The sequence below is a fragment of the Arachis stenosperma genome, chromosome 10 (genome assembly GCF_014773155.1).
Source record: "Arachis stenosperma cultivar V10309 chromosome 10, arast.V10309.gnm1.PFL2, whole genome shotgun sequence".
In the NCBI taxonomy this organism is placed as follows: Eukaryota; Viridiplantae; Streptophyta; class Magnoliopsida; order Fabales; family Fabaceae; genus Arachis; species Arachis stenosperma.
The window spans coordinates 34136855-34208534 of NC_080386.1; the positions used below are offsets into that span (position 1 = coordinate 34136855).

General features: G+C 40.1%; 3 protein-coding genes and 2 non-coding genes across 7 annotated transcripts; 3 read left to right on the plus strand and 2 right to left on the minus strand.

Moving 5' to 3' along the window:
• Positions 1 to 19486: 19486 nt before the first annotated feature.
• On the plus strand, positions 19487 to 20815 carry LOC130955804 (uncharacterized). 3 transcript variants are annotated; one of them, XM_057882777.1, is made up of 2 exons: positions 19487 to 19702; positions 20230 to 20815. In XM_057882777.1, the coding sequence occupies exon 2, from the start codon at positions 20239 to 20241 to the stop codon at positions 20470 to 20472; it is 234 nt and encodes a 77-aa protein (XP_057738760.1). In that variant the 5' UTR covers positions 19487 to 19702; positions 20230 to 20238; the 3' UTR covers positions 20473 to 20815. The 3 variants fall into 3 exon arrangements, with proteins under 3 accessions (XP_057738760.1, XP_057738761.1, XP_057738762.1); XM_057882778.1 differs by having other exon boundaries at positions 19512 to 19702; positions 20235 to 20815; XM_057882779.1 differs by having other exon boundaries at positions 19515 to 19695.
• A 692-nt stretch (positions 20816 to 21507) lies between these two features.
• Positions 21508 to 24273, minus strand: LOC130955803 (proline transporter 1-like). The gene is made up of 7 exons (XM_057882776.1): positions 24024 to 24273; positions 23570 to 23794; positions 23388 to 23482; positions 22968 to 23157; positions 22618 to 22742; positions 22319 to 22534; positions 21508 to 21900 (listed from the first exon to the last, which is right to left on the minus strand). Exons 1-7 carry the CDS (start codon positions 24118 to 24120, stop codon positions 21523 to 21525), a joined length of 1326 nt encoding a protein of 441 aa, XP_057738759.1. The 5' UTR covers positions 24121 to 24273; the 3' UTR covers positions 21508 to 21522.
• A 4635-nt stretch (positions 24274 to 28908) lies between these two features.
• Positions 28909 to 30257, plus strand: LOC130956971 (uncharacterized). The gene is made up of 2 exons (XM_057883891.1): positions 28909 to 29034; positions 29124 to 30257. The coding sequence occupies exons 1-2, from the start codon at positions 28909 to 28911 to the stop codon at positions 30255 to 30257; spliced, it is 1260 nt and encodes a 419-aa protein (XP_057739874.1).
• Positions 30258 to 31991: 1734 nt separating this feature from the next.
• On the minus strand, positions 31992 to 32095 carry LOC130959758 (small nucleolar RNA R71). The gene has a single exon (XR_009078825.1). It is a non-coding gene; the product is annotated as a small nucleolar RNA R71 (small nucleolar RNA).
• Positions 32096 to 66217: 34122 nt separating this feature from the next.
• LOC130958691 (small nucleolar RNA R71) lies at positions 66218 to 66325 on the plus strand. The gene has a single exon (XR_009077800.1). It is a non-coding gene; the product is annotated as a small nucleolar RNA R71 (small nucleolar RNA).
• Positions 66326 to 71680: the final 5355 nt, after the last annotated feature.

Consider the following 71680-nt stretch of genomic DNA (forward strand, 5'->3'; position numbering starts at 1 on the left):
CCACAGAGAAACTCCTTTGCATCTAAACGAAAACATGAGGCTCTTAAGCTTTGGGAAGCCATGGACGCCGCTATCTCCTGAACCCGAGGCGTCGACCTTCAGCAGCAGCTTCCGTCGTTATTCCTCCCTCCCCTGCACTTCACAATCATTCGCTTTCAATATTTAATCATTCTATTATTATTTATATTAATTAACATTATCAATATCCATTAAAACGGTCGTGACTGATGTGATGCCAGGGCATCATGGCCTGTTTTTCTATGCTTTTTCAATAGATTTTAATTCAGTTTTCATACAATTTCTGTTGATAAAGGAACAAAAGCATGAAAATTCTCTGCATGAAACAAAATCTCAAGCATAGGTGAATTTTAGTTAATATACATGGTAAATATGATGATATAGATCACACTAAGTGAAAGTATGATTTTGAGCATTATTAGCACACTTAGTATAATGTAGTTTGTCCTGTATGTTACTTTGATACACTTTGTTTGCTTGATTTCAGACCAAAAAAAGCAGAGAAGAGCCACGTTAGTGGCTACGTTAGCGCCACTAACGTGGCCATTAAAGTGGAAGGAAGGAAATATTGGAAAGCTAGTGAGAACGTTAACGCCACTAACGTTAGCAAAAGGCAAGAAGACCCACGTTAGCTACCCCGTTAGCTTCACTAACGTGGGCACTAACGTGGAAGAAAAGGGAAGTCCCAACGTTAGTGAGAAAGTTAATGGCATTAACTTTGAAGAAGGAAAGGGAAACACCAACGTTAGTGAAAAATGTGAGTGCCACTAACGTTTGCGAAGGCTAGAAGACCCACGTTAGCTTCCACGTTAGTTACATTAACGTAGGAACTAACGTGGAAGGAAAGGGAGATACCAACGTTAGTGAAAAAGGTGATCTCCACTAACGTTGACAAAGCAAAGGAAGACCCACGTTAATGGCCACGTTAGTTTAGTTAACATGGACATTAACGTAGGCAAAAATCTCATCCGGCAGCCTGACCATGCCTTCTTCAAACAAGAATAACTTGAGCCACAAAGCTCCAAATGAAGTGATTCCAATGGCATTGGAAAGTAGGATTCCAGATATTTCCATGAATATATGGCACTACATGGTGGACACTGAATTTAAGGGAGAAAACCTGCTCCGAAAGTGCAAAGATGAACATGGTATCAACCTGTAGTAAGGCCAGCTGATCTCTTCACCTTCCAAAAAGTATAACTCGAGTTGTAGAGCTCCAAATGATGCGCTTCCAAAGGCGTTGAAAAGTAGACATCCAGGGCTTTCTAACATCATATAATAGTATGGGGTGGACATTAAGTTTGAACTCCATAAACTGGCAATAATGAAGCCCTGATCGCTAGCGTTATTGGCACTCACGTTTTCCAGTAATGCTAGCGACTATGCCAGCGACCATGTCCACTTAAAAGGAGCATAACTTGAGTTACAGAAGTCCAATTGAGGTGATTCCAGTTGCGTTAGAAAGATGACATTCAGAGCTTTCTAACGATATATAATAGTCTATAGTGGGCATGAAAATGAAGCACAAACAAGAGGCATCTTTTAAGCCCCAAAAATACCAACTGGGTAGCAAGTGTAACGTTAGCCACAATAACTTCAGCAGTAACGCCACACTTGTAGCGTTAATGTGGCTAAACACCTGGACCTCAACTTGACTCACTTCTCTCTCAATTCCACTTCAAAGCTCAAGCAAGCAGGCCCAAAATTGTTAACCAATCAAGGCCATAAGAAGCATCTAGAATAGGAATTTTCATTCAATTGTAATTTGCTTTTAATTTCATTTTGTAATTTAAGAGAGCCTATATAAAGGCCTTAGTTTTTACATTAAAGGAATTGGGAATTGGGGGATTCTGGAAATTGAAGGGAGGGGGAGAGAGTGAAGACCAATTCGAACTTCTGTGAATTGGCACACTCCAAGGGGAGTGGGTCTTCGGACCCCTCCCCTCAACCACTCTTCTTCCTTTTCTCTTCTTTTCTTCCTTAGGAGTAGTTTCGTTTTAGTTGTAATTTTCATTTATGAATTTTAAAGTTTTAATTTCAATTTTAATCTTCATCTTTACTTTTCTTCATTTTCTTTCTTTTCTATTTTGGTAGAGCAATGAACAACTAACTCTTTTCATTGGGTTAGAGAGCTCTATTGTAATTCAATGGATCAAATGTAGTTCTTATTCTTCTTCTTCTTTCTTTTCTCTTGATTTTACTAGAAAGCTTTCAATCTTCATCCAATTGGGTAGTTATCTTGGAAAAGAAGCTATTCATACTTGGATCTCTTCTGAACCTTGGAAGAGGAATGAAGAGATCATGCTAGAAATACTTTCTCATGCTGGACCAAATTGGGGTTGGATGGATATGCTGACTATAATCCTACCAACACTTAATTTGGGAATGCATGTCGTATAATCAGTGACCATACTTCATCTCTTCTCATGAGCAATTGACCAAGGAATTGGCTATTAATCAAGATTTGAGAGATTGAATTACCAAGGAATTGGAATTCGATCACTTAAGATTGCCAAGGAGATCAATGAATGCATTGATTGAGGAAAGAGATGAGAATGAACTTGATCCGGAGGATTGCAATATCTCTTGATCCCAATGTTCATTTTAGTTTTAGTTCTTACATTTACTTTTCTTGCCATTTTACTTCTTTGCACTTTATTGCTTTCTTTACTTTTATGCCATTTACATTTCCTTGTTGCTTATCACTCCAATATGATTCGTCTAACTAGGATAATCAATTAACCATTGATTGCTTAATCTGTTAATCTCTGTGGGATTCGACCTCACTCTTTTATGAGTTATTACTTGATGACAATTCGGTACACTTGCCAAGGGAGATTTGTTGAGAGACAAGTTTCCCTGCATCAAGTTTATGGCGCCGTTGCCGGGGATTAATTGTGATTAACAAACTACCGGTTGGTTTATTACCTAGATTAGACATTTTCTTTTGTTTTGCTTTATTCATGTAATTGTTTTAGTTCTTTATTTTCTATGCTCTCTAACTGTTTGTGTTAATGCCTCACCAAGAAGCCCCTGTTCGTGACAGCTCTGGCTCTTGGTGATTTTGTTATTAATACAACAGTTCTTTTACTCAGCTTCTTTCCAAATAAAATTGGCATATGATCACATTCTAAGTTTGGTGTTGCCCTGCAACAATATGTTTTCAATCTTTCTGGATACTTGCATGAATTCCAAGAGAAAGTGTCACACTAAGTTTGGTGTGCCACTTAAATTTTTTTTATGCAATGTATGCAGCAACACCACTTGTTTGTACAATCATAATGTCTGTGCTTCTTTGGCTCGTAGTGTTATCCTTAATTTTTGCTTGCTTAACCACATACATCACTTACATTTCAGTATGCAAGACGTTCATGACCCATCATAGACCCCACTACCACTGTTTTATTTGCTGCTTGAAGACAAGCAATTAGTCTAAATTGGTGTGGGAAGGGAGAAAAGTAGGAGAAAATAGGCAACAACAATGAAGATGAACCACAAGGTGGTAAAGTTCCTTTTTCCTCTTACTTATTTCCAATACATTCAATTGCATGATTGTCTTCTAATTTTTTTCTATGTATGTGTGCTTGCTCCTTATGAATAAGCATAGTTTGATTTTTGAATTACAATATGTGGCTGTGACATTATGATTGCCATCTTGAATTTTTGTGAGTCCAAAGCAATGAAGTTTCATGATCATAAACAAACAAGGTCATTTAAGAAGAAGTTAGCATGAGCATATAAGTATTGGGAAGCTAGCATGACTATTGTCGCTCAATTATATTTGAATTTATTTAATTGAAGTTTTCATCTAGGACATTTTATGAAATTTTTGAAATCATAAAAACCTTGATAAAAAGCAATTGCAAATAAGGCAAGAAAAGAAAAGGGAGAGAATGAGAAAGCTGAAGGCTCTGAGTACCAATGACAATTCAATTGTTAAGTGCTTGTGGTGTTTATGTATCAAGCAAAAAGCTTGAAAACAAAACATTTAGAGTCAAGGCTAGGCTCAAGTGCAAAAGCACTCCCTCAAGGCTCAAGGCTCTGAGCATCAATGATTAAAGAGTCAAGAAGACAAGAAAACAAAATGAGTTGAAAGAGTCCTCTTATTAAATGCTTATGGTGCTTATGTATCAAGTGGTAATACTTGAAAACAAAGCATTTAGAGTCGTAGCTTTCAAATCATGGTGCAAAGCACCTAAGAAGATAATATAAAAAGAGAATGACAAGCTTGTTCAAGGAAGAAACATACAGAAAAGATTTCATAAAATGAGCTAGATAGAGGCATCAATCATCTGAATTTCTTTTGAGATTGTTGCATGCATAGAAAGCTAGCTAACCATGAACATTACATTGCTACTCTTCTTACCTTGGATTGTCAAACCTTATTGCATGATTCTCTTCTTGCTTGGGGACAAGCAAGATTTAAGTTTGGTATTGTGATGCCAGGGCATCATGGCCTGTTTTTCTATGCTTTTTCAATAGATTTTAATTCAGTTTTCATACAATTTCTGTTGATAAAAGAGCAAAAGCATGAAAAATCTCTGCATGAAACAAAATCTCAAGCATAGTTGAATTTTAGTTAATATACATGGTAAATATGATGAAATAGATCACACTAAGTGAAAGTATGATTTTGAGCATTATTAGCACACTTAGTATAATGAAGTTTGTCCTGTATGTTACTTTGATACACTTTGTTTGCTTGATTTCAGACCAAAAGAAGCAGAGAAGAGCCACGTTAGTGGCTACGTTAGCGCCACTAACGTGGCCATTAAAGTGGAAGGAAGGAAATATTGGAAAGCTAGTGAGAACGTTAACGCCACTAACGTTAGCAAAAGGCAAGAAGACCCACGTTAGCTACCCCGTTAGCTTCACTAACGTGGGCACTCACGTGAAAGAAAAGAGAAGCCCCAACATTAGTGAGAAAGTTAATGGTATTAACTTTGAAGAAGGAAAGAGAAACGCCAACGTTAGTGGAAAAGGTGAGTGCCACTAACGTTTGCGAAGGCTAGAAGACCCACATTAGCTTCCACGTTAGTTACATTAACGTAGGAACTAATGTGGAAGGAAAGGGAGATGCCAACGTTAGGGGAAAAGGTGATCTCTACTAACATTGGCGAAGCAAAGGAAGACCCACGTTAATGGCCATGTTAGTGTAGTTAACGTGGACATTAACATCGGCAAAAATCTCATCCGGCAGCCTGACCATGCCTTCTTCAAACAAGAATAACTTGAGCCACAAAGCTCCAAATGAAGTGATTCCAATGGCATTGGAAAGTAGGATTCCAGATCTTTCCATGAATATATGGCACTACATGGTGGACTGGTGCACGAAATTGCAATCACACTTTTGCAACTCCGCACAACTAACCAGCAAGTGCACTGGGTCGTCCAAGTAATACCTTGCGTGAGCAAGGGTCGATCCCACGGAGACTGTCGGCTTGAAGCAAGCTATGGTTATCTTGTAAATCTTAGTCAGGATATCAGAAATTATCAGGATTGATTGTGAAAAGCAAAAGAACATGAAATGATTACTTGTTTTGCAGTAATGGAGAATAGGTTGAGGTTTTGGAGATGCTCTGTCTTCTGAATCTCTGCTTTCCTACTGTCTTCTTCTTCAAGCACGCAAGGCTCCTTCCATGGCAAGCTGTATGCAAGGGTTTCACCATTGTCAGTGGCTACCTCACATCCTCTCAGTGGAAATGTTCAACGCACCCTGTCACGGCACGGCTATCCATCTGTCGGTTCTCAATCAGGCCGGAATAGAATCCAGTGATTCTTTTGCGTCTGTCACTAACGCCCCGCCTTCAGGAGTTTGAAGCTCGTCACAGTCATTCAATCATTGAATCCTACTCAGAATACCACAGACAAGGTTTAGACCTTCCGAATTCTCTTGAATGCCGCCATCAGTTCTAGCTTATACCACGAAGATTCCGGTTAAAGAATCCAAGAGATATCTACTTAATCTAAGGTAGAACGGAGGTGGTTGTCAGGCACACGTTCATAGTTGAGAATGATGATGAGTGTCACGGATCATCACATTCATCCGGTTTAAGAACAAGTAGTATCTTGGAATGGAAGCAAGCATGATTGAATGAAAAACAGTAGTAATTGCATTAATCCATCAAGACACAGCAGAGCTCCTCACCCCCAACCATGGGGTTTAGAGACTCATGCCATGGAAGGTACACAAAGAAAACGTGTAAAGTGTCATGAGGTACTGATACAATGTCAAAAGATCCTATTAATAGTAAACTAGTAACCTAGGGTATACAGAAATGAGTAAATGACGTAAAAATCCACTTCTGGGTCCACTTGGTGTGTGTTTGGGCTGATCAATGAAGCATTTTCGTGTAGAGACCTTTTCTGGAGTTAAACGCCAGCTTTTATGCCAGTTTGGGCGTTTAACTCCAAGTTTTATGTCAGTTCCAGCGTTAAACGCTGGAATTTCTGAGGCTGATTTGCCACGCCAATTTGGGCCATCAAATCTTGAGCAAAGTATGGACTATCATATATTGCTGGAAAGCCCAGGATGTCTACTTTCCAACGCCATTGAGAGCGCGGCAATTGGGCTTCTGTAGCTCCAGAAAATCCACTTCGAGTGCAGGGAGGTCAGAATCCAACAGCATCTGCAGTCCTTTTCAGTCTCTGAATCAGATTTTTGCTCAGAACCCTCAATTTCAGCCAGAAAATACCTGAAATCACAGAAAAACACACAAACTCATAGTAAAGTCCAGAAAAGTGAATTTTAGCTAAAAACTAATAAAAATATACTGAAAACTAACTAAATCATACTAAAAATATACTAAAAACAATGCCAAAAAGCGTACAAATTATCCGCTCATCACAACACCAAACTTAAATTGTTGCTTGTCCTCAAGCAACTGAAAATCAAAATAGGATAAAAAGAAGAGAATATACTATAGACTCCAAAATATCAAGGAAACATAGCTCCAATTAGATGAGCGGGACTAGTAGCTTTTTGCCTCCGAACAGTTTTGGCATCTCACTCTATCCCTTGAAGTTCAGAATGATTGGCATCTATAAGAACTCAGAACTCAGATAGTGTTATTGATTCTCCTAGTTGAGTATAATGATTCTTGAACATAGCTAGTGTATGAGTCTTGGCTGTGGCCCAAAGCACTCTGTCTTCCAGTATTACCACCGGATACATACATGCCACAGACACATAATTGGGTGAACCTTTTCAGATTGTGACCCAGCTTTGCTAGAGTCCCCAATTAGAGGTGTCCAGGGTTCTTAAGCACACTCTTTTTGCCTTGGATCACAACTTTATTTCTTTCTTTTTCTTTTTCTCTCTCTCTTCTTTTTTTTTCGAAATTTTTTTTTTGATTTCACTGCTTTTTCTTGCTTCAAGAATCACCTTGATGATTTTTCAGATACTCAATAACAGTTCTCTTTTTCCTTCATTCTTTCAAGAGCCAACAATTTTAACATTCTCAAAACAATAAATTCAAGAGACATATGCACTGTTCAAGCATTCATTCCGAAAGCAAAAAGTATTGTCACCACATCAAACTAATTCAACTAGTTTTAATGATAAATTTCGAAATCCTGTACTTCTTGTTCTTTTGTGATTAAAGCATTTTTCATTTAAGAGAGGTGATGGATTCATAGGACATTCATATCTTTAAGGCATAAAATTTCAATTTTATTAATTATGAATTAAAAACAAGACTCAAAGATAGATATAAGATGAGACTAGAAAACAAAACAAAAAACGCAAAAAAAAAAAATTAGGCTCCTAATGATAGGGGTTTTCACAGAGTTAGGACTCAACAACCTTGATTTTGAGAAGTGGATGCTCCCTCAACTTGAGAGGAGAACTTTTGGCGTTTCATCTCTTGGATTTCACGCCCCTGCTTCTCTTGTTCCTTCAGCAATTTGCAGAGCATGCAGTTCTGATTCTGCTGTTCTTCCTTCAGTTGCTCCATCGTCTCTTGCAATTTGGTAATAGATGCTTCTAGGCTGGCCCAGTAGCCAATTTCAGGGAATTCAGGGAGGAACTCCTGCGCCCTCCTTTTGATAGAGTTGTCTTGCATTTGTCCTTCCATTGACTTCTTGGTGATTGGATGTTCAATGGGTATGAATTCATCTACTCCCATCTTCACCCCAGCCTCTTTACAGAGCAAGGAGATCAAGCTTGGGTAAGCTAGTTTAGCTTCAGTGGAATTCTTATTTGCAATTGTGTAGATCTCACAAGCAATCACATGATGAACCTCCACTTTTTTTCCAAGCATAATGCAATGAATCATCACTGCTCTCTTGATAGTGACCTCAGAGCGGTTGCTAGTGGGTAGTATGGAGCGCCCAATAAAGTCTAGCCAACCTCTTGCAATTGGTTTGAGGTCTCCCCTCTTGAGTTGGTTTGGGACACCCTTTGAATTGGTTATCCACTTAGTTCCAGGGAGGCATATGTCCTCTAGAACTTGATCCAACCCTTTATCTGCTCTCACCATCCTCCTATTAAAGGATTCAGGATCATCTTGCAGTTGAGGCAGTTTGAAGATTTCTCTTATTTTGTCCAGATGGAAGTACATAACTTTCCCTCTAACCATGGTTCTGTAGGTATGGTAAGCAGTTCCAGTCATTCTCTGCTTATCTGTTAGCCACAGATTTGAGTAGAATTCCTGAACCATGTTCCTTCCAACCTTTATCTCAGGATTGGTTAGAACTTCCCATCCTCTGTTTCGAATTTGCTCTTGGATCCCCGGATACACATCTTCTTTCAGATCAAATTTTACTTCCGGGATCACTGACCTCAGACCCATTATTTTGTGATAATGGTCTTCATGTTCTTTGGTTAAGAACTTCTCTTGATTCCAAAGATTCTTTGGATTATTCTCTTTCTTTCCTCTTAAATTGGTTTGTTTTCCCTTAGGAGCCATGATCTTGATGAATCTTGGCTTAGTGATCACGGAAAAGCACACCAAACTTAGAGGTTTGCTTGTCCTCAAGCAAAAGAAAGGAAAGAAGAGAGAGGAAGAGTAAATTCGAATGGTGTGGTGGAATGAGGGGAGCCAAACGTGTATTTATAAGGTGGGGAGGGGAGATTTCGAAAAAAAAGAAAAATTTGAAAGGAGATTTGAGAAGATATGGAAAGAATTTGAGAAAAGGGTGAGTTTTTGAACAAGATTTGGGATTGATTTGAGAGATTTGAAGAATGATTTTAGATTTTTGAAAATTTGAAAGTGAATGATGAAGGATTGAGATGTATTTTTGTAGAAAAGTTTGGGTAAGAAAAGGAAAGTTTGAAAAAATTTGATTTGAAAACAGAATTGTGGTCCCCCCACCTTTCTGGCGTTAAACGCCCAGAATGGCACCCATTCTGGCGTTTAACGCCCATTTGATGCCCCCTTTTGGGCGTTTAACGCCCAGCCAGGTGCCCTGGCTGGCGTTAAATGCCAGAATTCCTTTATCACTGGGCGTTTTTCTAAACGCCCAGGATGCTGCACACCTGGCGTTAAACGCCCAGAATGGTGCCCATTCTGGCGTTTAACGCCCAAAATGGCACCATTCTTGGCGTTAAATGCCCAGAATGGTACCCATTCTGGCGTTTAACGCCCAAAATCCCCCTTACTGGCGTTTTTTCGCCAGTAAGCTGTTTTTCTCTGCTTTTTTGAGCTGAATCCTTCTGTAACTCTGTGAATTCCTTCATTTTTGATACTTGCCTCTGTAAGAACAAATCATATAACCTCCTAATGACTGGGTTGCCTCCCAGCAAGCGCTTCTTTACTGTCTTTAGCTGGACCTTTACTGAGAATCACTCAAGTCTCAGTTTTGAGCATTCCTGCTCAAAATTGCCTTCAAGATAATGCTTGATTCTCTGTCCATTAACAATGAACTTTTTGTCAGAATCAATATCCTGAAGCTCAACATATCCATATGGTGACACTCCTGTAATCACATACGGACCCCTCCACCGGGATTTGAGTTTTCCTGGAAACAGTCTGAGCCTAGAGTTGAAGAGCAGAACTTTTTGTCCTGGCTCAAAGACTCTGGTTGACAACTTCTTGTCATGCCACTTCTTTGCCTTTTCCTTATAAATTTTTGCATTTTCAAAGGCATTGAGTCTGAACTCCTCTAGCTCATTTAGCTGGAGCAATCTTTTTTCACCAGCTAACTGTGCATCCATATTTAGGAATCTGGTTGCCCAGTAGGCTTTATGTTCCAGTTCCACAGGCAAATGACAGGCCTTCCCATACACCAGTTGGTATGGAGAAGTTCTTATAGGAGTCTTGAATGCTGTTCTGTATGCCCACAGAGCATCGTCCAAGCTCTTTGCCCAATCCTTTCTTCGGGCCATCACAGTCCGTTCCAGGATTCTTTTTAGCTCTCTGTTAGAGACTTCTGCTTGCCCATTTGTCTGTGGATGATACGGAGTTGCCACTTTGTGGCTAATTCCATATCTAACCATAGCAGAGTATAGCTGTCTATTGCAGAAATGAGTGCCCCCGTCACTGATTAGTACTCTGGGAACACCAAACCTGCTGAAGATGTGTTTCTGGAGGAATTTCAGCACGGTTTTGGTATCATTAGTGGGTGTAGCAATTGCTTCTACCCACTTAGATACATAGTCCACTGCCACCAGAATGTAAGTGTTTGAGTATGATGGTGGGAATGGACCCATGAAGTCAATTCCCCATACATCAAACAATTCTATCTCTAATATCCCTTGTTGAGGCATGGCATATCCGTGAGGCAAGTTACCAGCTCTTTGGCAATTGTCACAGTTACGCACAAACTCTCGGGAATCTTTATAGAGAGTAGGCCAGTAGAAGCCACATTGGAGGACTTTAATGGCTGTTTGCTCACTTCCAAAATGTCCTCCATACTGTGATCCATGGCAGTGCCATAGGATCCTTTGTGCTTCTTCTCTGGGTACACATCTGCGGATCACTCCGTCAGCACATCTCTTAAAGAGATATGGTTCATCCCAGAGGTAGTACTTGGCATCTGAAATTAATTTCTTTCTTTGCACTCTGCTGTACTCCTAGGGTATGAACCTCACAGCTTTATAATTTGCAATATCTGCAAACCATGGAGCTTCCTGAATGGCAAAGAGTTGCTCATCTGGGAAAGTCTCAGAGATCTCAGTAGAAGGGAGGGACGCCCCAGCTACTGGTTCTATTCGGGACAGATGATCAGCTACTTGGTTCTCTGTCCCTTTTCTGTCTCTTATTTCTATATCAAACTCTTGCAGAAGCAACACCCATCTGATAAGCCTGGGTTTTGAATCCTGCTTTGTGAGTAAGTATTTAAGAGCAGCATGGTCAGTGTACACAACTACTTTGGATCCCACTAGATAGGATCTAAACTTGTCAATGGCATAGACCACTGCAAGTAACTCTTTTTCTGTGGTTGTGTAGTTCTTCTGTGCGTCATTTAGAACACGGCTGGCATAGTAAATGACGTGCAGAAGCTTGTTATGCCTCTGTCCCAACACTGCACCAATGGCATGGTCACTGGCATCACACATTAGTTTAAATGGCAATGTCCAATCTGGTGCAGAGATGACTGGTGTTGTGACCAGCTTAGCTTTCAGGGTCTCAAATGCCTGCAGACACTGTGTGTCAAACACAAATGGTGTGTCAGCAGCTAGCAGGTTACTCAAAGGTTTTGCAATTTTTGAAAAATCCTTTATAAACCTTCTGTAGAATCCTGCATGCCCCAGAAAGCTTCTGATTGCCTTAACATTGGCAGGTGGTGGTAATTTTTTAATTACCTCTACCTTTGCCTTATCCACCTCTATTCCCCTACTTGAAATTTTGTGCCCAAGGACAATTCCTTCAGTCACCATGAAGTGACATTTCTCCCAGTTTAAAACCAGGTTAGTCTCTTGGCACCTTTTCAGGACAAGTGCTAGGTGATTAAGACAAGAGCTGAATGAGTCTCCATATATTGAGAAGTCATCCATGAAGACTTCCAGGAATTTCTCCACCATATCAGAGAAGATGGATAACATGCATCTCTGAAAGGTTGCAGGAGCATTACACAGACCAAAAGGCATCTTTCTGTAGGCAAATAGGCCAGAAGGGCATGTAAATGCTGTTTTCTCTTGGTCCTGAGGATCTACTGCAATTTGGTTGTAACCTGAATAGCCATCCAAAAAGCAGTAATAATCATGGCCAGCTAGTCTTTCTAGCATTTGGTCTATGAATGGTAAAGGAAAATGATCCTTTCTGGTGGCTGTATTGAGCCTTCTGTAGTCAATACACATACGCCACCCTGTGACTGTTCTTGTGGGAACCAGTTCATTTTTTTCATTATGAACCACTGTCATGCCTCCTTTTTTGGGAACAACTTGGACAGGGCTCACCCAGGGTCTATCAGAAATAGGATAAATAATCCCAGCCTTAAGTAATTTAGTGACCTCTTTCTGCACCACCTCCTTCATGGCTGGATTTAGCCTCCTTTGTGGTTGGACCACTGGTTTGGCATTATCCTCCAACAGGATCTTGTGCATGCATCTAGCTGGGCTAATGCCCTTAAGGTCACTTATGGACCACCCAAGAGCTGTCTTGTGTGTCCTTAGCACTTGAATCAGTGCTTCCTCTTCCTGTGGATTTAAAGCAGAGCTTATAATCACTGGAAAAGTTTCACCCCCTCCCAGAAATACATACTTCAGGGATGGTGGTAGTGGTTTGAGTTCAGGCTTGGGAGACTTATTCTCCTCCTGAGGAATTTTCGAAAATTCCTTTGTTTCCTCTGGTTCTTCTTGATCAGGTTGAGCATCCTTGAAGATGTCCTCAAGCTCTGATTCGAGGCTTTCAGTCATATTGATCTCTTCTACCAGAGAGTCAATAATGTCAGCGCCCATGCAGTCATTTGGTGTGTCTGGATGCTGCATAGCTTTTACAGCATTCAACTTGAACTCATCTTCATTGACTCTTAAGGTTACTTCCCCTTTTTGTACATCAATGAGAGTTCGTCCAGTTGCTAGGAAAGGTCTTCCTAGAATGAGAGTTGCACTCTTGTGCTCCTCCATTTCCAGCACCACAAAGTCAGTTGGAAAGGCGAATGGCCCAACCTTGACAATCATATCCTCTATTATGCCTGATGGATATTTAATGGAGCCATCAGCAAGTTGGAGGCATATCCGGGTTGGTTTGACTTCTCCAGTCAACCCAAGCTTTCTGATAGTGGATGCAGGTATTAGATTGATGCTTGCTCCAAGATCACACAGGGCTGTCTTGGTGCAAGCACCTTCTAATGTGCATGGTATCATAAAGCTTCCTGGATCTTGAAGCTTTTCTGGTAAGCTTTTTAGAATGACTGCACTGCATTCTTCAGTGAGAAACACTTTTTCAGTTTCTCTCCAATCCTTCTTATGACTTAAGATTTCTTTCATGAATTTAGCATAAGAAGGTATTTGCTCAAGTGCCTCTGCAAACGGAATCTTTATTTCAAGAGTCCTTAGATAGTCTGCAAAGCGGGCAAATTGCTTATCCTGTTCCGCTTGGCGGAGTTTCTGAGGATAAGGCATCTTGGCTTTATATTCTTCAACCTTAGATGCTGCAGGTTTATTCCTTACAGAAGTGGTTGAAGAAGCCTTGTTAGAGGGATTACTGTCAGCACTCTCAGGTGTCTGATCTTCCCTTGTCGTTTGAACGCCAGGATTGGGTGGAAAATGGGCGTTTAACGCCAACTTTTCCCCCTTTTCTGGCGGTTGAACGCCAGAACTGGGCAAGGAATGGGCGTTTAACGCCAGCTTTCCTTCCCTTTATGGCGTTTGAACGCCAATAATATTCCTCTCTGGGCTCTTACTGTCCTCAGAGGGATTTTGAATAGTGGTTTGGTTATCCTCTGTCAATTGTTCCTTGTTTGGCTTTTTGCTCTTTTGAGCAGTGTTATTCAGTGTCTTCCCACTCCTCAGTTGAACTGCTTGACATTCTTCTGTTATCTGTTTAGATATTTGCTGTTTTGCTTGATTCAACTGCAGTTCTATGCTCTTGTTAGCAACTTTAGTTTCATGGAGCATTTCTTTAAAGTCTGCTAAATGTTCTGTCATCAGGAGCAATTGTTGATTAAGCTCAATTATCTGTTCTTGAGGACTAGGGTCAGTGACTACTGCCATGACTTCCTCTTTTGGAGAGAACTCATTGCTAGAGTACAAATATTGGTTTCTAGCAACAGTGTCTATAAGCTCTTGAGCTTCTTCAATTGTCTTCCTCATGTGTATAGATCCACCAGCTGAGTGGTCTAAAGACATCTGAGCTTTTTCTGTAAGCCCATAGTAGAAAATGTCTAACTGTACCCATTCTAAAAACATTTCAGAGGGACATTTCCTTAGCATACCTCTATACCTCTCCCAGGCATTATAAAGGGATTCATTATCCTCTTGTTTAAAGCCTTGGATGTCCAGCCTTAGCTGTGTCATCCTCTTTGGAGGGTAAAAATGATTCAGGAATTTGTCTGACAACTGTTTCCATGTCTTTATGCTTGCTTTAGGTTGGTTATTCAACCACCTTTTAGCCTGATCTTTTACAGCAAATGGAAACAGTAATAGTCTGTAGACATCCTGATCCACCTCTTTATCATGTACTGTGTCAGCAATTTGTAAGAACTGTGCCAGAAACTCAGTGGGTTCTTCCTGTGGAAGACCGGAATACTGGCAATTTTGCTGCACTATGATAATGAGTTGAGGATTTAGCTCAAAGCTGCTTGCTTTGATGGGAGGTGTACATATGCTACTCCCATATGCAGTTGTAATGGGGTTAGCATATGACCCCAGAGTCCTTTTGGACTGATCAATCCCACTTAGATCCATAATGGATAAAGGGAAATGATATGGTTTGCAAATAGATAAATTTTGTTTTTTTTTTTGAATTAACGAAAAAAATAAAATAAAATAAAAGAAAATTAAAATAAAAATTCGAAAATCAAAAAGAAAATAAGATCAAAGCAAATTGAGAACTGAATCAATTAGTTAATGAAAAAGATTTTGAAAATAGCAATTAAAAAGATATGATTGAAAAATTTTTATGAAAAAGATTTGATTTTTGAAAAGAGGAAAGAGAAAAACACAAAAAGACACCAAACTTAAAATTTTTAGAAAATCAAACACTAATTTTCGAAAATCTTTAAGGGAAAAACACAAAGAGGACACCAAACTTAGAATTTTTATGAATCAAAAAGGGACTAAGAACATGCAAAATCGAAAATTAAAAGAAAAACAAAAGCATGCAATTGACACCAAACTTAAAATATGAAACTAGACTCAACTAAAAGACTCTAAACCAACAAAAACAAAACAGTCCTAATCTAAGCAACAAGATAAGCCGTCAGTTGTCCAAACTCGAACAATCCCCGACAACGGCGCCAAAAACTTGGTGCACGAAATTGCAATCACACTTTTGCAACTCCGCACAACTAACCAGCAAGTGCACTGGGTCGTCCAAGTAATACCTTGCGTGAGCAAGGGTCGATCCCACAGAGACTGTCGGCTTGAAGCAAGCTATGGTTATCTTGTAAATCTTAGTCAGGATATCAGAAATTATCAGGATTGATTGTGAAAAGCAAAAGAACATGAAATGATTACTTGTTTTGCAGTAATGGAGAATAGGTTGAGGTTTTGGAGATGCTCTGTCTTCTGAATCTCTGCTTTCCTACTGTCTTCTTCTTCAAGCACGCAAGGCTCCTTCCATGGCAAGCTGTATGCAAGGGTTTCACCATTGTCAGTGGCTACCTCCCATCCTCTCAGTGGAAATGTTCAACGCACCCTGTCACGGCACGGCTATCCATCTGTCGGTTCTCAATCAAGCCGGAATAGAATCCAGTGATTCTTTTGCGTCTGTCACTAACGCCCCGCCTTCAGGAGTTTGAAGCTCGTCACAGTCATTCAATCATTGAATCCTACTCAGAATACCACAGACAAGGTTTAGACCTTCCGGATTCTCTTGAATGCCGCCATCAGTTCTAGCTTATACCACGAAGATTCCGGTTAAAGAATCCAAGAGATATCTACTTAATCTAAGGTATAACGGAGGTGGTTGTCAGGCACACGTTCATAGTTGAGAATGATGATGAGTGTCACGGATCATCACATTCATCCGGTTTAAGAACAAGTAGTATCTTGGAATGGAAGCAAGCATGATTGAATGAAAAACAGTAGTAATTGCATTAATCCATCAAGACACAGCAGAGCTCCTCACCCCCAACCATGGGGTTTAGAGACTCATGCCATGGAAGGTACACAAAGAAAACGTGTAAAGTGTCATGAGGTACTGATACAATGTCAAAAGATCCTATTAATAGTAAACTAGTAACCTAGGGTATACAGAAATGAGTAAATGACGTAAAAATCCACTTCTGGGTCCACTTGGTGTGTGTTTGGGCTGAGCAATGAAGCATTTTCGTGTAGAGACCTTTTCTGGAGTTAAACGCCAGCTTTTATGCCAGTTTGGGCGTTTAACTCCAAGTTTTATGCCAGTTCCAGCGTTAAACGCTGGAATTTCTGAGGCTGATTTGCCACGCCGGTTTGGGCCATCAAATCTTGGGCAAAGTATGGACTATCATATATTGCTGGAAAGCCCAGGATGCCTACTTTCCAACGCCGTTGAGAGCGCGGCAATTGGGCTTCTGTAGCTCCAGAAAATCCACTTCGAGTGCAGGGAGGTCAGAATCCAACAGCATCTGCAGTCCTTTTCAGTCTCTGAATCAGATTTTTGCTCAGAACCCTCAATTTCAGCCAGAAAATACCTGAAATCACAGAAAAACACACAAACTCATAGTAAAGTCCAGAAAAGTGAATTTTAGCTAAAAACTAATAAAAATATACTGAAAACTAACTAAATCATACTAAAAACATACTAAAAACAATGCCAAAAAGCGTACAAATTATCCGCTCATCATGGACACTGAATTTAAGGGAGAAAACCTGCCCCGAAAGTGCAAAGATGAACATGGTATCAACCTGTAGTAAGGCCATCTGACCTCTTCACCTTCCAAGAAGTATAACTCGAGCTGTAAAGCTCCAAATGATGCGCTTCCAAAAGCGTTGGAAAGTAGACATCCAGAACTTTCCAAAATTATATAATAGTATGGGGTGGACATTAAGTTTTAACTCCATAAATTGGCAATAACGAAGCCCTGATCGCTAGCGTTATTGGCACTCACGTTTTCCAGTAACGCTAGCGACTATGCCAGCGACCATGTCCACTTCAAAGGAGCATAACTTGAGTTACAGAGGTCCAATTGAGGTGATTCCAGTTGCGTTAGAAAGCTGACATTTAGAGATTTCTAAAGATATATAATAGTATATAGTGGACATGAAAATAGAGCATAAATAAGAGGCATCTTTTAAGCCCAAAAAACATCAACTGGGGTAGCAAGTGTAACGTTAGCCACAATAACTTCAGCACTAACGCCACACTTGTAGCGTTAATGTGGCTAAACACCTGGACCTCAACTTGACTCACTTCTTTCTCAAGTCCACTTCAAAGCTCAAGCAAGCAAGCCCAAAATTGTCAACCAATCAAGGCCACAAGAAGCATCTAGAAGAGGAATTTTCATTTAATTGTAATTTGTTTTTAATTTCATTTTGTAATTTAGGAGAGCCTATATAAAGGCCTTAGTTTTTATATTAAAGGAATTGGGAATTGGGGGATTCTGGAAATTGAAGGGAGGGGGAGAGGGTCTTCGGACCCCTCCCCTCAACCACTCTTCTTCCTTTTCTCTTCTTTTCTTCCTTAGGAGTAGTTTCGTTTTAGTTGTAATTTTCATTTATGAATTTTAAAGTTTCAATTTCAATTTTAATCTTGATCTTTACTTTTCTGCATTTTCTTTCTTTTCTATTTTGGTAGAGCAATGAACAGCTAACTCTTTTCATTGGGTTAGAGAGCTCTATTGTAATTCAATGGATCAAATGTAGTTCTTATTCTTCTTCTTCTTTCTTTTCTCTTGATTTTACTAGAAAGCTTTCAATCTTCATCCAATTGGGTAGTTATCTTGGAAAAGAAGCTATTCATACTTGGATCTCTTCTAAACCTTGGAAGAGGAATGAAGAGATCATGTTAGAAATGCTTTCTCATGCTGGACCAAATTGGGGTTGGATGGATATGGTGACTATAATCCAACCAACACTTGATTTGGGAATGCATGTGGTATAATCAGTGACCATACTTCATCTCTTCTCATGAGCAATTGACCAAGGAATTGGCTATTTATCAAGATTTGAGAGATTGAATTACCAAGGAATTGGAATTCGATCACTTAAGATTGCCAAGGAGATCAATGAATGCATTGATTGAGGAAAGAGATGAGAATGACCTTGATCCGGAGGATTGCAATATCTCTTGATCCCAATGTTCATTTTAGTTTTAATTCTTACATTTACTTTTCTTGCCATTTTACTTCTTTGCACTTTATTACTTTCTTTACTTTTATGCCATTTACATTTTCTTGTTGCTTATCACTGCAATATGATTCGTCTAACTAGGATAATCAATTAACCATTGATTGCTTAATCCGTTAATCTCTGTGGGATTCGACCTCACTCTTTTGTGAGTTATTACTTGACGACAATTCGGTACACTTGCCGAGGGAGATTTGTTGAGAGACAAGTTTTCGTGCATCATGAAGCTAACGACCACAGGGGTAAAATCGTCCGAGGGGCGATTTTAAAACAAAGTGTAACCTCTGGGACGATTTTCTTGCGAAAAAAATTCGAGGGACGAAATTAATTTTTGGCCCCTACGTTAGGGACCAAAATCATACTTATCCCAATTTATAACTACTAACAACATAGCAATAACAACGTTCCAAACTAATAATGTTTATGTCATACCAACGTAGTACAAGTGGATAGAGTTCTAATTTAAGCCTAGGCCCTAACTCCTAACACATATACCAACGTTTCTGATCTTCATGACTACCCTAAAAATGACAACTTCATTAAACTTAACAACCATAACGAAACTAACCTCGAAGTCAGCCGCTCCGGCGTAATGTGTCGTCTCGTTCAGCCTGTTTATGTCCCCGTCATTCCCCACTTGGCGCGTCATCACCGTTTGGGTCAAAGGTATAGTCAGCAAGAGTTAAAAAAGGGGAGAAAGATGTTGACGAAGTCAAAATGAGGCCCGAAAGTGTACTGTAAACGACTTCTATATATAAGCGCGTGTGACCCATATCTCGTTTAGAGTGTAAACGAGATATACATGTATTACACTAACGTGTACTGTAAACGAGATATATGCATTGTCATCTCATTTACACTATAAACGAGATATGACATGAGAATTTAAACGGTAAATTCTCCAAAATTTATTTATTTTTGTAAATATTATATTTATTTTATTTATTAAAATAAAAAATCCCTTATATAAATGTTAAAATCCATTTTATTGATTTCAATTCGTGAAAATACATTTAGTCTTTCGTCCAAATAATTAAAAAACAAAATAAATATTTACTCTTACAAAAAGTAACTAAAAAAAAAATATTTTTTAAAAAACTCATCCAAACATTACTAACTAGAGAATGAGGAGAATGGGATAGCAAACGGTGCGTTTGTTTCGAGTTGTTCTCTTTCTTTTCTTTCCAAGTTTTCCATGGATATGAAACGAATGAACATGATCTCTCAGTGACCGTGTCTGTGTCCGTGTGTACCCCTTTCCCTCCACTGTCCACTCCTCACCGAAGCTACTCGCCGTTCCGGTACCAGGTTAACTCTTGCGCTCCAATGTTCTTTCATGTTTCACTTATTTCTCTCATGTATCTCCCTACTTTATTTTAGCTGTATCTTCAATTGTTTGCACTGAAATTCGTAGATTCTATGCCCAAAGTCTAATTCAGGATATTCTTTTTTTTATAAAGTTTATGAGACTTTTTGTTGGTGCATTCCTATGTTTGATGATATTTAATTAGAAGATAATTTCATGATCTGTTATTTGGATTTTTGATGTCCTCCAAGTGTTTGTAACTTTGCTAGTGAGATTTTGGTTCTACAAAATGCAATTTTTTTTTTTTTTTTTTATAAATGGCACTATTTGCTATTAGTTGTCCGTGTCTGCAATGCAAGCTTACCGAATTTTGAGACTAAAACTCTACAAAATTTGAACCCTGAAACTGAACTTGTAAACTTGTAATTTCAATTTGGGAAAAAGTTTATGAGGTAACTTAAGAATTTGTTAAATTCACTACAGTGTGTTATGTTTAATGGATTGGATGAGTTCTATCTCTTTTTTTCAGTGCAGGGAGATGGGTTTGTGGACACTACTAGAGGGGTTCTTGCTCCTTGCAAATGCACTGGCAATAATAAACGAGGACCGGTTTCTTGCACCGAGAGGGTGGGGCTTCTCAGATTTCTCAGTTGGGAGGACAAAGTCCTTGAAAGGCCAGATTATAGGTCTAATTCATGCAAGTCAGTACATAAGAGTTCCTCTCATACTTCTCAACACCATCTTCATTATTGTAAAGTTTCTGTCTGGATGATGATGATGATAGGTGCGATTATGCCTGATCCAAACATTATGTTGATATATATATATGGGGTTTAATTTGTTGAGTTTAAATGCTATGCTCTGTACGTGTGTGTCATCCGATTAGATGCTTGTGTTTCTAAGACTCAAGATAGTGGTTGAGTTACACATATCATCTTATGCTCACTCTTAAGATCAAACCTGCTTTCTGAAAATTATTTTTTTGTAAAGCCCCCAACTAACAGGGCAAGACTTTGATTGGTGTTACAATTGTTCTATATGTTATGTAATACATTCGTGTACACTTTAAACAAAGTTTAATTTGCAGTTTCAGGGGTTATTTCTTTTATGCTCTCCTTCAGTTTAGTGATTGGTCATCATAATTAACTGTATAATAACTCATTGAATGTGCCTTGATTTAGATGCATCTTATCTGAATTTGTATAGATGTATAATTTTGGATTAAGCATGTAAGTCAATGGCTATGATGAGCCCGAGTGGTTAGAACAATGCAGACTTCGTCTCTCAACTTCCTTTCCCAGATGAGTAGATATATATAGTGTGGTAATAGTGGAAATAGCATGGCCTTTTAAACTAGATCTGTTTCTTAAATGGTTGCAGGTTCTAGATCTTTAATTAGAGATTTCAGCGAAGCATTATAGGCAACCTAGTTTACCAAATTCTACTTTAGAAAGGCCTATCAATGTATGTCTCTGTATTATTTTCATCCACACAATTATGTTCTTTACCATACATGTATAGGAAGAAATGTATGTCATTGTATATTCAATTTTTTTAAGAAGTTACATATCGATTATCACCTTTTTCTTTAAATTTTCATTTTTTTTTTGTAAACATCTTGCCTACTTAATTGTTGGAATTTGATCTTACTGATGCTGCTAAAGTAACTGTCATCTCTCCTGATATGCTCAGTTCATTATTAAATCTCAACTCTCAACTCTCCAGATATTTTCATTTCATTTTATTTTGTTTAGCAAGCTTAGAACTTGTACTAAGCAAAACTGGTACACTGGATGAAAGACTACAGAAAAAAAAGACTAAATCATAAATCAGCAAAAAGATGGTATGTTTTGGAGTCTACGGAGATAAGCCGTACGGCCGAAACTGTTGCTACAAGAGACATGATGCTAAAGAAAACAATGTTGAGCCAGTGCCAAAGCTGTTGCATGGATGATTGTTTGTCCTTCTTTGCCGTTAGGTACATATGGTTTGCAAGAATAAATGTGAGTGGGAATGTGCTTATTGCACCTGTGAGGCTCATGAAATCTCCAAGAAATGGTAGCAAAGCAGATACAAATGTATTGAAGGTGAGGTAGCCACCTCTTAGTAAAATCCTGAATGTTAAGTTCTTAATTTGTAGGGCACTTCCGGTGATCCCATATTTGGTGTCCACATATTCATACATAGGACTAGCAAATATCTAGCAGAAGTGAAAATAGAGGATCATTAGGACACTCAAACTTCGAGCAAACCAAATTTCATCCCTGACCAAAAACACAAGCTAATAAAGGGTGTGTTTGGTTTGCGCTTTTATTTTCAGTTTTTTCGTATATTTAGAATTTTGTGAAGAAAAAAGTAAAGAGGTAAAAATAGAAAATATGATATTATTGTTTTTACTGTTTAGTCTTTTCTCTTCACAAAATCTTGAAATAAAAAATATTGAAAATGAAAATGCAAACGAAACACATCTTAGTTTCTTAAGATTTGAAAGCCCCGATGATCTTTCTTTAACCAGTGAGAGACAACTTTGTTTTGCTTAAATTGTAATTTTGGCCTGTGTTATTTATCAGGGTTAAAACAATTGATAGTAGCAGAAGTTCAAGTTTAGATGTAAGTACATGCAATGCAATGACTGATTGAAGAAAAGCTGTAATGTTAGCTACAGCTTTAACCCAGACAGGACCATTCACATTGTTCAGCAAATATGCTGATGTGGAATTTCCATAAGCCCAGTAACCTGTAAATGTAACCAGGTACAATGGAAGAACACCAACTGTGAACTGAAAATACAGGGCTTTCATCATGTTCGTCACAACTGGCTGCTTAATTGTTGCCTGTCATATACATCAATTTATGTTGTGCATCAGGATCTATTTGTACATTAAATATGTTTTAAGAACATGTAAGTGTATGAGACCTGTATTTCGGGAAGCATGCCAGTGTTATATGCGAACACGAGATTAGCGCTCGCTCCGATGATCGAAAATATTTTACCGGCGCCATCGCCCGGAATACTGAAATCTCTAGGTGGTGCATTCAATCCTGATGTTAATAACAATCATCTTGTTTAATGGACAGTTAAAAAAAATAGTGTCTTCAACTTAATGCATGGAAATTTTCCACTCAGTTCGGATAGAGATGCAAGATTTGTAATCACATGAATACCAAGCTGGCAATAAGACAAGCGGTGCAAGGTTGGAGGGGTATGTGTTAACTTGGTGGACAAAAAAAAGGGGACACAACGTAATAGCAGAAATGAAATATTACCATCTTTAAGGGACAGCACAAATGCTATAACAATATAAGCTAGACTCAAGAGAGTTGAAAAACCCAGCCAAACTCCAAGAGCTGAAAGAGTAGGGATTGCAAAGGCAAACATTGCACACACAAAGCCAGCTATGGCAATAAAATATGGAAGTTTCATTGTGTGATCATCCCAAAATAGAAGATAAGTAGCCTGCACCACATTGAACATATAAAAATAAAAAAAGAATTCACGAAAAAAACCCTCTAGAAATATCCAGAAAAAAAAAAGAAATTCAATTACCAAATTAACCAATACATGATGTTTTATATATTTTAATGTGTTTTGTACGAAATTTTTTGTATGCATGTAACAGAATGGCTAGAGATACACACTATCTGAAGAAACATATTCTAAACTGAGGAAGAGATTGAATTTGTTACTTTCAAGGCTGAACCGGCCAAAATGATGTAGCCAGTATTGATCATGAAAAGATTGACGTATTGTAGAGACCATGTAAGAGTATACGCCCATCTTCCTGCGGTAAGAAAGGGATGAAACATGAGAGAAAAAGAAATATTTGCATGTTATTGGAAAACATTTGTAGAAGATGAGTATTTGTTACCGTATATGAATCCAGCAAGATCTCTATATCTGATGTGCCTTCTCCCCCCATACTCATGGAGCATAGCAACAAGAGCATTTGCATAGAGCGAAATCATGGTGGCCAGGATTAGACCAACCACGCCACCAACCCAACCAAGCGGAACCATGATGGTCCCGGAATATCCCAGCACATAAGCGCTGTTGATTCCGGTGGTTAGGACAAAAGCCACTTGAAACCATGAATCTGCCACCAAACAAATTCCAGAGGAAAAACAAAATCATGTATTTACCGAAGTTCACAAAGTTCCAATTTCAATTGCACCTGAAGTGCCAGCTATATTGGGTTACAAATTGCATGTTTAATTATGTCTCAATCTGCAATATTTATGATATATAAGCATCATTCAAGAAAAAATCTGCAATGCAAAGGGTACGGTAGCAAGCAAATATAAGCAAAAGCGGTTATTACTAACCGCTACTAATCTGGTGCGCGGTTTCCGGTGCTTTAACGTTGCCTTTACCATCCTTGTGATTTTCATGTTCACTATCGTTCCTTCCCACGTTAGGCATTGCAACGGCTAAATTGCATAAGAAGATAGCAACACAATCACGCCGAGCTCCTCCTCGGTAACCTTTTTTATATTACAAAACATTCAATTCCAACCAGCCAATCACTTTTCCCCAATTTAGAATCACCTCCTTTTTCCTCTCTGACCAGTGACCACCCTTCTTTTTGCATATCTTCTCTCTTCTTTTTTTTTTTTTTCAAAGTTGAGTGCTTGTATTGATGAAATGACCAAAACAGCCTTAGCAATGTCATTACCAAGCATAGAATTTTGAAGAAAAAGAAAGGGTATTCCCAAATGCAATCACAAAAGATTGCTAAAGAATAGAATAAAGAAATAGAGAGAAAAAAGTGATTTATATTTTATAAATAGAAGTAGGTTTTATTTTATTGATAAGAAATAAATAATAGTAGTTCTTAATTGAACAACACATCACACAAATAAAAAGAAAGAGTGTTTTCTTAAATAACAATTACAATAGAAAAAAGAAAAAGAGTAAAACTTAAAGAAAAGGAGAAAGTGGATCTTCACTCTTCAATGCTCATAATTTCTTTCCTTTTTTCTCCCATTATTCTTTGGATGTATACCTGATTTATTTATTCGTTTGACCACATGAACATTTCATGTTAGATGCCGATATTTTAGTCATTTATTTATTTATTTATTTTATATTTATCCGCTTATAAAGTTTTAGATAAATATTTTTGTGTGCTAATATCAACATTATTTAAGAGAGAATCCCAGCACGGAATTTTACTTTGTTGAATTATTTCGCAATGGGTTTCGTGTGGGCCCCACCTATAAATCTTTATTTCAATGAGAAATATTTGGTAACCAAAGAAAATTAGACAAAAACAGTCATAATTTGTTTTATTTATCATTTATTAATTGTTGCGACAATTAATGAATGTTAAATAAGACAAGTTCTGGCTGTATTTTTTGTCTCCCTAGCATTACCCCATTTCAATGCATCAAATAGATCTAAATTGTCACTCTTATATTTGATGTTTTTTTAAGAGAAACTCTTCTTAGTTCTCTCCTAGTTTATTACACATTGAAAAAATTAGGTAAAGCTTGGAAAATATTAGGAGGAATATGAAATTGCATTGCTTGAGTTTTCTATCCGATTCTACCCATGCAAGATGTCAATTTCTAAGATAATATTGTTCATCCTTGTTCCTTTCTCATTTAAATTCTCCATCTTGGTGCCTTGAGTTTCCTCTACATTGTTAAAATTATTTCTAAATATTTTTGGGTTATAGATAATGAAACAACACCTTCAAAGTTCTGAGCTACCAATCTCAAATCATGCCAATTTTTGTACTTCAAAATGAATAATATCTTAAATTGTTCTCTCAAATATTAATAATAAATGTTAACTGTACAACAAAGAAATAATAAATATTAATTTTGTTATGTGAAATTGTATATGTGATGAAAATAGTTTTTCGTTTGTTAAATTAAAAAAAATCATTAAATTGGGTTTTTTGAAAAATTCACAGTCGGTCAATATCTCTTATTTTCTTATCTACATTACATTCTTTTTAATATCAGAAATTTCTCTCATATGTGAGCTTAACTAGAAAAATATTTCAAAACATAAAACAACAAAAAAAAAGTTCTTTAATATCTGTATTTTGTCTTTGGGTATAATATTTTAAGGTATAATTTTAAAAATATATCTATCGAGAAAATATATAGACTATTGAACAAAATTCTTAATAATAATATATTAAAATTAATCTATTTTTAAAAATAAATAATCTCTCTACTTTAAGAAGACATCATTTTTTATTTTTAATCAAAAGAAAAGTTTCTTATTTGTGTTTAATTAACCTTACAAATTCATGATTCTATAAACTATAGATCATCTACATCCTAAACTGAATTTTACAACTTCAACTTTCTTCTTAGTTAGTGGATCCTTGTCATTATTGAATAAGAAGCAAAAATACAAAAAAAAATACTTTATATATATATATATATATGATCCACTATCCTCTATCCTTTTCAGCATAAAGTATTATTTTACACTATTTGATAATTTCATGGTATCAACTTGCGCATTAAAAATTCAAAGTCTAAATTATATATGAATCAGAGTATTTCAAGAAATGAATTGCTTTTTTTTCAATAAAATACTTAAACCTCATTTGTTCTATTACTGCCAGTGTAGAGAGATGAGAGAGAGAGAGAGAACGAAGGGTGAGAGAGCGAGAGGGAAACATAGGGACGGGTAGTTCTCATGATGTTGACAAGGATCCACGGGTCTGGAACAGGGAAGAGTATCGACGGTTGGAACATGAGTCCTTCTTCGTCTTTGTGGATCATCTTCCGGAAGACATTTCAAAAAGGGAGTTGTTTCACTTATTCAATTGGACTGGGCGCATTAACGATATCTATCTATCCCGAAAACAAAAGAATGGTGGTATCTACATGTTTGCGTTCATACGGTACACGATGAGAGGAGGAGCGTTGAAAGCAATGGCAAAAATGAATCGAGCGAGACTACGAGGAAAGGTTATCGTGGTGCAAGAGGCAAAATACAGAAGACCTACTGAAGCCGCATATGTCGGACAGGTGCGAGCAGGAGATGATAAGTACCACCGGCTGGATCCGAAGCCACGGAGGGAAGAAGGGGCTAAGCACTCTTTGGCAACTGCAAATGGTTTACGAACAAATGAAAGTGCAACGAGCACACCTGAAAAATGTGAGTTAAAACACGTGGAATGTATAGTGGCGACAGAAAATTTCGAATGGCTGAAGAGAAGTCTTGTAGGAGAAACGTTGGAGCCTATTGACTTGGCGTCATTGAGGAAAATGGTTGCCAGGTCCATACCTTCTGTTGTCCAAGTTCAGAAGATGGGAGCTTGCAAAGCACTTCTCACCTTTGATAGTGATATGCATGCGGATGAGACGTACACCTTTAATTTGAATAGCCTACTACATATCTTTCATAGGGTGTGGAAGTGGAAGGAGTCGGAGCGATGTGAGTCCCGCAGGGTATGGCTCGAATGTTTCGGTGTTCCGTTGTCCGCTTGGTCTGCCGATACCTTCAAAAGGATAGGAAGCCAGTGGGGAGCAGTTGTTAGATATACAAAGGAGACTGAATTGTGTAGCATGCTCACAGCAGGCCGCGTACTGATTGATACGTGTGTCATGGAAGTTATTCAGGAAAGGGTCCATATTACTGTTGGATTGGGGGGGTACGACGTCTTGGTAAAGGAGATTGGTCTTGATGCATGCGACATGCCATATCATGGGACAATTACTGACATGGATATTGCCACCCAGGAGCTTGTGAGCCATGCTGCAACAAATCCGAGCTCGGAAACAAGTGTACGGCAGCACCTACAGCTAGACCTGGTAAGGACGGATGACTAAGATGAGGGGTTGATGATGATGGTGCCACAGAAAGAGGAGAACGATAGGGACAGAGTAGTAATTTCTCACGATATTTTGAATGAGTGGATTAAATGCAGTGCAAATCAAAATCGCGGAGTTTTAGCAACGTACCAATCTGTTGATGGCTATAATCAAGGAATCACTGATTTTGGAGGAGGAAACGGTGCTACTTATGAGACTGACTCGGAAAAAATAGTAACGTGTGAGTATGACCCGATAGGTAATGGTTTGAAAATGTTTAATGGGCTGAATGGAGGTACTACATTTGGAAAACAAAAAACGAGGATTGGGCCAAGGAATGCTGGGCCAAGTGAAGCACACAACTCTGAAGGGAAGGAAGGGATTCAATTGGGCCTAGGTTCACAGGTGGGTGGGCATGACCCAGCTGGGGAGGGGGGGTCGATGCTTCTCCTGCCTCCTGTGCCTACTGGCTTGGCCGCGGGGAGCACCTTCAGAGGGTTCGCTACTCCATGTATTGGAGATGGCAACAAGGGGAACGGCGGCTCGTAGATCTGGGAGAGCGCGCGGTACACAGCGATGGGAACGCTGGAGATGGGGTTTTCATTGAGGCTGGGCGCCGCGGTGGAGAGACTGAGGAGATGGAGTCGATACTTCGCCTCTCTCCTGCGCAGCAACCTACGGACCTGGTTGAGGGGAGCCCTGTCCGAGAGCACGCTGTCCCCTGCCTTGGATATGAACACAGTGGAAATAGGAGGCTTGCAGACCCGGGAATCCTTAGCCGTCGAAGCGCTGTGTCCGCTGGAGATGGGGGTTCTGCCAAGGCTGGGCCTGCCAATGGTGAGGGTCGTTCGGTTGGCCATGTTGTGCGTGAAGGAACAAGTGGCGGTGCGATAAGGCGGGTGGCTGAGGCAGATGCAATTGGGAAGCGGCAGGATGCTGTGGTGGAAGGCGAGCGCCACGCGGTCCAGGACCCATAAATTGATGCGATGTCAGGGTGTGGGGAACTTGATGGAAACCATATTTGGCTAAGGAATGGTCGAGTGCGGGTTCTGAATAGAGGTGAAGACAGTGGGATTATTGGATGGACGGTAGACGGTTGTGGAGGCGGTGGACCAGAGCACGGTGACGGCGAGCAAGGGGACGGAGATAGTGACTATCAGTGCCTAGAGGAACAGATTTTGGAGAACAAGTTGACTTGGGAGTTGGCAAGAGAATCAGGGGCTATGCTATGCAATGAAGAGGACGACATAATGGCTATTCTATAGGTACAGAATGAAGAAATAGCACGGAAGAAGAAAGTGGCAAAACAAAAGGCAAAGATGAGGAGGTGTAGACCGAAAACTACAAAGCAAGTGTGTAAAAATAGTTATAAATGAATTTCAGTTCTTAGAATGTTAGGGGATTAAGGGGGGACGGAAAGCTGAGAATGGTGAAGGAGCTAAAAAAGAAACATAACTTGAGTTTGGTTGGGTTGATTGAGACTAAAAGACAGGTTGTGACAAGATTTGATATTGGGAGGATTTGGGGGAATAGTGGGGCGGGATGGGAATATGTGGGGTCGGATGGTGCGTCCGGTGGTCTTTTGATGATTTGGGATGAAGCTTTTTTTAAACTAAATAACTGTTATAAGGGGAAATGTAGTTATGCGTCGAAGGTGTTGTGCTGAAAAATGGATTCAATTATGCCTTTTTCTTGGTCTATGGTGCACATAGTAGAGAAGAGAAGAGTCATGTGTGGGAGGAATTGAGCTACATTGCTGGCCTATGTCAGGTTCCTTCTTGTTTCATGGGGGATTTTAATGAGATTGTGTCTGTCGAGGAATGGAAAGGGACTGTTAGTTTACCACTGTCTGCAGATGATTTTAGGGGTTGGATCCAAGACATGCACCTAGTGGATTTGCCACTTACTGATCGCAAGTTTACGTGGTTCCGTGGCCGTTCATGCAATCGAATTGATAGAGCTATGGTGAGTGTAGAATGGCTAAAGGAGTTCCCTGAGACCCGATTGAGGGGCGGACCACGGGGCATGTCAGATCACTCTCCACTCATTGTGGAAGATGGAAAGATGAGGGGAGGGCCGAGGCCTTTTCGAAGTCTTGATTCATGGTTTACACATGAAGGTTTTCTTAGGATGGTTAAGGAGGAATGGAGAAGTTTGGGGGAGCTGGGGTTCACAGATAAGTTGAAGGCGTTAAGGGGCCCCCTGGGGAGATGGCATAAGGAGAATTTTGGTGATATGGACAAGAAGATCTCGAAGTATGAGGACGAGATTAAAAAGGTGGATAATATGGTAAGTAATGGAGTGTATGATGGAACTCTCGAGACTAGGAGGAAGGTGTTAGTTACTTGCTGTGAGAGGTGGTATGTCAGGAAAGAGGTTCATTGGAAGCAAATGTCTCGATCTCGGCAAGCAAAGGATATGGACAGGAACACAAGATACTTCCACCATATAGCATCAGCAAGACGGAGGAATAATCGGATTGATACTCTGATAGTCAATGGCAGACTGGTAAGGAATCAAGCTAGGATCAAGTTAGCGATTAAGGAGTTCTATAAAGATCTGTATCATCAGGAGAGATCTCTAGTAGAAAGGATAGATGAGGAAGAGTCTGCAACCTTGGAGGCGCTGCCATCAGCTGAGGAAATAAGAGAGGCAGTGTGGGATTGTGAGTCATCGAAGGCGCCAGGCTGTGATGGGTACAATATGAACTTCATAAAGAGGTGCTGGGATGAGATTGTGGTTGAATTTACGGCAGCAGTGATGAAGTTCTTTTAGACAGCCAGGCTACCGGCAGATTCCAACATTACATGGGTGGCGTTGGCCCCTAAGTTTGTTGGCGCCTAGGAGATTAAAGACTTCAGACCGATTAGTATGGTTGGATGTGTGTACAAGGTTATTTCGAAGGTCTTAGTGAGAAGGATGAGAGTAGTGATGCCAAAGTTGGTAGGGGAGACTCAGAGTGCTTTCGTGAAGGGTAGGAAAATCCACGATGGGGCTCTCATAGCGTGTGAAACAGTGCACTGGCTTAAAAGGAGAAAAAAGGAGGCAGTGATAATCAAGTTGGATTTTCAAAAAGCGTATGACAGGGTCAAGTAGAGCTTTGTGGATATTGTGCTGCAAAAAATGGGATTTGGTCACAGGTGGAGGGAGTGGATTATGGAGTGTGTGACCACAGCTTCTATGTCGGTCCTAATTAATGGGTCACCATCAAAACTGTTTAAGATGGAAAGGGGATTGAGGCAAGGTGACCCGCTCTCTCCATTCCTTTTTGTGTTGGTTGTGGATGTTCTGCATAGAATGGTTGGTGAGGCAGTCAGGAACGGACGTATTTCTCCTTTGGTGGTTGGTCAAGATAGGGTGGAGCTTTCACACCTCCAGTTTGCTGATGATACAGTTCTGTTCTGTCCACCTGAAGATGCGACAATGAAGAACTACAAGCGACTTTTGCGTTGGTTTGAGTTGATGTCATGGCTCAGTATTAATTTCGAAAAGTCCAGTTTGATTCCTATCAACTGTGAAGAGCAGTGGGTGCGCAGCATGTGTAGGATGTGGGGTTGTAAGGAAGATGCCCTCCCTGTGAAATACCTCGGAGTCCCTTTAGGAGCCAATCCGAGGCTGGTAAAGACATGGAAGCCCATCATTGATAAAGTGGAAGAGAAGCTAAGCCTGTGGAAGGCGAAGGTGCTAACCAAAGGTGGAAAGTTACTGCTCATCAAATCAGTTTTGAATAGATGCTGACAGCAGTTGCTGACAAGTTGATTTCCTTGCAGAGAAGATTCCTATGAAGTAAGGAGGATGGAAGGAATGGTATGGCATTGGTAAAATGGGAGTTGGTGCAGGCCCCGAAAAAGCTAGGCGGTCTGGGAGTCGGGGATGCTATGCTTCGTAGTGCTGCCTTGTTGTTTAAGTGGTGGTGGCGCTTTTCCAAGGAGGACTGCCCGCTTTGGAAGAAGGTGGTCTGTTCCTGTAATAATCTGAGACCGAATGAGTTACTGTCCACCCAAGTACTGCCTACTAGAGGAGGACTCTGAAGAGGAAGCTAAGGGAAGCTAAGGCACAACTCTCTGGGGAGGACCTTACAGAACTTTTCGAAAAAGAAGAAGACATGGCCGAACCCAACAACAATGGTGGAGATGCAAGGAAGATGCTTGGTGACTTTGTTGCACCCTCTTCTGACTTCTATGGAAGAAGCATCTCAATTCTTGCAATTGGAGCAAACAACTTTGAGCTTAAGCCTCAATTACTTTCTCTAATGCAGCAGAATTGCAAGTTTCATGGAATTCTATTGGAAGATCCTCATTAGTTTTTAGCTGAATTTTTGCAAATCTGTGACACTGTTAAGACCAATGGGGTTAATCCCGAGGTCTACAGGCTTATGCTTTTCCTTTTTGCTGTAAGAGACAGAGCTAGGACATGGTTGGACTCACAACCTAAAGAAAGCTTGAACTCTTGGGAAAAGCTGGTCAATGTGCTTTCTTGGCCAAGTTCTTTCCACCTCAAAAGTTGAGCAAGCTTAGAGTGGAAGTCTAAATCTTCAAATAGAAGGAAGGTGAATCCCTCTATGAAACTTGGGAAAGATACAAGCAATTGATCAGAAGGTGTCCTTCTGGCATGCTTTCAGAATGGAACATCTTATGTATATTCTATGATGGTCTATCTGAATTGTCCAAGATGTCATTGGACAACTCTGTTGGTGGATCTCTTCATCTGAAGAAGACGCCTGAAGAAGCCCAGGAACTCATGGAAATGGTTGCAAATAACCAATTCATGTACACTTCTGAAAGAAATCCTGTGAATAATGGGATGATTCAGAAGAAAGGAGTTCTTGAGGTTGACACTCTGAATGCCATATTGGCTCAGAATAAAATATTGACTCAGCAAGTCAATATGATTTCTCAGAGTCTAACTGGAATGCAAGCTGCATCTGGCAGTACTAAGGAAGCCTCCTCTGAAGGAGAAGCTTATGAGCCTGAGAATCCTGGAATGGAAGACGTGAATTACATGGGAGAATCCTATGGAAACACTTATAACCCTTTATGGAGAAATCATCCTAATTTCTCATGGAAGGATCAACAGAAGCCTAATCAAGGCTTCAATAATAATAATGGTGGGAGAACATGGTTTGGCAATAGCAAACCTTTTTCATCATCTTCTCAGCAACAGACCGAGAATTCTAAGCAGAGCCACTCTAATTTAGCAACCATAATCTCTGATCTAAGTAAGACCACTCTCAGTTTCATGATTGAAGCAAGGTCCTCCATTAGAAATTTGGAGGCACAAGTGGGTCAACTGAGTAAAAGAGTTACTGAACTCCCTCCAAGTACTCTCCCAAGTAACACAGAAGAGAATCCAAAGAGAGAGTGCAAGGCCATCAACATACCCCACACGGCCGAACCTGGAGAGAAGGAAGAGGCAGTGATTCCCAGTGAGGAAGACCTCAAAGGATGGTCACTGACCACTATGGAGTTTTCTCATGAGGAACCACAGGAATCTAAGGCTCATACAGAGACCATAGAGATTCCATTGAACTTACTATTGCCATTCATGAGCTCTGATGAGTATTCTTCCTCAAAAGAGGATGAAGATATTATTGAAGAGCAAGTTGCTCAGTATCTAGGAGCAATCATGAAGCTGAATGCCAAGTTATTTGGTAATGAGACTTGGAAAGATGAACCTCCATTGCTCATCAATGATCTGAATGATCTGGTTCAACTGAAATTATCTCAGAAGAAACAGGATCCTGGAAAGTTCTTAATACCTTGTACCATAGGCACCATGACCTTTGAGAAGGCTCTGTGTGACCTGGGGTCAAGTATAAACCTCATGCCCCTCTCTGTAATGGAGAAACTAGGGATCTTTGAGGTACAAGCTACAAGAATCTCACTAGAGATGGCAGACAATTCAAGGAAACAGGCTTATGGACTTGTAGAGGATGTATTAGTGAAGGTTGAAGACCTGTACATCCCTGCTGATTTCATAATCCTAGACACTGGGAAGGATGAGGATAAATCCATCATCTTTGGAAGACCCTTCCTAGCCACAGCAAAAGCTGTGATTGATGTGGACAGAGGAGAGCTAGTCCTTCAATTGAATGATGACTACCTTGTGTTTAAGGCTCAAGGATCTTCTTCTGTAACCATGGAGAGGAAGCATGAAAAGCTTCTCTTACTACAGAGTCAAACAGAGTCCCCACACTCAACTTCTAAGTTTGGTGTTGGGAGGCCACCATTAAGCTCTGAATCTCTGTGAGGCTCTCTAAGAGCTCACTGTCAAGCTATTGACATTAAAGAAGCGCTTGTTGGGAGGCAACCCAATGTTATTTAATTATATTTATTTATTTGTTTTTCATTGTTATTTTATGGTTTCTTTAGGTTTATGATCTTGTGAAGTCACAAAAACTACTACAAAATTAAAGCGAAATCAAAAATAGCATCAAAAATAGCACACCCTGGAAGACAAGCTTACTGGCGTTTAAACGCCAGTAAGGACAGCAGAATGGGCGTTTAACGCCCAGCGTGGCAGCATTCTGGGCGTTAAACGCCAGAACAGACAGCATTCTGGGCGTTTAATGCCAGAAATGGGTGCCTGGCGTCTGGCTGGCGTTAAACGCCAGAAATGGCAGACAAACTAGCGTTTAACGCCAGAAAAGGGTGTCTCGCTGGCGTTAAACGCCAGAAAGGGGCAGCAGACTGGCGTTTAACGCTAGGAAAGGTAGCAGAACTGGCGTTTAACGCCAGATTTGGCACACAGAGGGCGTTTAAATGCCATGGTGCAGGGAGCAGAATTTCTTGACACCTCAGGATCTGTGGACCCCACAGGATCCCCACCTACCACACCTCTTCTTCTCTCCTCTTCACACCTTTCCATAACACTCTTCCCCATACACCCTTGACCAATCACCTCAATACCTCTTCCCCAAACACCCTTCGCCTATCAAATCTTACCCTCTTCTCCATACTCTCTTCACCACTCACATCCATCCATCATTAAACCCCACCTACCTCACCATTCAAATTCAAACCATTTCCCTCCCAAACCCACCCCTTAATGACCGAAATCCCTCTCTCCCCTACCCTATAAATAACCCTCCTCACTACCTTCATTTTCACACAACATCCACACTATTACCCACCTTGGCCGAACCCAAAACCCTACTCCATCTCCTTTATTTCTTCTTCTTCTCCTCCTTTCTTTCTTCTTTTACTCGAGGACGAGCAAAAATTTTAAGTTTGGTGTGGAAAAAGCCCCGCTTTTTGTTTTTGCATAACCACTAATGGCACCTAAGGCCGGAGAAACCTCTAGAAAGAGGAAAGGGAAGACAATTGCTTCCACCTCTGAGTCATGGAAGATGGAGAGATTCATCTCAAAGGTCCATCAAGACCACTTTTATGAAGTTATGGCCAAGAAAAAGGTGATCCCCGAGGTCCCCTTTATGCTAAAAAAGAGTGAATATCCGGAGATCGGACGTGAGATTCGAAGAAGAGGTTGGGAAGTTCTCACCAACCCAATCCAACAAGTCGGGATCTTAATGGTTCAAGAGTTCTATGCCAATGCATGGATCACTAAGAACCATGATCAAAGTGTGAACCCAAACCCAAAGAATTGGCTCACAATGGTCTGGGGGAAATACTTGGATTTTAGTCCGGAAAATGTGAGGTTAGCATTTAACTTGCCCATGATGCAAGGAGATCCTCACCCTTTCACTAGAAGGGTCAACTTTGATCAAAGGTTGGACCAAGTCCTCATGGACATTTGTGTGGAAGGAGCTCAATGGAAGAGAGACTCAAGAGGCAAGCCAGTTCAATTGAGAAGGCCTGACCTCAAACCCGTGGCTAGAGGATGGTTGGAGTTCATCCAACGCTCAATCATTCCCACTAGCAACCGGTCTGAAGTTACAATAGACCGGGCTATCATGATCCATAGTATCATGAATGGAGAGGAAGTAGAAGTTCATGAAATCATACCTCTAGAACTCTACAAGGTGGCGGACAAGCCCTCCACTTTGGCAAGGTTAGCCTTCCCTCATCTCATCTGTCACCTATGTAATTCAACTGGAGTTGTCATAGAGGAAGACATCCTCATTGAAGAGGACAAGCCCATCATTAATAAAAGGATGGAGCAAACAAGAGAGTCCACTCATGGACCTCAATAAGAGCATGAGGAAGTTCCTCATCAAGAAATCCCTGAGATGCCTCAAGGGATGCATTTTCCTCCACATAACTATTGGGAGCAACTCAACACTTCTTTAGGAGATTTGAGTTCTAACATGGAGCAACTAAGAATGGAGCACCAAGAGCACTCCATCATCCTCCATGAAATTAGAGAGGACCAAAAGGCCATGAGAGAAGAGCAACAAAGGCAAGGAAGAAACATAGAGGAGCTCAAGCACTCCATAAGATCTTCAAGAGGAAGAACAAGCCGCCATCACTAAGGTGGACCCGTTCTTTAATTTCCTTGTTCCTATTTTTCTGTTTTTCCTTTCCTATGCTTTATGTTTCATCTATGTTTGTGTCTTTATTACATGATCAATAGTGTCTAGTGCCTATGCTTTAAAGTTATGAATGTCCTATGAATCCTTCACCTTTCTTAAATAAAAAATGTTTTTACTTGAAAAAGAACAAGAAGTACATGAATTTCAAATTTTAAAATAGTTTAATTATTTTGATGTGGTGGCAATACTTTTTGTTTTCTGAATGAATGCTTGAACAGTGCATATTTTTGATATTGTTGTTTATGAATGTTAGAATTGTTGGCTCTTGAAAGAATAAAGAAAAGGGAGAAATGTTATTTGATAATCTGAAAAATCATAAAATTGATTCTTAAAGCAAGAAAAAGCAGTGAAAACCAAAGCTTGCAAAAAAAAAAATGACGAAAAAAAGAAAAAAATAAAAGAAAAAGAAAAAGCAAGTAGAAAAAGCCAATAGCTCTTTAAACCAAAAGGCAAGAGCAAAAAGCCAATAACCCTTTAAACCAAAAGCCAAGGGTAAAAAGGGCCCAACGCTTTGAGCATTAATAGATAGGAGGGCCCAAAGGAATAAAATCCTGGCCTAAGCGGCTAAACCAAGCTGTCCCTAACCATGTGCTTGGGGCGTGAAGGTGTCAAGTGAAAAACTTGAGACTGAGCGGTTAAAGTCGTGGCATTTATGTATCCGGTGGTAATACTGGAAAACAAAATGCTTAGGGTCACGGCCAAGACTCATAAAGTAGCTGTGTTCAAGAATCAACGTACTGAACTAGGAGAATCAATAACACTATCTGAATTCTGAGTTCCTATAGATGCCAATCATTCTGAACTTCAAAGGATAAAGTGAGATGCCAAAACTGTTCAGAAGCAAAAAGTTACTAGCCCTGCTCATCTAATTAAAAATGATCTTCATAGATGTTTGATCGGGGTAAAACTTGTCTCTCAACAAATTCCCATTCGGCAAGTGTACCGAATTTGTCGTCAAGTAAAAACTCACAATAGAGTGAGGTCGAATCCCACAGGGATTGATTGATCAAGCAACTTTAATTAGAGGAATGATCTAGTTGAGAAAATCCATGAATAGAGTTGATAATTGCAGAAATTAAAATGGCAGGAAAGTAAATGACTGAAAGTAAATAGCAGAATTGTAAATGGGAATGGGGGAATTGCTCATAAAAGTAAATTGCAGAAAATAAAGAGAATGGGTAAGATCAGAAATGGGGAGTTCATTGGGCTTAGGAGATGTTGCATTCTCCGGATCAATTTCATTTTCATCTCTTCCTCAATCAATGCACTCATTGATCTCCTTGGAAATCTTAAGTGATTGAATCACAATTTCTTGCAATTCAATCTCTCAAATCTTGATCAATAGCCAATTCCTTGGTCAATTGCTCATGAGAAGAGATGAAGTGTGGTCACTGATTATACCACATGCACTTCCCAAATCAAATGCTTAGAGGGTTATAGCCACATACCCATCCACACTCAATTTGGTCCAGCATGAGAAATCATTTCTAGCTAATCTCTTCATTCCTCTTTCAAGGATCCGAAGAGATCCATGTTTGAATAGTTTCTTTTCCAAGATAACTATCCAATTGGATGAAGATCGAAAGCTTTCAAGTAAAATCAAAAGGAAAGATAGAAGAAGAAGAAAATTAGTATTGATCCATCAAATTACAACAGAGCTCCCTAACCCAATGAAAGGGGTTTAGTTGTTCATAGCTCTAGAAATCAAAGTCAAAGATGGAGAATACATCATTGAGCTAGAAGTGCAGAGAAAGTAAAATTACAAAGAGTGGTTCCCTTCTCCCCAAAAGCTCCTCTCTATTTCAAAACTACTCCTATATATACTACTCTTCTCAGCTTCTAGTTAGCTCTTCAAGTCTTGGGCCTCTGGATCTTTGAGTTTGAAGCAGTTCCTTTCTTCATTTGGGCTTGGCTTACTTGCAGAGAGAAAGTGTGAAGTGGGCAGAGACTTTAGCTCAAGACGTTAGGGGTGTTTAACATTTAGTGAAAATACAAGTTCGAGAACGTTAGTGACACTTAACATTGTCACTAACGTTGCCATGCACCCCTTTGCCTCACGTTAAAGCCCATGTTAACTGGGTTAACGTGGTTTTTAACGTTGCCTTGTTAGCCTTCGAGAACGTTAGTGACACTCAACATTGTCACTAACGTTCAAGTGTGCCCCTTCTTGCTTCACGTTAAAGTTCACGTTAACTAGGTTAACGTGGCTTCTAACGTGGCTTTTGCCAACCTTCCAGAACGTTAGTGACACTCAACATTGTCACTAACGTTCAAGTGTGCCCCTAGGTCTCACGTTAGAGTTCACGTTAACTGGGTTAATGTGGCTTCTAACGTGGCCATTCTTAGCCATCCCAACGTTAGTGACAATGTTGAGTGTCACTAACGTTGGCTCATTCTTCATTCCTCAACGTTAGCTTCCACGTTAACCAAGTTAACGTGGAGGTTAACGTGGCTCTTGGGGGTTGTGTGGTTGCTCCAACGTTAGTGACAATGTTGAGTGTCACTAACGTTGTCGACAACTCTCCATCTCTTACGTTAGCTCCCACGTTAACCAGGCTAACGTGGGAGTTAACGTGGCTCTTTGCACCTTAGGCCAACGTTAGTGACAATGTTGAGTGTCACTAACGTTGGCTTCTCTTCCCCCTTTAACGTTAGAGGCCACGTTAACTAGGTTAACGTGGCTTCTAACGTGGCCATTTGTGAGCAATTGCCAACGTTAGTGACAATGTTAAGTGTCACTAACGTTGGCTCAACTTCTCTTCTCCACGTTAGAGTTCATGTTAACTTAGTTAATGTGACTCTTTAACGTGGGCATTGATGGCTTTTGAGAGTGTTTTTGGCAATCACTTTTCTCCTTAACTTTGCAAGTTACCTCCCATTCCTTACTTCCTTTGGTCCTGAAATCAAGCAATAGAGTGCATCAAAGTTCTAGTCCACGTCATGGGTAATGCAATATACAATTTTGTCATTAAAATCATGCAAAATCCTCATGAAATAATGTAAAATGCAAAATGTATGCTTGAATCAAGGTCTGAGTGAATATCTGCCCAAAACTAACTTATTTCCTAAGAAAATGCATGAAATTACCTAAAAACAGTAAAGAAAAGGTCAGTGAAACTGGCCAAAATGCCCTGGCGTCAATGTTTTCGAAATTTATTGTATATTCTCTTCTTTTTATCCTAATTTGTTTTTAGTTGCTTGAGGACAAGCAACAATTTAAGTTTGGTGTTGTGATAAGCAGATAATTTATACCCTTTTTAGCACTGTTTTTATATAGTTTTTAGTATGTTTTAGTTAGTTTTTATTTATACTTTTATTAGTTTTAATGAAAAAATTTTATTTCTGGACTTTACTATGAGTTTGTGTGTTTTTCTGTGATTTCAGGTATTTTCTGGCTGAAATTGAGGGACCTGAGCAAAAATCTGATTCAGAGGCTAAAAAAGGACTACAGATGCTGTTGGATTTTGACCTCCCTACACTCGAAGTGGATTTTCTAGAGCTACAGAAGCCTAATTGGCACGCTTTTAATTGCGTTGGAAAGTAGACATCATGGGCTTTCCAGCAATATATAATAGTCTATAATTTGCCCGAGATTTGATGGTCCAAACTGGCGTTCAAAGTCAGCCCAAGGAATTCTAGCGTTTAACTCCAGGAACAGCCTAAGCACGAAAAAGCTTCAATGCTCAGCCCAAGCACACACCAAGTGGGCCCTGAAAGTGGATTTCTGCACTATCTACACTTAGTTACTCATTTTCTGTAAATCCTAGTAACTAGTATAGTATAAATACTATTTTTAGAGATTTATTTTATATCTCTGGACGTTTAGTCCTTAGACATTGGCACTTTTATGGAGGCTGGCCTCACGGCCATGCCTAGACCTTCTTTCACTTATGTATTTTCAAGGGTGGAGTTTCTACACCCCATAGATTAAGGTGTGGAGCTCTGCTGTTCTTCATGAATTAATGCAAGTACTATTGTTTTTCCTTCAATTCACGCCTACTTCTTCTCCAAGATATACTCTTGTTCTTAATTCAGTTAAGTCAGAATGAAGGGGTGACCCGTGACAATCACCCAATCTTTGTTACTCGCTTAGCCAAGATCCGCGTGCCTGACAACCACAAAGCGGTCTACATGATGTTCAACATAGTCATTGGACGCCAGCTGGAGTATATTCTCTTGGATATCTAATACACGAACCGAGTTTGTGAGATTAGTATCTTCGTGGTATAGGCTAGAACCATTTGCAGCATTCCTAGGATCCGGAAAGTCTAAACCTTGTCTGTGGTATTTCGAGTAGGATCCGGGATCCAGAAAGTTTAAACCTTGTCTGTGGTATTTCGAGTAGGATCTGAGAAGGGATGACTATGACGAGCTTCAAACCTGCGAATGTTGGGCGCAAGTGACAGTGTGCAAAAGAACAATGGTCCTATTTCGACGCTAGCGGGAACCGACAAATGATTAGCCATGCGGTGATAGCGCATATAGATTTGTTTTCATCCGAGAGGATCATACAGCTTGCCATGGAAGGAGGTAACACATGGTTGGAAGAAGGCAGTAGGAAAGTAGAAGTTCAGAAGCAACAAAGCATCTCTATACGCTTATCTGAAATTCCCACCAATGAATTACATAAGTATTTCTATCTTATTTTATGTTTCAATTACATTTTAATTATCAAAACCTTATAACCATTTGAATCTGCCTGACTAAGATTTACAAGGTGACCATAGCTTGCTTCAAGCCGACAATCTCCGTGGGATCAACTCTTACTCACGTAAGGTATTACTCCCAGTGCACTTGCTGGTTAGTTACGCGAAGTTGTGCAGAGTTGTGAAGAAAGTATTAGATCACGATTTCGTGTACCACTGCCCCGAAGCCAGGCGACGCGCACGTGTGGATCACGCGCACGCGTGACCTGGAAAAAATCCAATCCACGCTCACGCGTGACTTTGCCGTATGCTGGACGTATCAGAAATCGCTGGGGGCAATTTCTGGGCTATTTTTGACCCAGTTTTCGGCCCAGAAAACACAGATTAGAGGCTATAAAGTGGGGGAATGCATCCATTCATCAACAACATTCATTATTCACAATTTTAGATTTTAGATGTAGTTTTCTAGAGAGAGAGGCTCTCTCCTCTTTCTTAGGTTTTAGGATTTAGGATTTCTATTAGGATTAGGTTTTCTTCTTCTTCATTCTAGGTTCAATGTTCCTTTAATTTTTATTTCTCTTCTATTTTTATTTACTCTATTACTTTAGTTTGTTTATTTTCTCAATTTGATTTATGAATTCCATGTCAGATTTTATTTTCTTTATTTAATATACTTTGAGGTATTTCAGATTTATGATTGTTTTCTTCCTTTTATGATATAAATAATTTGGATTTTTCCCCTTTTGGCTTTGGTTGAGTAAGTGGTAACACTTGAGTTGTCAAAGTCAGCTGTTGATTGAAAATTAGAATTTGCTTATTGATTTGGATCCCTCTAAAGCTAGTCTTTCTACAGGAGTTGACTAGGATTTGAGGAATCAAGTTGATTAGTCCACTTGACTTTCCTTTATTTAGTAAGGGTTAACTAAGTGGGAGCAATAAATAATTCTCATCACACCTGATAAGGATAACTAGGATAGAATTTCCAGTTCTCATAGCTTGCCAAGAGATTTTCTAATTATTAATTTATTTTTCTTGTCATTTAAATTACTTGTTCCTTATTTCAAAAATCCAAAAATACACTTTTTCTCATAACCAATAATAAATCATACTTCCCTGCAATTCCTTGAGAGACGACCCGAGGTTTAAATACTTCGGTTATAAATTTTATTGGGTTTGCTTAAGTGACAACCAAAACTTTTGTACGAAAGGATTCTTGTTAGTTTAGAAACTATACTTACAACGTGATTATTTCTATGAAATTCTTTACTAGCAGAAATCCGATCGTCATATAGCCCCTGCTCTATGAATCCAATTTCTTCCCAACAAGATGTTAAAAGTGGCTTTAGTGTGTACTACAATAAATACTTTAGGTCTTTCGACACTTCCGACCTTTACCTTAGAGGGATCATTCCCAAAGCAATGGCCGACTTGCCATTGAATCCGATCACAAACAAAATGGTTTTGATAAAATCTTTGACTGTCTTCTGGAACAAGGGTAACATGATTTTCTAGCAAAAGGTTGATAACCACTCCTCCATCGATCAAAATTTGATTAATCAACAACCCTTCTACCTTTGCCTTGATATGAAGGGGTCGAAGATGCCACTTAGTGATTTCATCGGGCTTCTCAAATATGTCTTCTTTGACTATGTTATTTTTAACAAACCTACATTCATCACCCAGAATGACATCATCACAATCTCCTTTCAGACATCCCCACAGGTTGTCAGGCCCACCTTAGAAGTTGAATGGAAACACTAACAATATTGCTACATAACCAAAACCAGTCTCCCCAAACATCACATCTAAGTCATCATCAAATCCTGAATCAAATGGCATGATTGCAACGTCCGCATCTTCAGCCTTAGCAACCGTTTTGTCTTGTATCTTTTCCTACTGGCCCGATTCGACTTCTGTCAGTTGCCTTTACTTCCCTGTGTTTGTCAATCGACTCTTTTTCCTTGGCTAAGCCCAGATATGGCTCTTGTTCGACCTGTACCTCGTTTATTCTCTCCAAAGGCCTCAAAATGAAGGGAGCTTTGTTTGCATTGCGTCGAGAGCGACCTTGATGACCGGATTTCACTCCCCATAAAAAAAATAATGAATCCGTTCTTTTGGCAAGCGCACCAAAATTATCGTCAAGTAATAACTCACAATGGAGTGGGATTGTATCCACAGAGATTGGTAGATTTGAGCAATTTTAATCAATTGGTAAATTAGTCAAGTGAAACAGAATAGATTGTGATTGCAGAATTATAAATGGCAGAAATATAAATGGCTCAAAGGTAAATAAAAGCAATAAAATGCAGAAGAAGAAATGGCAATAATGTAAAGTGCAGAAACATAAATGACTTAATTGTAAATGGGAATGGGGATTTGCAGAATGTAAAGAAAGCTATAAAGAATGTGGAAGATAAGAATAGGGGAATTCACTGAGATCAGGAGATATTGTCTCTTTGGATTAAATCCAGCTCATATCTTCTTCAATCATGCAACTCATTGACCTCTTAGCAATCATGATTGATTGAGCCCCAATTCCTTGGTGACTCAATCTCTCAGATCTTGATCAATAGCCAATTCCTTGGTCTAATTGCTCATGAAGAGAGATATGCTTGGTCCCTGATTATACCACACATCATCATAGGTCCAAGTAGAGGGAGGATTATATGTCACCATATCCAAACACCAAAACCTAGATCCTACTCAAGTGTGAGAAGGGATTTCTAGCATGGTTTCATGTTTCCTTTTCCAAGGTTCGCATGAAACCCATTTTGCATTCAATCTCTTTTCCAAGATAATTGAACACTAGTCATTAAAGCGAAATTCCTTCTAGCAAATCAAAGAGAAGATGAAGAGAAGAAGAAATTAATTATCATTAATCCATCAAGTACAACAGAGCTCCCTCTCTCAATGAGAGGGAATTTAGCTACTCATAGCTCAGAGAAAAGTACCAGAGATGGAAGAGATGATAAAGTGAAAAAGGTAAATCTAACTAAAAACTCTACTCCCCAACTTAGCTTCCTAACTGATTAACCCCTTTCTCAGTACTTTCAGGGATTATTTATACTACTCCTAGCACTAGAAATAAAGAAAATACAAAAATGAAAAGGAAAATATAACTTTGAGGGAAAAGAAACTCAATAAACGTGATCACCCAGCTAGCGTGTGACTGGCGCTTCAGTGGCGTGCCACGCCCAGCTCTAAATCTGGCTTGGCGTGCCACGCCCAACTCTTCAAGTGGCACGCTCCCCTTCATTGGCATCCCTGGCATGCCACACCTTCGAGCTCAAGTGGCACGCCTAGGGTTCTTTAAGCACTTGTATTGCCTGGTGTGCCACGCCTTCGACCTCAAATGGCACGCCTAGGCCTTTTTAAAACCTTAGATAGCCTGGCGTACCATGCCTTTGACCTCAAGTGGCATGCCCAGGCCTTCTCCTTCTTCTTCTTGCTTCTGGAAAGTTGAACTAGCGTGACACGCCCAGGGTCTGGCGTGCCACACCCATTATTTGTGCTTGGTCCTTCTCTTTGGAAAATTGAACTAGCGTGGGACGCCCAAGGTCTGGCATGCCACACCCATTTGTGTGCTTGGTTCCTTCACTGGCGTGCCACGCCCAGAACTCAAGTGGCATGCCCAGGTCTTCTTCTGGTGATTGCTGATGCTGGCGTGCCACGCCTGAGACTCAAGTGGCACGCCTAAGTGAGAAATGGTGGCTTGCGTGCCACGCTCAGCATCTTACCATGGTCCAGTAACTGGCGTGCCACGCCTGGTCCTTCAAGTGGCACACCCAAGTGAAATTCTAGAGCTGGCGTGCCACGCCTTCGATACCAAGTGGCATGCCCAGCTTTGCTTTGGCTTCCTTGAGTGTTGGCGTGCCATGCCTGGATGCTCAAGTGGCACGCCCAATGCTTGGGCCTTTGTCTTCGTCTCTAAAAATTTGTACTAGCGTGCCACTCCTTGATGCTCAAGTGGCACGCCCAAGTGACTTTTGAAGCTGGCGTGCCACGCCTTCGATACCAAGTGGCACGCCTAGGTGATGATCCCTTCTGGAATGATGAATTGGCGTGCCACACCCATGGCTCAAATGGTATGCCCGTAGTATATGATGGGCTAGGCGTGCCACACCCAGCCTAGCGTGCCACGCCCCTTTAGTGGCCTTCATTATTGCTCTTTGGAAAACTACACTGGCGTGCCACCCCCAGCTCCTGGTGTACCACGCCCATGTAATTGCTTGAGAATCCCCTCTGGACTTCAACACCAGCATGCCACGCCAGCTCCTGGCATGCCATGCCCATACAATTTTGTGGCATTTATTCCAAGTGGCACGCCAGTTTCACACGCCCAGCTTGTTTTGTTGTTTTTCTTCCCTTTTTGTTGCTCTTTTTCACCTGAAATTCAGCACAACCCCATTTCAAAGCAATGTACCATAATATTCATCAATTAACTCATAAATTGCAATGATTAAATGAGATTATGCTCTTTTATGGTCCTTTTTAGACAAGAAAAAAGGGTAGATGATGCAAGTCATCACAACACCAGACTTATGCTTTGCTTGTCCCAAGCAAATCAATGTGAGTAGTCCTTATATAAATTGAGATTTGACCTTGAGTAGATGCAAATATGACTTAGGATAGGACTAAGTGTTTAACACATGCATGAATATTTTTGTTTCAATGTCACAGAGAACTCCTAGCTCCTTGAGGGCTTTTTCAAGTATAAGCTTCAGGGGCCCTTTTTATTGATTTTCACCTTGAAGTAGTAAGAGTTATTTCATTCTCTTTTCGTTGTTCTTTCCTTTTCAATTTTTCTTTTTTTATTGACCACAACTCTAAGTGTTTTGTCTCAAGACAACCCTTTAGTTAGGCTTTCAATTAGCACTCCCAAAACAGTTGGCTTTAGGGTACTAGGTGTTGAAACACCCCTAAGAATTTACTTGTCCAGGTCTCTTTTCTTGACGCATATGCACCACAAGCATCTACTAGGGCTTCCACTCTTTTGAGCTATTTAATGTTTCTTTCCATCCTAGTAGTTGATGCTCAGAGCCTTGGGTCTTTATTGCTTACTACTTCTTGGTTCTATAGATATTCAAGGGACACCCCTTAGACTTGTCATACCTTCTAAGACTAGTTGCCTTTCATGACTCATTTTCTTTTTAGTTCATTCAAGGTTCTACACTTAGTTCCTTGTCCTTTAGTTTTTGAATGGCCTCTCTTAGTCTTAGTCTCTTTTACTCTTGTTCTTGCACAACTCACAACAACTCTTATGGAGACAAACTATTCTTTATTGATGTTGAAAAGACTCAAATTAACAGTGCATTTTCTTTCTTGTAATTCAAAGGACTTATAGAAGACTTCAGGGCATAAAAAAACCTAAACATTAAACATAAACTATCCTAGCATTGCTATTTATTCTTAGATAGAAATTAAAACATAAAGACAAACTAAAAAGGATTTAGAAATTAGAGAGTGTCAACCATGGGACTTAACAACCTTGAGCAGATTCAGTTCATTGGCCCTTTTCCTTTATCTTTCTTTTTGGAGGGGGAGGAGTCATCTTTCTTGGAGGATCCTTCCTGTGCCTTTTTATCCTTAGGCTTCCAAAGTCCCAGCCTTCTCATATAGGATTTCACATTTTCTTTGTGCTGGTATGCGATTTCTTCCTGCCTTACATTGATTTCCTCCATCTTCTGCATACAGGTAGGGTAATTGGGATTCATGTTGGCCACTGCATTGCACAAGTAGCTCAACTTTGTTTGTACGTAGCAGTCATATTCCCCTCTTGCTACAGTTCTTGCTTCATAAAGGTGCCTGAACTTAGCAAGGCCCCTCATCTGATGTAGTTGTTGTTCCAGAATCATTCCTAGGCTGCCTTACATTTCGCCCCAGTTGATCTGGTCTTGCTGCTCCTTCAGGTGCTCCATACTTCCTTGGAGTTGTTGTATGTTCTTATTCACTTGATCCCATTGCTTTTGTTGATTATCCTTGAGTTGGTTGACATCCTCTCTCAGATGATGTATATCTCCTTTCATTTGGCGTATGTCTCCTTGCAATTGCTCCCAATTGATTCCTTCAGGAAATTGTTGGTATTGTTGGTATGGTGGCGGTTGGAGTCCTAGGAAATGTGGTTGCTCTTCAACCTGTTCTTCTTCTTGTTGTGGTTGCCCTTGGGGCACATGAGCATAAGCTCTGTGTTTCCTTGCTCTTTGAAGTGGGTTGACAGCCACCACTTTGGCCATCTTCTTGGCAGTTATGGGCTTTTCTTATTCCACTAGCATTTCATCAATAATCTTCTCAACCCCTACTTCATCACACAGCCTTTGGATGATGCTGGGGAATGCCAATCTTGTGCTATCCTTGGTGCTTTTCTGCACTTTGTTAATATTGTTGGCAATCATTTCCCCAACATTCACATTCTCACCTTTCATGATGCTATATATGAGCATAGCTCTCTCAAGTGTTACCTCAGAAGTGTTGGATGTGAGAATTAGAGACCTTCTCACAAAGTCCAGCCACCCTCTAGCTTGGGGGCTCAAATCCCTTCTTCTCAGCTGGTTGGATCTCCCATCCTTGTCGTTTATCCATTGCACATTCAGCACACAGATCTCATTGAGGATTTCATTAAATCCTGGGTCTTGTTGCTTCATTCTTTCCTTATAGCTCCAGGTGGAGTTTGTCCGCTTCACCATTAGCATCCTCTCCATGTTGAAGGGGCTATAATCAATGGACTTCCCCCTCACATAGCTGAGATAGCCATAGGCTTGCCCAGGTTGAGGTATGGCATTGGCATAGAACTCTTTCACCAAGCCTTCCACCACCTTCCTTGATGGGTTGCACAAGAGTGCCCAACCTCTATTATTTATCTCCCTGTTGATCTCAGGGTGCTCGTTCCTCCCCAGCTGGAAACCTACCTCTGGGATGATTTGCCTCTCACTCACCCAACTATAAAATTGGTTTTGGTTGAATGAGGAGAGGAACTTGTACTCATTGAAGCTTGAACTTGAGGATCCAAAAGTTGGTTTCTTGGTCTTTCTTTTCTTGATGCTGAGGTTTTTGGTGGTGCCATTGGGTTGAGAAAGGATGTTTGAAGGTTTAAAGAAAGTTGGGGAATGTTGCAAGAGAAAAAGCAAAACACAGTTTTGCTCCAATACCAAATTTAGGACTTGATTGTCCCAATCAAAAAAAGGAAAAGAAAAGGAAAAGAAAAGTAAGGGAAAGAGAAGAGGAGAGTGTGGAGGTTCTTTCGTTTCTTTAAGGTTGGGGTTCAAAGTGTGAAGGGAGGTGGGAGAGTGAGGTGCGTTTTATAGGGGTGGGAAAGTGTGGTATGGATGGTGGGAAGTGAAGGCACTTCAATGTTTTCCCACATGGGGAGTGGCGCCTAGCGTGGGAAGAGGCGCCAACCCTTATCTCATTTGGCCTCCTGCAAGTGTTGAGCTCCAAAGTGCAAGTATACTTTGACTTCTTGCTTTGTCAGCTATCAATCATGTGGGCCCCATTCTCTCTCCTGAAAATAAAAATTGAAACCCCATCAGTAATGACAAAAGGATCCTTCACATTCCTCATAATGCTAGCTAATGAAATTGCAACTGATGAGTGTTCCTTGGGACACCAAACTTAATTCCATTGCATCTTAATAAATTGGGTTCATCATTAGGTTTTTAATGTGTTCATAAGGGTGAGATAATTCCAATCCTTTCACATCGCTTCACTTTTAACCCCCTTCTGAACACATTTAAAACAAATTTCATGCGCTCACCAATTTATTAAATGCTTCCAACTTGGATGGTATTGGGCTTGCTAGGTGATCCTTGTATGGTGGTGGCCACACTAAACTTAATCTCTGGGCTTACTCTTCAAAATTAATTTATTCAAAGGGTTGTAAGCCTAGATTAAGTGCGTAAGTGGCCACACCAAACTTAGCTTTTTAGTTAGTTCTCAGCCCAATTATTCATCATTAGCACATATATTCATCAAATTGCATTTCAAGAATAAAAGAAAATAGAAGGTAAAGAATTTCTAACTACCAAAAATGATATGTAAACTTCCTAGTCTACCACCTACAATCACAAATATTAAATTGAAACTTAAACTACCTAAATTGGAAAATTTTAACTACTTCTAAGAAAGCAATAAATCAAAAGGATATAAAGTGTTGGGGTGCCTCCCAACTAGCGCTTCTTTATCGTCACTAGCTTGACGTTCTTCTTTTCTTAGCTGAGGTTGTAGCTCACTCTCTTCTCATCCAGTGAGTCTCCCAAGTAATGCTTGAGTCTATGGCCATTCACAGTGAAAGTTCTTTGTGTTTTATCCTCCATGAACTCTACATGACCATAGGGAAACACCTTGAGAATGGTGAAGGGTTGGTGCACGAAATTGTAAATCACACTTTTCGCAACTCTGCACAACTAACCAGCAAGTGCACTGCGTCGTCCAAGTAATACCTTACGTGAGTAAGGGGTCAATCCCATGGAGATTGTCGGCTTGAAGCAATCTATGGTTATCTTGTAAATCTTAGGAGATTAATAATAAAATTACTTTTGTTTATGAAAACTAAATAACATGAAACAAAGGTTACTTGTTATGCAGTAATGGAGAACAGATTGGGGTTTTAGAGATGCTCTGTCTTCTGAATCTCTACTTTCCTACTGTCTTCTTCTTCACGCACGCAGGTCTCCTTCCATGGCAAGCTGTATGTTGGTGGATCACCGTTGTCAATGGCTACCATCCGTCCTCTCAGTGAAAATGGTCCAAGTGCGCTGTCACCGCATGGCTAATCATCTGTCGGTTCTCACTCATGTTGGAATAGAATCCATTGATTCTTTTGCGTCTGTCACTACGCCCAACACTCATGAGTTTGAAGCTCGTCACAGTCATCCCTTCCCAGATCCTACTCGAAATACCACAGACAAGGTTTAGACTTTCCGGATCTCAGGAATGGCCGCCAATAATTCTAGCCTATACCACGAAGACTCTAATCATGAACCAGGAGGCTAAGAGATACACACTCAAGCTAGTGCAGATAGAACGGAGGTGGTTGTCAGGCACGCATTCATAGGTGAGAATGATGATGAGTGTCACAGATCATCACATTCATTAGGGTGAAGTGCGAGTGAATATCTTAGAATAGAAACAAGCGTGATTGAATGAAAAACAGTAATAATTGCATTAATTCATCGAAACACAGCAGACCTCCTCGCCCCAACCATGGGGTTTAGAGACTCATGCCATAGAGATACAATGTAAAACGTGAAAATGTCATCAGATGCATAATAAATCTCTAAAAGTTGTTTAAATACTAGACTAGTAACCTAGGTTTACAAAAAATGAGTAAACTACGATAGATAGTTCAGAAATCCACTTCCGGGGCCCACTTGGTGTGTGCTAGGGCTGAGACTTGAGCTTTACACGTATCTAGGCTGTTTCTGGAGTTAAACGCCAGGTTGTAGCCTGTTTTGGGCGTTTAACTCTAACTTGTAACCTGTTTCTGGCGTTTAACGCCAGAATGCAACATGGAACTGACGTTGAACGCCAGTTTATGTCATTTACATTTGAGCAAAGTATAAACTATTATATATTTCTGAAAAGCCCTGGATGTCTACTTTCCAATGCAATTGAAAGCGCGCCATTTGGGTTTCTGTAGCTCCAGAAAATCCATTTTGAGTGCAGGGAGGTCAGAATCCAACAACATCTGCAGTCCTTTTTCAGCCTCTGAATTAGATTTTTCTCAGGTCCCTCAATTTCAGCCAGAAAATACCTGAAATCACAGAAAAATACACAAACTCATAGTAAAGTCCAGAAATGTGAATTTTTCATAAAAACTAATAAAAACATAGTAAAAGCTAACTAAATCATACTAAAAACTTCCTAAAAACAATGCCAAAAAGCGTATAAATTATCCGCTCATCACAACACCAAACTTAAATTGTTGCTTGTCCCCAAGCAACTGAAAATCAAATAGGATAAAAAGAAGAGAATATACTATAAATTCCAAAATATCAATGAAACTTAGCTCCATTTAGATGAGCGGGACTAGTAGCTTTTTGCCTCTGAGTAGTTTTGGCATCTCACTTTATCCCTTGAAGTTCAGAATGATTGGCATCTATAGGAACTCAGAATTCAGATAATGTTATTGATTCTCCTAGTTCAGTATGTGGATTCTTGAACACAACTACTTTATGAGTCTTGGCCATGGCCCTAAGCATTTTGCTTTCCAGTATTACCACCGGATACATAAATGCCACAGACACATAATTGGATGAACCTCTTTTTTTTCTTGATTGTGACTCAGCTTTGCTAAAGTCCCCAATTAGAGGTGTCCAGGGTTCTTAAGAATACTCTGTTTTTGCTTTGGACCTCGACTTTAACCGCTCAGTCTCAAGCTTTTAACTTGACACCTTTACGCCACAAGCATATGGTTAGGGACAGCTTGGTTTAGCCGCTTAGGCCAGAATTTTATTCCTTTGGGCCCTCCTATCCACTGATGCTCAAAGTCTTGAATCCTTTTTATTACCCTTGCCTTTTGGTTTTAAGGGCTATTGGCTTTTTTTGCTTGCTTTTGCTTTGCTTTTTTTTTTTCGCAAGCCTTGTTTATTCACTACTTTTTCTTGCTTCAAGAATCAATTTTATGATTTTTCAGATTATCAAATAACGTTTCTCTTTTTTCATTATTCTTCAAGATCCAACAATTGTAACATTCATAAACAACAAATTCAAAAGACATATGCACTGTTCAAGCATTCATTCAGAGAACAAAAAGTATTGTCACCACATCAAAATAATCAAACTAATTTCAAGGATGAATTCGAAATCATGTACTTCTTGTTCTTTTGTAATTAAAACATTTTTCATTTAAGAAAGGTGATGGATTCATAGGATGTTCATAACTTTAAGGCATAGACTCTAATCTTTATTTATTATTTAATGGAAATAATATAAATTAGGCATAAAAGCAGACACTTAGTAATAAAAGAAAGGAAATTAAAGACATAAAGACAAATGACTCTAATCCTAATACTCATGTACTCTTAAAATAGATAAAAGGTTATCACAGAGTTAGGACTCAACAACCTTTATTTTGGGAGGTAGATGCCTCTTTAGTCTGTGGGGTGCTTGGCCCTTCAAGAGATAGCTTCTGGCGCTTCAGTTCCCTCAGTTCATGCCCTTGCTTTTCTTGTTCCCTAAGCAGTTTGCAGATCATGCTGTTTTCATTTTGCTGTTCTTCCTTCAGTTGATCCATAGCTTCTTGTAACTTGGTGATAGATGCTTCTAGGCGCCCCCAGTATTCAAATTGGGGAATTTCCGGGAGGAACTCCTGTGCTCTCCTCTTGATGGGGTCGTCCTGCACTTGTCCTTCCATTGACTTTTTGGTGATTGGTTGCTCAACTGAGATATACTCATCTACTCTCATTTTTACCCCAGCATCTTTACATAGCAGAGAGATTAAGCTTGGATAGGCCAATTTGGCATCTTTGGAGTTCTTGTTTGCAATTGTGTAAAGCTCACAAGAAATCAGCTGATGAACTTCCACTTCTTTTTCCAACATAATGCAATGAATCATCACTGCTCTTTTGATGGTAACTTCAGAGCGGTTGCTAGTGGGCAGTATGGAGCACCCAATGAAGTCCAACCAGCCTCTGGCGACTGGTTTGAGATCTCCTCTCTTGAGTTGGTTTGGGATACCCTTTGTGTTGGTTGTCTATTTGGCTCCAGGGAGGCATATGTCCTTTAGAATTTTGTCCAAGCTCTTGTTTGGTCTCATCATTCTCCTATTGAAGGAGTCTGGGTCATCTTTCAATTGAGGTAGCTTGAAGATCTCCCTTATTTTGTCAGGGTGGGTGTGAACAATCTTCTCTCTGACCAGAGTTCAGTAGTCATAGAATGCGATTCCAGCTATTCTCTGCCTGTCTGTCTGCCACAGATTAGAGTAGAATTCCTGAACCATGTTTCTCCCCACCTTTGTCTCAGGATTAGCTAGGATTTCCCAGCTCCTGTTTTGAATTTGCTCTTGGATCTCCGGATATTCGTCTTCTTTCAGATCGAATTTAACTTCCGGGATCACTGACCTTAGACCCATTATTTTGTAGTAATGGTCTGAATGTTCTTTGGTTAAAAACTTCCCTTGATTTCAAAGTGGTTTTGGAATATTCTCTTTCTTTCCTCTTGAGGTGGTTTGTTTTCCCTTAGGAGCCATGATCTTGGTGGGTATTGGCTTAGTGATCACGGATAAATGCACCAAACTTAGAGGTTTGCTTGTCCTCAAGCAAAAGAAAGGAAAGAAGAGGGATAGAGGGAGAGCCAAGTCCGAATTATTAAGGAGAGGAGGGAGGCCGAATGAGGGTTTAAAGGGAAGGGGGGTTGGGTTTTTTTTCGAAAATTTTTGAAAAAGATATGATAGAAGATGTGATTTGAAAAAGATAAGTATGATAGGAAAAGATGTAATTTAAAATTGAAAAGATATGAAAGATATTTGAAAAAGATAAAAAAAATATTGTTAAGATTTGAAAAAGATATTGATGAGTTAAAAAAAATTGAAAAAGATAGATTTGTTTTGAAAAACAAAGATTTGAGAAGAGGTTGAAGAAGAATTAAGAAAGATTTAATTATAGGATTAAGATTTGTTTAATATTTTTGAAAAAAAAAGTTTGAATAATGAAAGTATGGGAACATGTTTATGCAATAAAGTATGGATGGAAATATGAAAATTTGAAAAAAATCAAGTTGGAAACAAAAACTTCCTTTCCTCCACAGTTCTGGCGTTAAACGCCCAACTGCTGCATGTTTTGGGCGTTTAACACCCCTCTGTAGCTTCTTTTGGGCGTTTAACGCCCAGCTGTTGCTTCTGGTTGGTGTTAAACGCTAGAATCCTTTGTCACTGGGCGTTTTTCTGAACGCCCAGGATGCTGTAAGTGTGGCATTAAACGCCCAGAATGGCACTCATTCTGGCGTTTAACACCCAGAAAGGTATCATTACTGGCATTAAACGCCTAGCAAATGCTTCTTTTGGGTGTTTAACGCCCAAATATACCTCTTACTGGCGTTTTCTTGCTAGTGAACTCCTTCTCCCTGATTTGTATTCTGAATCCTTCTGTACCCCTGTGAACTTATGCAATTGATTCTTTACCTTGAAGATTATTTATATTAAACTTGTATAAATAAAAATAAATAAATAAAAAAATAAAAAAAGTTTTGCTAATGGCTGGGTTGCCTCCCAACAAGCGCTTCTTTATTGTCTTTAGCTGGACCTTGCTGAGCTTTTAATCGAGCCTCAGCCTTGAGCACTCTTGCTCAACATTGCCTTCAAGATAATGCTTGATTCTCTTTCCATTAACAATGAACTTCTTATTAGAATCAATGTCTTGAAGCTCCACATAGCCATATGGTGACACACTTGTAATCACATATGGTTCCCTCCACCGAGATTTCAGTTTCCCGGGGAATAGCCTAAGCCTAGAGTTAAACAGCAGAACCTTCTGTCCTGGTTCAAAGACTCTAGATGACAGCTTTCTGTCATGCCACCTTTTTGCTTTCTCTTTGTAAAGCTTGGCATTTTCGAAAGCAGTGAGTCTGAATTCCTCTAGCTCATTCAGCTAGAGCAATCTTTTTTCTCCAACTAATTTGGCATCAAAGTTTAGAAATCTGGTTGCCCAGTAGGCCTTATGCTCCAATTCCACGGGCAGATGACAGGCCTTACCATACACCAGCTGGTACGGAGAGGTCCCTATAGGAGTCTTGAATGCTGTTCTGTAAGCCCACAAAGCATCACCCAAGCTTCTCGCCTAATCCTTTCTACGGGTACTTACAGTCCGTTCCAGGATTCTTTTTAGTTCTCTATTAGAGACTTCAGCTTGCCCATTTGTCTGTGGATGATATGGAGTTGCCACCTTGTGGCTAATTCCATACCGGACCATAGCAGAGTAAAGCTGTTTGTTGCAGAAGTGAGTGCCCCCATCACTAATTAGTGCTCTAGGGACACCAAACCTGCTGAAGATATGTTTCTGGAGGAACTTCAGCACTGTCTTAGTATCATTAGTGGGTGTGGCAATGGCCTCTACCCATTTAGATACATAGTCGACTGCCACCAGAATATAAGTGTTTGAGTATGATGGTGGGAAAGGCCCCATGAAGTCAATACCCCATACATCAAACAACTCAATCTCCAAGATTCCTTGTTGAGGCATGGCGTAACCATGAGGCAGATTACCAGCTCTCTGGCAACTGTCACAGTTACGTACAAACTCTCGGGAATCTCTATAGAGGGTAGGCCAGTAGAAGCCACATTGGAGGACCTTGGTGGCTGTTCGCTCACCTCCGAAATGGCCTCCATATTGTGACCCATGGCAATGCCATAAGATCTTCTGTGCTTCTTCTCTAGGCACACACCTACGGATTATTCCGTCTGCACATCTCTTAAAGAGATAGGGTTCATCCCACAAGTAGTACTTTGCATCAGTAATTAATTTTTTCTTTTGTTGCCTGCTGTACTCCTTGGGTATGAATCTTGCAGCTTTATAGTTTGCAATGTCTGCAAACCATGGTGTTTCCTGAATGGCAAATAATTGCTCATCCGGAAAGGTTTCAGAGATCTCAATAGAGGGGGGAAACACCCCTTCTACTGGTTCTATCCGGGACAGATAATCAGCCACTTGGTTCTTTGTCCCTTTTCTGTCTCTTATTTCTATATCAAACTCTTGCAGAAGCAACACCCATCTTATGAGCCTGGGTTTTGAATCCTGCTTTGTGATTAGATATTTAAGAGCAGCATGGTCAGTGTACACAATCACTTTGGATCCTACTAATTATGATATAAACTTGTCAATGGCGTAAACCACTGCAAGCAATTCATTTTCTGTGGTTGTGTAATTTTTCTGGGCATCATTTAAAATGCGGCTAGCATAATAAATGACATGCAGAAGCTTGTTATGCCTTTGTCCCAGTACTGCACCAATGGCATGGTCACTGGCATCACACATTAGTTCGAATGGTAATGTCCAGTCTGGTGCAGAAATGACTGGTGCTGTGACCAGCTTAGCTTTCAGGGTTTCAAACGCCTGCAGACACTTTGTGTCAAACATAAATGGCGTGTCAGCAGCTAGCAGATTACTCAGAGGTTTTGCAATTTTTGAAAAATCCTTTATAAACCTCCTATAGAATCCTGCATGCCCCAAAAAGCTTCTGATTGCCTTAACATTGGCAGGTGGTGGTAATTTTTCAATTACTTCCACTTTAGCTTGATCCATCTCTATTCCCTTGTTTGAAATTTTATGCCCAAGGACAATCCCTTTAGTCACCATAAAGTGACATTTTTCCCAGTTTAAAACTAGGTTGGTCTCTTGGCATCTTTTCAGAACAAGTGCTAAATGGTCAAGGCAGGAGCTGAATGAGTCTCCAAATACTGAAAAGTCATCCATGAAGACTTCCAGAAACTTCTCTACCATATCAGAGAAGATAGAGAGCATGCACCTCTGAAAGGTTGCAGGTGCATTGCATAGACCGAAAGGCATCCTTCTGTAGGCAAACACTCCAGAAGGACATGTAAATGCTATTTTCTCTTGGTCCTGAGGATCTACTGCAAATTGGTTGTAGCCTGAATAGCCATTCAAAAAGCAGTAATATTCATGACCTGCTAGTCTCTCTAGCATCTGGTCTATGAATGGTAAAGGAAAGTGATCCTTCCTGGTGGCTGTATTGAGCCTTCTGTAGTCAATACACATACGCCACCCTGTAACTGTTCTTGTAGGAACCAGTTCATTTTTTCATTATGAACCACTGTCATGCCTCCCTTCTTGGGAACAACTTAGACAGGGCTCACCCAGGGGCTATCAGAAATAGGATAAATAATCCCAGCCTCCAGTAACTTGGTGACCTCTTTCTGCACCACTTCCTTCATGGCTGGATTTAGCCGCCTCTGTGGTTGAACCACTGGCTTAGCATTGTCCTCCAATAGGATTTTGTTCATGCATCTTGCGGGGCTGATGCCCTTAAGATCACTTATAGACCACCCAAGAGCTGTCTTGTGTGTCCTTAGCACCTGAAGTAGTGCTTCCTCTTCCAGTGGATTTAAAGCAGAGCTTATGATCACCGGAAAAGTGTTACCTTCTCCCAGAAATGCATACTTCAGGGATGGTGGTAGTGGTTTGAGCTAGGTTTTATGAGGTTTCTCCTCTTCCAGAGGAAGTTTCAGAGGCTCTTTCAATTCCTCTGAATCCTCCAGATCAGGCTGAACATCTTTAAAGATGTCTTCCAGCTCTGATTCGAGACTCTCAACCATGTTGATCTCCTCTACTAAAGAGTCAATAAGATCAACCTTCATGCAGTATTTTGGTGTGTCTGGATGCTGCATGGCTTTGACAGCATTTAACTTAAACTCATTCTCATTGGCTCTCAGGGTTACTTCCCCCTTTTGGACATCAATAAGAGTTCGTCCAGTTGTTAGGAAAGGTCTTCCTAGAATGAGAGTAGCACTCTTGTGCTCCTCCATTTCCAGTACTACAAAGTCAGTGGGAAAGGCGAATGGCCCAACCCTGACAATCATGTCTTCAATCACGCCTGATGGGTATTTAATGGAGCCATCAGCAAGTTGGAGACATATCCGGGTTAGTTTGACTTCTTCAGTTAAACCAAGCTTTCTGATAGTGGATGTAGGTATTAGGTTGATACTTGCCCCAAGATCACATAAAGCTGTCTTGGTGCAATTACCCTCTAATATGCATGGTATCATAAAGCTCCTGGGATCTTTAAGCTTTTCTGGGAAGCTTTTCAGAATGACTGCATTGCATTCTTCAGTGAGGAGAACTCTTTCAGTTTCTCTCCAATCCTTCTTATAACTCAAGATCTCTTTCATGAACTTGGCATAAGAGGGTATTTGCTCAAGTGCCTCTACAAACGGAATCTTTATTTCAAGAGTCCTGAGATAGTCTGCAAAGCGGGCAAATTGCTTATCCTGCTCCTCTTGTCGGAATTTTTGAGGATAAGACATCTTGGCTTTGTATTCCTCAACCTTAGTTGCTGTAGGTTTATTTCCTACAGAGGTGGTTGGAGAAGCATTTTTAGAGGGGTTGCTAACAGCACTTGTGTGTGTCTGATCCCTCACTGGCGTTTGAATGCCAGGGTTAGAAGCTGGATTGGCATTGGACGCCAACTTCTTACCTGTTTCTGGCATTTGAATGCCAAAACTGCGCATGGGTTGGGCATTTAACGCCAACTTTGCATCCTTTTCTGGCGTTTGAATGCCAGAGTTATTCCTCTCTGGGCTCTTACTGTCCTCAGAGGGATTTTGGATAATATTTTGCTCATCCTCTGTCAGTTGTTCTTTTCTTGGCTTTCTGCTGCTCTGAAGTGAGGTATTTAATGTTTTCCCACTTCTTAATTGAACTGCCTGGCACTCTTCTGTTATCTGCTTTGATAACTGCTATTTTGTCTGATTCAATTGTGCCTCCATATTTTTATTAGCATTTTTAGTGTCTTGTAGCATCTCCTTGAATTCTGCTAGCTGTTTTGTTAGAAAACACAATTGTTGATTGAGTTCAGCAACTTGTTCTGGAGGACCAAGTTCAGTAGACACTGCTTTGGCTTCTTCTTTTATGGAGGACCCACTACTTATGTACAGATGCTGATTTCTAGCAACTATATCAATAAGCTCTTGAGCCTCTTCAATAGTTTTTCTCATGTGTATAGATCCACCAGCTGAGTGGTCTAGAGATATCTGAGCTCTTTCTGTAAGCCCATAGTAGAAGATGTCTAATTGCACCCACTCTGAAAATATTTCAGAGGGGCATTTCCTTAGCATCCCTCTGTACCTCTCCCAGGCATTATAAAGGGATTCATCATCCTCTTGTTTAAAGCCTTGGATGTCCAGCCTTAGCTGTGTCATCCTTTTTGGAGGGAAATATTGATTCAGGAATTTGTCTGATAACTGTTTCCATGTTCTTATGCTTGCTGTGGGTTGGTTATTTAACCACCTTTTAGCTTGATCTTTTACAGCAAACGGAAACAGTAACAGCCTGTATACATCCTGATCTACCTCCTTGTCACGTACTGTGTCAGCAATTTGCAAGAATTGTGCCAAAAACTCAGTAGGTTCTTCCTGTGGAAGACCGGAATACAGGCAGTTTTATTGCACCATGACAATGAGCTAAGGATTTAGCTCAAAACTGCCAGCTTTGATGGGAGGTATACAGATACTACTCCCATATGCAGCAGTAGTGGGATTAGCATATGACCCCAAAGTCCTTCTGGACTGTTCATTTCCACTTAGATCCATGATGGATAAAATGGAATTGATATGGATTGCAAAGAAAATATATTTTTGTTTTTATTTTATTTAAGTAGGACAAACCAAATTATTAAGTTAAATAAAAATAATAAGATAAAATAAAATAAAATATTTAGAAATTAAAATGTAAATTTTGAAAACCAAGAGAAAAATAAATTTGAAAATGAAAATAATAGCTTAAATAAGAAGATTTGGAAAACCTTGGATATGATTTTTGAAAAAGATTTTGAATTTTGAAAAGATTTGATTTTTAAAATAAAAATTTGAATTTTTAAAAGTAATTTTTGAAAATTCAGTTTAAAATAAAGAGAAAAGATATTTTTGAATTTAATGAGGAAAGAGAAAAACAATAAAATGACACAAGACTTCAAATTTTTAGATCTAATGCTCATTGTTTTTCGAAAATTTTGGAGGAAAAACACCAAGGAACACCAAACTTAGAAATTTTAAGATCGAAATACAAAGAAGACTTAAAAACACCTTGAAGACTCACAAGAACATAAAAAGAACGCCAAACTTAAAATTTTTAAAAAACTAAAAATAAATTTTCGAAAATTAAAGAAAAATAACAAGAGAACACCAAACTTAGAAGTTTGACACAAGATTTAATCAAAGAAAAATTATTTTTGAAAAAGTTTTAAAAGGAAGATACCCAATTACCAAGAACATAAGCACAACGCTCTAGCCAACTGAGCTATAAATTTAACGTGTTTTAAAAAAAAGGTATTTAATGTATATAAAAAATTTTGAATACTGATAATTTGAAAACACACAAGAAAAATAAGAAAAGACACAGAACAGGAAAAACTAAAGATCAAACAAGAAAAAAAAGAGCAAGAACAACTTGAAGATCAAGAAAGAACAATGAACACAAATTCGAAAATTTAAAGGAAAATAAAAACATGCAATTGACACCAAACTTAAAATATGAAACTAAACACAAACAGAAGATTAAATTAAGAGATTATTGGTTTTAGAAATTTTCGAAAAAATTTAGAAAAAAAAATAAGGATTTTAAAATTTTTAACCAAAAATAATAAAAGACTCAATTTTAGTAACTTTAAACAAAAAAGAAGAATTTTTCCTAATCTAAGCAACAAAATAAACCGTCAGTTGTCCAAACTCGAACAATCCCCGGCAATGGTGCCAAAAACTTGGTGCACAAAATTGTAAATCACACTTTTCACAACTCCGCACAACTAACCAGCAAGTGCACTGGGTCGTCCAAGTAATACCTTACGTGAGTATGGGTCGATCCCATGGAGATTGTCGGCTTGAAGCAATCTATGGTTATCTTGTAAATCTTAGTTAGGAGATTAATGATAAAAATGACTTTTGTTTATGAAAACTAAATAACATGAAATAAAGGTTACTTGTTATGCAGTAATGGAGAACAGATTGAGGTTTTGGAGATGCTCTGTCTTCTGAATCTCTGCTTTCCTACTGTCTTCTTCTTCACACACGCAGGTCTCCTTCTATGGCAAGCTATATGTTGGTGGATCACCGTTGTCAATGGCTACCATCCGTCCTCTCAGTGAAAATGGTCCAAGTGCGTTGTCACCGCACGACTAGTCATCTGTCGGTTCTCACTCATGTTGGAATAGAATCCATTGATTCTTTTGCGTCTGTCACTACGCCCAACACTCGCGAGTTTGAAGCTCATCACATTCATCCCTTCCCAGATCCTACTCGAAATACCACAGACAAGGTTTAGACTTTCCAGATCTCAGGAACGGCCGCCAATAATTCTAGCCTATACCACGAAGACTCTGATCATGAACCAGGAGGCTAAGAGATACACACTCAAGCTAGTGCAGATAGAACGGAGGTGGTTGTCAGGCACGCGTTCATAAGTGAGAATGATGATGAGTGTCACGGATCATCACATTCATCAGGGTGAAGTGCAAGTGAATATCTTAGAATAGAAACAAGCGTGATTGAATGAAAAACAGTAGTAATTGCATTAATTCATCGAAACACAGCCGAGCTCCTCACCCCCAACCATGGGGTTTAGAGACTCATACCGTAGAGATACAATGTAAAACGTGAAAATGTCATCAGATGCATAATAAATCTCTAAAATTTGTTTAAATACTAGACTAGTAACCTAGGTTTATAGAAAATGAGTAAACTACGATAGATAGTGCAGAAATCCACTTATGGGGCCCACTTGGTGTGTGCTGGGGCTGAGACTTGAGCTTTACACGTGCCTAGGCTGTTTCTGGAGTTAAACACCAGGTTGTAGCCTGTTTTGGGCGTTTAACTCTAACTTGTAACCTGTTTCTGGCGTTTAACGCCAGAATGCAACAAGGAATTGGTGTTGAACGCCAGTTTATGTCATTTATCTTTGAGCAAAGTATGGACTATTATATATTTCTTGGAAGCGGTGGATGTCTACTTTCCAACGCAATTGAGAGTGCACCATTTGCGTTTCTGTAGCTCCAGAAAATCCATTTCGAGTGCAGGGAGGTCAGAATCCAACAGCATCTGCAGTCCTTTTTCAGCCTCTGAATCAGATTTTTCTCAGGTCCCTCAATTTCAGCCAGAAAATATCTGAAATCACAGAAAAACACAAAAACTCATAGTAAAGTCCAGAAATGTAAATTTTGCATAAAAATTAATAAAAACATAGTAAAAGCTAACTAAATCATACTAAAAACTTCCTAAAAACAATGCCAAAAAGCGTATAAATTATCCGCTCATCAAAGGTCCTGACCATCGAGACTTAAGCTTCCCTGGGAAGAACTTGAGTCTTGAATTGTACAGTAGCACCTTCTCTCCTTCAGTGAACTCTCTCCTTGCTATCTTTTGATCATGCCACCTCTTTATGTTTTCCTTGTAAATTTTTGCATTCTCATAAGCTTGGTTTCTGAATTCCTCCAGCTCATTGAGTTGCATTAGCCTCCTTTCTCCAACAGCTTGATCATCAAATTCAACATTTTTAGAGCCCAGAATGCTCTATGTTCAAGCTCAACTGGTAAGTGACAAGTCTTACCAAACACCAATTGGTATGGAGACATCCCAATAGGTGTTTTAAAGGCTGTCCTGTAGGCCCACAATGTATCATCCAATTTCTTAGACCAATCCTTTCTTGAGCTTCCAACAGTTTTTTCAAGAATTCTTTTGAGCTCCCTGTTTGAAATCTCAACTTGTTCGTTGGTCTGTGGATGGTATGGAGTTGCCACTTTGTGCTTGACTCCATATCTGAGAAGGAGTGTATCAAGTTGCTTGTTGCAGAAGTGTGTCCCTCCATCACTAATAAGGGCTCTAGGAACTCCAAATCTGCTGAAGATGTTCCTTCTCAAGAAGCTTATCACAACCTTATTGTCATTTGTTGCAGTGGCTATGGCCTCTACCCACTTTGACACATAATCCACAGCCACCAATATATAATTGTTTGAGTAGGAGAATGGGAAAGGTCCCATAAAATCAATCCCCCACACATCAAATAATTCTAATTCCATTATAAACCTCTGTGCCATCTCATTTCTCTTGGGTAGATTGCCAGTCCTTTGGCATTCATCACACCTTGACACTAATTCCTTTGCATCCTTGAACATGGTTGGCCAATTGAACCCACATTGTAGCACCTTGGCTGCAGTTCTTTCCCCACTAAAATGGCCTCTATATGCAGAGCCATGACATTGCCAAAGCACTTATTGTCCTTCCTCATGGGAAACACACCTTCTCAAGATCCCATCAGCACACTTTTTGAACAAATAGGGCTCGTCCCAGATGTAGTGTTTAGCGTCCTTGATTAGCTTTCTTCTCATGTGTTTGTTGATGTTAGTTGGTAGTTCCCCAATAGCCTTGAAATTGGCTATGTCTGCAAACCAAGGGGCTTCTTGGATCATCATTAACTGCTCATCAGGGAAGCTCTCATTCACTGCAAATTGGTGTGCCTCATCTTCGTCTTGTGGGATCCTTGATAGGTGATCAGCCACTTTGTTCTCTGCCCCACTCCTATCTTTAATTTCAATGTCAAACTCTTGGAGTAGCAGGATCCACCTTATTAGTCTAGGCTTGGATTCTTGTTTGGTAAGCAAGTACTTGAGTACTGCATGATCAGTGAATATAATTACTTTAGAGCCAAAAAGATATGATCTAAATTTGTCAAAAGCAAAGACAATGGCAAGTAATTCCTTCTCTGTAGTGGTATAGTTCCTTTGATTCTCATTAAGGACCTTGCTGGCATAGTAAATAACATGCACCAATTTGTCCTTCCCATGTCCTAAAACAGCATCCATAGCAAAATCTGATGCATCACACATCAATTCAAAAGATAAATCCCAGCATGGTGGTGCTATGATAGGTGCAGAGGAAAGTCTGTTTTTGAGCTCATCTAAGGCTAGCATGCATTCTTTATCAAAGATAAAAGGCACATTAGAGACAAGCAAGTTACTCAAAGGTTTGGCAAGTTTTGAAAAGTCTCTAATGAACCTTCTATAAAAGCCAATATGTCCTAGAAAACTTCTAATTGCTTTGACATTGCAAGGTGGGGGTAGCTTTTCAATCACCTCCACCTTAGCCTTGTCCACATTTATGCCTCTTTTTGAGATCTTATGACCAAGAACCACCTTCTCTGTAACCATGAAAAGGCATTTTTCCCAATTCAAAACAAGGTTGGTTTCTTGGCATCTATTTAGCACCAAGGCCAAGTGATGCAAGCATTTAGAATATGAATCACCAAACACAGAGAAGTCATCCATAAACACCTCAATGAATCTTTCAATCATGTTTGAAAATATGGAGAGCATGCACCTTTGGAATGTTACAGGTGCATTGCACAATCCAAAGGACATTCTCCTATAAGCAAAGACACCATATGGACAAGTAAATGAGGTTTTCTCCTGGTCCTTGGGGTTCACAACTATTTGGTTGTAACCAGAATAACCGTCCAAAAAGCAATAATATTCATGTCCGGCCAATCTTTCAAGCATCTGATCCATGAAAGGTAAGGGGAAGTGATCCTTCCTGGTAGCTTCATTAAGCTTCCTATAATCAATGCACATGCGCCAGCCAGTCACTGTTCTTGTTGGTATCAGCTCATTCTTCTCATTTGGTAAAACAGTGACCCCTCTTTTCTTAGGAACTACTTGCACAGGGCTTACCCAAGAGTTGTCTGAAATGGAGTAAATTACCCCTGCTTGCCACAACTTCAACACCTCTTTTTGGACTACTTCATTCATTGTTGGGTTCAGCCTTCTTTGTTGCTGTCTTGAGGGCTTAACACCTTCTTCAAGTAGGATCTTGTGCATGCACATTGAAGGACTGATTCCTTTTAAGTCTGCAAGTGTCCATCCTATAGCATCCTTGTGTTGCTTTAGTACTTGGATAAGCTCCTCTTCTTGCTCCTTACTCAAGCTTGAGTTAATGATTACTGGGTAAGTGTTGTTGTCACCCAAATAAGCATATTTCAAACTTGGAGGTAAGGTCTTTAGCTCTAGTTTTAGTGCCTCCACTTCCTTGTTTAGCATGATTGAATTCTCCATGGTTCCTTGTGGTAGTTCTCCACTTGATACTTGTTGCTCTAGCTCCATAGTTCCTTTACATTGTTCTTCTTCCAAAACCCTTTGAACTATCTGTTCTATGGTATCTACCATCATGCATTCTCCTATGGATTCCTTAGGGTAACTCATTTCCTTGAAGACATTGAAGACCATCTTCTCTTCATGCAATCTCAAGACTAGTTCCCCTTTTTGCACATCAATGATGGCTCCAGCAGTAGCTAGGAATGGCCTTCCTAGGTTGATTAATGCGTTGGCCTCTTCTTCCATATCCAACACAACAAAGTCAGCTGGGAAAATGAATTTTCCCACTTTTACCAACAAGTCTTCCACTACCCCATATGAAAACTTGAATGTTCTGTCAGCCAATTGGAGTGCCATTCTTGTTGGTTTGACTTTCTCAATCTTCATCCTTCTCATCATAGTTAGGGACATGAGATTGATGCTAGCCCCCAGGTCACACAAGGCTTTCTCAATGTTGATATCCCCTATGATGCAGGGAATTTGGAAACTCCCAGGGTCTTTCATTTTTTGAGGAAGCTTCTTTTGTATGATGGCACTACATTCCTCAGTCAGCACTATGGTCTCTTTTTCTCTCAGTTCCTCTTTCTTATCATGAGCTCTTTCAAAAATTTGGCATAGAGGGGCATTTGCTCTAATGCCTCAGCAAAGGGTATATTGATCTGAAGCTTCTTGAAAATCTCTAGGAATCTAGAGAATTGGCTGTCCTTCCCATCCTTCCTCAGCCTTTGTGGATAAGGTGCTTGTGGCACATAAGGTTTTAAGACTGGCTTTGGTGAGGACAGTGCAGGGGTCTCTTCTTCTTTCTTGTTCTCAAGCTCCTTTGCAGCTCCTCTTTTTGGGTTGCTATGACTTGGGGATGCTTCTTCTACCACTTTTTCACTTCTAAGTGTGATGACTTTGCATTCCCCTCTTGGGTTAGCCATAGTATCACTGAGAAATGTATGTGTGGGCGTTGGTATTTGCTTAGATAAGATCCCTATTTGTGCTTCCAATTTTGAGATTGCTGCGCCTGGATTCTTTAGGTTGGATCTACACTCTTCTTGGTTGGCATCTATCTTTCTGTCAGCCTATGTTTGTCTCTCCAAAAGAGTGAAAATAGCTTTTGTCAACTGTGATGACATTTGTGCTATTGCAGCCTCTACTCTCTCAAAGTTGCTCTTGATTTCACATGGTTGCATGGTTGAGGTTGATGTGTCTTGATGGTGGTTGTTGTGTGTTTGCTGGGTGGAATGGTATGATGTGTTTTGTAAATTGTGGTAGGGTCTATTGTTGCCTAATTGATGGTTGGGATTTTGGCTGTTGTACTGGTTAGATGGGTAAGGTTTGTTGTGATCTTCGTTGTGGCTTTGTTGGTTCTCCCACCCAAAATTTGGGTGGTTCCTCCATCCTGAGTTGTATGTCTTAGAGTTTGGATCATATGGTAGTTTGGAAGGGTTGTTCACATAGTTAGCTTGCTCCCATTCACATTCAACTTCTGGTGCATCTCCTTCTTGTTGAGGGGCTTGGACTTGAATGGCTGAGACTTGATTCTTTTCGACCTTCTTGGTCAAGGCTGCTAGTTGTGCAGTGATCACTTTGTTTGGGGCTAGCAGGGCAACCATGAAATTGAGCTTCATCACTCTTCTCTTTTGAGTTCTGTCTGAAGCATAGAAATACTCATTCTCAGCAACAGTCTCTATGACATCTATGGCTTCTTCAATGGTTTTCTTCTTGTTGAGTGAGCTACCTGAAGAATGATCTACTACTTGCTTTGACTCATATGACAGCCTTTCATAGAAGATGTGTAGTTACACCCACTCATTGAACATATCCGGTGGGCATTTCCTTGTAAAATCTTTGAACCTGTCCCAGGCCTCATAAAGTGTTTCACCATCTTGCTGTCTGAAAGTTTTCACCTCAGCTCTTAGTCTGTTGACACTCTGTGGAGGGTAGAATCTTACTAGAAAATTGTTCACAACATTATCCCATGTAGTCAAGCTCTCCTTGGAAAATGCTTCCAACCACTTTGTTGCATTATCTCTGAGTGAGAAAGGGAACAAAAGTAGCTTGTAGGTGTCAGGGTGTACACCAATCGACTTTACAGTATCACAGATCCTCAAGAATGTAGTGAGATGTTGGTTTGGGTCCTCTTGGGTACCTCCTCCATATGAACAATTATTCTGGACAAGTGTGAAGAGTTGAGGTTTCAACTCAAAGTTGTTAGCATGGATTGTTGGCTTCAGAATGCTGCTGCCGCAGTTTCCTGGATTTAGGTTGATGTAGGAACCTAAAACTCTCCTCTCTTGCCCAACATGATTGCCAGCATCCTCTTCAACATTGTTATGCACCTCTTCCACCATAGTAGTTTTCAGATCTTCCTCCACTACTTCCTCTCCAACTATGCCTTTGCCTCTTGCTTCCCTCCTTAATCTAAGGAAGGTCCTCTCAGGTCACTATCAAAGGAGGATGAAGTTTCTCCCCTTCTACCTATCATACATTCAACAAACAGCAAGTAGAGGACAAGTGAAGGAATCACTCTAGTTAAGATTAGTGGTTAGCTTGGTTGATGCAATTAATCAAATAGTTCGAAGAATGGAAATATGAACAATGAATAACTGAAATGATCAAATTAAAAATAAAACAGAATGGAAAAGAAAAAAATTAAAAGAAGAATAACAAGGTAATTAAAATGCTTAATCTAGCTCTCTAATCAATTTAATCATTGTCAAATTCAAACCAATCCCCGGCAACAGCGCCATAAAACTTGATGACTGGATTTCACTCCCTATAAAGAAAATAATGAATCCGTTCTTTTGGCAACTGCACCAAAATTATCCTCAAGTAATAACCCACAATGGAGTGGGATCGTATCCATAGAAATTGGTAGATTTTAGCAATTTTAATCAATTGGTGAATTAGTCAAGCTAAACAGAATAGATTGTGATTGCAAAATTATAAATCGGCCGAAACATAAATGGCTCAAAGGTAAATAAAAGCAAAAAAGTGCAAAAGAAGAAATGGCAATAATGTAAACTACAGAAACATATATGACTTAATTGTAAATGGGAATGGGGATTTGCAGAATGTAAAGAAAGCTATAAAGAATATAGAAGATAAGAATAGGGGAATTCACTGAGATCAGGAGATGTTGTCTCTTTGGATTAAATCCAGCTCATATCCTCTTCAATCATGCAACTCATTGACCTCTTGGCAATCATGATTGATTGAGCCCCAATCCCTTGGTGACTCAATCTCTCAGATCTTGATCAATAGCCAATTCCTTGGTCTAATTGCTCATGAAGAGAGATATGCTTGGTCTCTGATTATACCACACATCATCATAGGTCCAAGTAGAAGGAGGATTATATGTCACCATATCCAAACACCAAAACCCAGATCCTACTCAAGTGTGAGAAGGGATTTCTAGCATGGTTTCATGTTTCCTTTTCCAAGGTTCCCATGAAACCCATTTTGCATTCAATCTCTTTTCTAAGATAATTGAACACTAGTCATTAAAGCAAAATTCCTTCTAGCAAATCAAAGAGATGATGAAGAGAAGAAGAAATTAACTATCATTAATCCATCAAGTAAAACAGAGCTCCCTCTCTCAATGAAAGGGAATTTAGCTACTCATAGCTCAGAGAAAAGTACCAGAGATGGAAGAGATGATAAAGTGAAAAAAGTGAATCTAACTAAAAACTCTACTCCCCAACTTAGCTTCCTAACTGTTTAACCCCTATCTCAGTACTTTAGGGATTTTTTATACTACTCCTAGCACTAGAAATAAAGAAAATACAAAAGTGAAAAGGAAAATACAACTTGGAGGGAAAAGAAACTCAATAAACGTGATCTCCCAGCTGGCGTGTGACTAGTGCTTCAGTGGCGTGCCACGCCCAGCTCTAAATCTGGCTTGGCGTGCCACGCCCAACTCTTCAAGTGGCACGCCACCCTTCATGGCATCCCTAGCATGCCACGCCTACGAGCCCAAGTGGCACGCCCAGGGTTCTTTAAGCACTTGTGTAGCCTGGCATGCCACGCCTTCGACCTCAAGTGGCACGCCCAGACCTTCTCATTCTTCTTCTTGCTTCTGGAAAGTTGAACTAGCGTGGCATGCCGAGGTCTGGCGTGCCATGCCCACTATGTGTGCTTGGTCCTTCTCTCTGGAAAATCAAACTAGCGTGGCACTCCCAGGGTCTGGTGTGCCACGCCCATTTGTGTGCTTGGTTCCTTCTCTGGCGTGCCACGCCCAGGAGTCAATTGGCACGCCCAGGTCTTCTTCTTATTGATTGGTGATGCTGCCATGCCACGCCTGAGACTCAAGTGGCACGCCTAAGTGAGAAATGATGGCTGGCGTGCCACACCTTCGACACCGAGTGGCATGCCCATATGGTTGGCCTCCCATCTCCCTCTCTGAAAAATATAACTGGCGTGCCACGCCTGGTCCTTCAAGTGGCACGCCCAACTGAAATTCTAGAGCTGGCGTGCAACGCCTTCGATACCAAGTGGCACGCCCAGCTTTGCTTTGGCTTCCTTAAGTGTTGGCGTGCCATGCCTGGATGCTCAAGTGGCACCCCCAATGCTTGGGCCTTTGTCTTCATCTCTGAAAATTTGTACTAGCGTGCCACGCCTTGATGCTCAAGTGGCACGCCCCTTTTGTGTGGCTCTTTTAAGCTTGGCGTGCCACGCCTGGCTCTTCAAGTGGCACGCCCAAGTGACTTTTGAAGCTGGCATGCTACGCCTTCGATACCAAGTGGCACGCCCAAGTGATGATCCCTTCTGGAGTGATGAACTGGCGTGCCACGCCCCATGGCTCAAGTGGCACACCCATAGTATGTGATGGGCTAGGCGTGCCATGCCCCTTTAGTGGCCTTCATTATTGCTCTCTGGTAAACTACACTGGCGTGCCACGCCCAGCTCCTGGCGTGCCACTCCCATGTAATTGCTTGAGAATCCCCTCTGGACTTCAACACCAGCGTGCCACGCCCAGCTCCTGGCGTGCCACGCCCATACAATTTTTTGGCGTTTGTTCCAAGTGGCACGCCAGTTTCACACGCCCAGCTTGTTTTGTTGTTTTTCTTCCCTTTTTGTTGCTCTTTTTTACCTGAAATTTAGCACAACCCCATTTCAAAGCAATGTACCATAATATTCATTAATTAACTCATAAATTGCAATGATTAAATGAGATTATGCTCTTTTATGGGCCTTTTTAGACAAGAAAAAAGGGTAGATGATGCAAGTCATCATACCTCAACTGCTTCTCCTGTTCGACCCTTCTCTGGGTATGGTGGACGAAATTGTGATTCCTATTTTGTGCCTTTTGGCATCATTGTGAAATTATTCCTTTTAGAAATTGACCTTCTTTCACAACTCCGTTCAACTAACCAGCAAGTGTACTGGGTCGTCCAAGTAATAACCTTACGTGAGTAAGGGTCGAATCCACAGAGATTGTTGGTATGAAGCAAGCTATGGTCACCTTGTAAATCTCAGTTAGGCGGATTAAATATTGATTTATGGGTTTCGAAAATAGAAATAAGAAAATAAATAATAAAAGAGATAGAAATACTTATGTAGATTCATTGGTAGGAATTTCAGATAAGCGGAATGGAGGTGCTGTAGAGCTCTCGGACGCCTGCTCTCCTATCCCTTCTATTCAATCCTTCTTACTCCTTTCCATGGCAAGCTTTGTATAGGGGTTCACCATCAACTGTGGCTACTTTCATTCCTCTCGGGGAAATATCCTATGCGGCTGTCACTCGCACAGCTAACCAGTCTGGAGGCATCACCCATGGCTGATGGCTACATCCCATCCTCGCAGTGAAAGCTAATGCTCACGCACTCTGTCACAGTACGGCCAATCACCGGTTGGTTCCCGCTTCCTACTGGAATAGAATCCCTCTTTTGCGTCTGTCACTGACGCCCAGCAGGTTGCAAGTTTGAAGCACGTCACAGTCATTCATTACCGGAATCCTACTCGGAATACCACAGACAAGGTGAGACTTTCCGGATTCCCAGGATCCTACTCGGAACACCACAGACAAGGTTGGACTTTCTGGATCCTCATAAATGCCGCCATCCATCTAGCTTATACCACGAAGATTCTGTTGGGGAATCTAAGAGATACACATTCAAGCTTGTGTTGCATGTAGAACGTAAGTGGTTGTCAATCACGCGCGTTCATGAGTGAGAACGTTAATGAGGGTTATTAACTCATCACATTCATCATGTTCTTGGGTACGAATGAATATCTTGGAATAAGAATAAAAGAGGAATTGAATAAAAGAAAATAGAACTTCATTAATCTTTGAGGTACAGCAGAACTCCACACCCTTAATCTATGGTGTGCAGAAACTCCACCGTTGAAAATACATAAGCAAAAGGTCCAGGCATGGCCGAATGGCCAGCCCCCTAAAACGTGATCAATGATCTCCTAAGATGAAGAATAAAGCAAAACTGAGACCAAAGATGTCTAATACAATAGATAAGTGTTCTATATATACTAGACTAGCTACTAGGGTTTACATGAGTAAGTAATTGATGCATAAATCCACTTCCGGGGCCCACTTGGTGTGTGCTTGGGCTGAGCTTGATCAATCCACGAGCTAAGGCATTTCTTGGCGTTGAACTTTGAGTTATGACGTGTTTTGGGCGTTCAACTCCGGATCATGACGTTTTTCTGGCGTTTTACTCCAGACAGCAGCATGAACTTGGCGTTTAACGCCAAGTTACGTCATCAATCTTCGAACAAAGTATGGACTATTATATATTGCTGGAAAGCCCTGGATGTCTCCTTTCCAACGCCGTTGAGAGCGCGCCATTTGGAGTTCTGTAGCTCCAGAAAATTCAATTCGAGTGCAGGGAGGTCAGAATCCAACAGCATCAGCAGTCCTTTTGTCAGCCTTTTTCAGAGTTTAGCTCAAATCCCTCAATTTCAGTCAGAATTTACCTGAAATCACAGAAAAACACACAAACTCATAGTAAAGTCTAGAAATGTGAATTTAACATAAAAACTAATGAAAACATCCCTAAAAGTAGCTTAAACTTATTAAAAACTATGTAAAAACTATGCCAAAAAGCGTATAAATTATCCGCTCATCACAACACCAAACTTAAATTGTTGCTTGTCCCCAAGCAACTGAAAATCAAATAGGATAAAAAAAAGAGAATATACTATAAAGTCCAAAATATCAATGAATATTAATTTAATTACATGAGCGGGACTTGTAGCTTTTTGCTTCTGAACAGCTTTGGCATCTCACTTTTTCCTTTGTAGTTTAGAGGTATTGGCG

Coding starts and splice junctions, on each gene's coding strand:
- LOC130955804 (XM_057882777.1), top strand. CDS start 20,239: ATGGGTTTGTGGACACTACTAGAGGGGTTCTTGCTCCTTGCAAATGCA.
- LOC130955803 (XM_057882776.1), bottom strand. CDS start 24,120: ATGCCTAACGTGGGAAGGAACGATAGTGAACATGAAAATCACAAGGAT. Junction 23,483..23,569: donor TCTTGCTGGATTCATATACG/GTAACAAATACT, acceptor TTCTTACCGCAG/GAAGATGGGCGTATACTCTT. Junction 22,535..22,617: donor GCATGCTTCCCGAAATACAG/GTCTCATACACT, acceptor TGTATATGACAG/GCAACAATTAAGCAGCCAGT.
- LOC130956971 (XM_057883891.1), top strand. CDS start 28,909: ATGGTGAAGGAGCTAAAAAAGAAACATAACTTGAGTTTGGTTGGGTTG. Junction 29,035..29,123: donor GTGGGGCGGGATGGGAATAT/GTGGGGTCGGAT, acceptor GGGGAAATGTAG/TTATGCGTCGAAGGTGTTGT.